This window comes from Lynx rufus, unplaced genomic scaffold (assembly GCF_022079265.1).
Source record: "Lynx rufus isolate CCGP_SWC_20201006 ecotype Redwood Valley unplaced genomic scaffold, mLynRuf1.p SCAF_8, whole genome shotgun sequence".
Classification (NCBI taxonomy): domain Eukaryota; kingdom Metazoa; phylum Chordata; class Mammalia; order Carnivora; family Felidae; genus Lynx; species Lynx rufus.
In genome coordinates this window covers 28,532,473-28,604,561 of record NW_025814896.1, presented here as the reverse complement: position 1 = coordinate 28,604,561, position 72,089 = coordinate 28,532,473, and the positions used below count along the sequence as shown (strand labels likewise).

The window sequence follows — 72,089 nt, the reverse complement described above, 5'->3', positions numbered from 1 at the left end:
TCATAAAATTAATCGCTGGGCTTGAAAACAGTATAAAGGACAGCAGAGAATCTCTTGCTACAGAGATCAAGGGACTTAGGAACAGCCAGGAGGAGCTAAAAAATGCTATCAATGAACTGCAAAATAAAATGGAGACAACTACGGCTCGGATTGAAGAGGCAGAGGATAGAATAGGTGAACTAGAAGATAAAATTATGGAAAAAGAAGAAGCTGAGAAAAAGAGAGATAAAAAAATCCAGGAGTATGAGGGGAAAATTAGAGAACTAAGTAATGCACTGAAGAGAAATAATCTATGCATAATTGGTATTCCAGAGGAGGAAGAGAGAGGGAAAGGTGCGGAAGGTGTACTTGAAGAAATCATAGCTGAGAACTTCCCGGATCTGGGGAAGGAAAAAGGCATTGAAATCCAAGAGGCACAGAGAACTCCCTTCAGACATAACTTGAAGCGATCTTCTGCACAACATATCATAGTGAAACTGGCAAAATACAAGGATAAAGAGAAAATTCTGAAAGCAGCTAGAGATAAACGTGCTCTAACATCTAAAGGGAGACCGATAAGACTCGTGACTGATCTCTCTACTGAAAATTGGCAGGCCAGAAAGGAATGGCAGGAGATCTTCAATGTGATGAACAGAAAAAATATGCAGCCGAGAATCCTTTATCCAGCAAGTCTGTCATTTAGAATAGAAGGAGACATAAAGGTCTTCCCAAACAAACAAAAACTGAAGGAATTTGTCACCACTAAACCAGCCCTACAAGAGATCCTAAGGGGGATCCTGTGAGACAAAGTACCAGAGACATCGCTACAAGCATGAAACCTACGGACATGACAATGACTCTAAACCCATATCTTCCTATAATAACACTGAATGTAAATGGACTAAATGCGCCAACCAAAAGATATAGGGTATCAGAATGGATAAAGAAACAAGACCCATCTATTTGCTGTCTACAAGAGACTCATTTTAGACCTGAGGACACCTTCAGATTGAGAGTGAGGGGATGGAGAACTATTTATCATGCCACTGGAAGTCAAAAGAAAGCTGGAGTAGCCATACTTATATCAGACAAGCTAGACTTTAAATTAAAGGCTGTAACAAGAGATGAAGAAGGGCATTATATAATAATCACAGGGTCTATCCATCAGGAAGAGCTAACAATTATAAATGTCTATGCGCTGAATACCGGAGCCCCCAAATACATAAAACAATTACTCACAAACATAAGCAACCTTATTGATAAGAATGTGGTAATTGCAGGGGACTTTAACACTCCACTTACAGAAATGGATAGATCATCTAGACGCACGGTCAATAAAGAAACTAGGGCCCTGAATGATACATTGGATCAGATGGACTTGACAGATATATTTAGAACTCTGCATCCCAAAGCAACAGAATATACTTTCTTCTCGAGTGCACATGGAACATTCTCCAAGATAGATCACATACTGGGTCACAAAACAGCCCTTCATAAGTTTACAAGAATTGAAATCATACCATGCATACTTTCAGACCACAATGCTATGAAGCTTGAAATCAACCACAGGAAAAAGTCTGGAAAACCTCCAAAAGCATGGAGGTTAAAGAACACCCTACTAACGAATGAGTGGGTCAACCAGGCAATTAGAGAAGAAATCAAAAAATATATGGAAACAAACGAAAATGAAAATACAACAATCCAAATGCTTTGCGATGCAGCGAAGGCAGTCCTGAGAGGAAAATACATTGCAATCCAGGCCTATCTCAAGAAACAAGACAAATCCCAAATACAAAATCTAACAGCACACCTAAAGGAAATAGAAGCAGAACAGCAAAGGCAGCCTAAATCCAGCAGAAGAGAAATAATAAAGGTCAGAGCAGAAATAAACAATATAGAATCTAAAAAAAACTGTAGAGCAGAGCAACGAAACCAAGAGTTGGTTTTTTGAAAAAATAAACAAAATTGACAAACCTCTAGCCAGGCTTCTCAAAAAGAAAAGGGAGATGACCCAAATAGATAAAATCATGAATGAAAATGGAATTATTACAACCAATCCCTCAGAGATACAAGCAATTATCAGGGAATACTATGAAAAATTATATGCCAACAAACTGGACAACCTGGAAGAAATGGACAAATTCCTGAACACCCACACGCTTCCAAAACTCAATCAGGAGGAAATAGAAAGCTTGAACAGACCCATAGGCAGCGAAGAAATTGAATCAGTCATCAAAAATCTCCCAATAAATAAGAGTCCAGGACGAGATGGCTTCCCAGGGGAGTTCTACCACACATTTAAAGCAGAGATAATACCTATCCTTCTCAAGCTATTCCAAAAAATTGAAAGGGAAGGAAAACTTCCAGACTCATTCTATGAAGCCAGTATTACTTTGATTCCTAAACCAGACAGAGGCCCAGTAAAAAAAGAGAACTAAGGCCAATATCCCTGATGAATATGGATGCAAAAATTCTCAATAAGATACTAGCAAATCGAATTCAACAGCATATAAAAAGAATTATTCACCACGATCAAGTGGGATTCATTCCTGGGATGCAGGGCTGGTTCAACATTCGCAAATCAATCAACGTGATACATCACATTAATAAAAGAAAACATAAGAACCATATGATCCTGTCAATCGATGCAGAAAAGGCCTTTGACAAAATCCAGCACCCTTTCTTAATAAAAACCCTCGAGAAAGTCGGGATAGAAGGAACATACTTAAACATCATAAAAGCCATTTATGAAAAGTCCACAGCTAACATCATCCTCAATGGGGAAAAACTGAGAGCTTTTTCCCTGAGATCAGGAACACGACAGGGATGCCCACTCTCACCGCTGTTGTTTAACATAGTGTTGGAAGTTCTAGCATCAGCAATCAGACAACAAAAGGAAATCAAAGGCATCAACATTGGCAAAGATGAAGTTAAGCTTTCATTTTTTGCAGATGACATGATATTATACATGGAAAATCCGATAGACTCCACCAGAAGTCTGCTAGAACTGATACATGAATTCAGCAAAGTTGCAGGATACAAAATCAATGTACAGAAATCAGTTGCATTCTTATACACTAATAATGAAGCAACAGAAAGACAAATAAAGAAACTGATCCCATTCACAATTGCACCAAGAAGCATAAAATACACAGGGATAAATCTAACCAAAGATGTAAAAGATCTGTATGCTGAAAACTATAGAAAGCTTAATGAAGGAAATTGAAGAAGATATAAAGAAATGGAAAAACATTCCATGCTCATGGATTGGAAGAATAAATATTGTCAAAATGTCAATACTACCCAAAGCTATCTACACATTCAATGTAATCCCAATCAAAATTGCACCAGCATTCTTCTCGAAACTAGAACAAGCAATCCTAAAATTCATATGGAACCACAAAAGGCCCCGAATAGCCAAAGTAATTTTGAAGAAGACCAAAGCAGGAGGCATCACAATCCCAGACTTTAGCCTCTACTACAAAGCTGTCATCATCAAGACAGCATGGTATTGGCACAAAAACAGACACATAGACCAATGGAATAGAATAGAAACCCCAGAACTAGACCCACAAATGTATGGCCAACTAATCTTTGACAAAGCAGGAAAGAACATCCAATGGAAAAAAGACACTCTCTTTAACAAACGGTGCTGGGAGAACTGGACAGCAACATGCAGAAGATTGAAACTAGACCACTTTCTCACACCATTCACAAAAATAAACTCAAAATGGATAAAGGACCTGAATGTGAGACAGGAAACCATCAAAACCCTAGAGGAGAAAGCAGGAAAAGACCTCTCTGACCTCAGCCGTAGCAATTTCTTACTTGACACATCCCCAAAGGCAAGGGAATTAAAAGCAAAAATGAACTACTGGGACCTTATGAAGATAAAAAGCTTCTGCACAGCAAAGGAAACAACCAACAAAACTAAAAGGCAACCAACGGAATGGGAAAAGATATTTGCAAATGACCTATCGGACAAAGGGCTAGTATCCAAAATCTATAAAGAGCTCACCAAACTCCACACACGAAAAACAAATAACCCAGTGAAGAAATGGGCAGAAAACATGAATAGACACTTCTCTAAAGAAGACATCCGGATGGCCAACAGGCACATGAAAAGATGCTCAATGTCGCTCCTCATCAGGGAAATACAAATCAAAACCACATTCAGATATCACCTCACGCCAGTCAGAGTGGCCAAAATGAACAAATCAGGAGACCGTAGATGCTGGAGAGGATGTGGAGAAACGGGAACCCTCTTGCACTGTTGGTGGGAATGCAAATTGGTGCAGCCACTCTGGAAAACTGTGTGGAGGTTCCTCAAAAAATTAAAAATAGACCTACCCTATGACCCAGCAATAGCACTGCTGGGAATTTACCCAAGGGATACAGGAGTACTGATGCATAGGGGCACTTGTACCCCAATGTTTATAGCAGCACTCTCAACAATAGCCAAATTATGGAAAGAGCCAAGATGTCCATCAACTGATGAATGGATCAAGAAATTGTGGTTTATATACACAATGGAGTACTACGTGGCAATGAGAAAGAATGAAATATGGCCCTTTGTAGCAACATGGATGGAACTGGAGAGTGTTAGGCTAAGTGAAATAAGCCATACAGAGAAAGACAGATACCATATGGTTTCACTCTTATGTGGATCCTGAGAAACTTAACAGAAACCCATGGGGGAGGGGAAGGAAAAAAAAAAAAAGAGGTTAGCGTGGAAGAGAGCCAAAGCATAAGAGACTCTTAAAAACTGAGAACAAACTGAGGGTTGATGGGTGGGAGGGAGGGAGGGGAGGGTGGGTGATGGGTATCGAGGAGGTTACCTTTTGGGATGAGCACTGGGTGTTGTATGGAAACCAATTTGACAATAAATTTCATATATTGAAAAAAAAAGAAATAAGTAAATCAAAGAAAGACAAATATCATATGATTTCACTCAGGTGGAATTTAAGAAACAAAACAAATTAATATATGGGAAGGGGAAAGGAAAGAGAAGAAAGGGAAATAAACCACAAGAGACTCTGAATGATAGAGAAAAACTGAAGGTTGATGGAGGTAGGTGGGTGGGAGATGGGCTACATGGGTGATAGGTATTAAGACGGGCATTTGTTATGATGAGCACTGGGTGTTATATCTAAGTGATGATCACTGAATTCTACCTCTGAAACCAATAGTGCACTATATTTTAACTAACTCAAATATTAAATAAATAAATAAATAAATAAATAAATAAATAAAAGAGATGAAGGTCAATCACAAATGCACTGTAAGTATGAGGTGGGCAGAGGGTACTTGGACCCATCTCCAAATGTGATCTTTGGCATTTAGATGGAGGAGGGACTAGTCTCTCTCCATGAACACTACCAATTCATAATCCCAGCCCTCTTCCTCCTTGTCCTCTTACCTTGGTTAGGGGCTGAGACGTGGAACTGGGGAGGTGATACAGCTGATCCCCTGCACTGACCCCCCTCAGTCGGTGAGGTCAGGAGCTTCCATCACTTGCAGAGGCCCCTCTAAACTCAGCGTGTGCGTGCTCCCATGTGGCATTAAAAGAACTAATTAATGAATGAGGTCCGACCATGATCTGGATCCAAGTTCTCTCCCATCCTCTCTAGGTCAGAGCATGGGAAGTAAGAAATGATTTTGAGTTTCTTTGCAGGAACCTCACATGAGCTATTCCAGGTGCAACAAGCTGAGATGACACAGACTGTATCGACCGGAGACACAGTCACCTTGAGTTGCAGGTACCAGATTCATTCCCCAAAGGACCTGTCTTATGGTTCAAGGGAACTGGGCCACACCGGGAATTAACCTACAATTTCAAAGCAGGTATCTTTCCCAGAGTAAAAGAAATTGGACGCACCACCAAAGCTGGCAACACAGACTTTTCCATCCACATCAGTGAAATCTCTCTTGCAGACACAGGCACCTACTACTGCATGAAGTTCAAGGAGGGGAAACCTGACAAGGAGTTCCAGCCAGGTCCGGGCACCCAGGTGTCTGTTATTAGTGAGTATGTCTCCTCTACCCCTTGTTTTATGATATATTATTTCAGTTACAATATTCTCCATTCACTGAGCAGTTACACTATGCCAAATATTATTATTATACACAGTGACCTTGTTTAATTCTCTCAGCAACCTGTGAGCTAAATATTTTACAGGAAGGGAAACTGAGACTCCGAAAGATTAATGGAATGTTGAGGATTATTTCTTTTGACTCCTAAACATGTGACCCACCCCGGATAGCTAGAGTAAACCTATTAAGATGATGTCATGTCCCCTAGCAGTGGTTGACTCAAATATGGGACTGGCTTAAGCCAATTTAGGTGTATACAAGAAATGGACAGGCTTGTAGAGAAACCTGGGAACTGATGAATTCTCTTTCCTATTGCATGTGAGGACAAGGAATTGTGGTGCCCACGTGCTCCAGAGAGACATCATCTCATCATGAAATGAATCAGTTGAAAATTCTGCTCTAGAGGAGTGCATAGATACATAGAGTATGGGTTGACACCAGTGCATGCCCATATTTTCTTGGTCCAACTCCACCTCTGGGCTCCCAGTTCTGAGAGAGAGAACATTTTGTTAAGTCAGTTTGCTTAAAGTCAGCACTGTCCTAAGGGTTCTCAGGTGATAAATGTCCCATATCCACAGATTGTTGAAATATAATTGCATCAATTCCTCTACTTCCAAATCTTAATTTTTCTCAGTGTTTGCTACTCAAGTTGCCCTCTAAACTCTGAGAAATATCCAGCATGAGAAATTATTAAATTGGAAATAGTATAACACTACCATTTATCAGGCATCTATCATAGCCAAGTACTTTTCCCATATTACTGTATTTACCTGCATAGCAACTTGAATATAAGGATGTTCGTCCTTACTGTACAGATGAGGAAACTGAAATTCAAGGAGATCTGTGGGTACAGATAGTAGAGGAAAGAGGTGAGGTTGGTCTGGGCTCTCTCTAGCATGCTCTACATAGTCGTGAAGAACCTCCTTTACAAGGGCTAAGAACCAAATACATTAGTTTAAACCAAAAACAGAAGTTGAATGATCCTACAGTTGAGAAGGATTCTAGATCCCTCCAAGGCAGAGCTTTAGGAATCAAGCATTAAAGGGAATAGTGTCACCAAGATTCTTTTTTTTTTTTTTTTTAGATTTGAATAATAAAGTAATTTTTTTATATGAAGTTTATTGACAAATTGGTTTCCATACAACACCCAGTGCTCATCCCAAAAGGTGCCCTCCTCAATACCCATCACCCACCCGCCCCTCCCTCCCACCCCCCATCAACCCTCAGTTTGTTCTCAGTTTTTAACAGTCTCTTATGCTTTGGCTCTCTCCCACTCTAACGTCCTTTTTTTTTTTTTTTTTTTCCTTCCCCTCCCCCATGGGTTTCTGTTAAGTTTCTCAGGATCCACATAAGAGTGAAACCATATGGTATCTGTCTTTCTCTGTATGGCTTATTTCACTTAGCATCACACTCTCCAGTTCCATCCACGTTGCTACAAAAGGCCATATTTCATTTTTTCTCATTGCCACGTAGTATTCCATTGTGTATATAAACCACAATTTCTTGATCCATTCATCAGTTGATGGACATTTAGGCTCTTTCCATAATTTGGCTATTGTTGAGAGTGCTGCTATGAACATTGGGGTACAAGTGCCCCTATGCATCAGTACTCCTGTATCCCTTGGGTAGATTCCTAGCAGTGCTATTGCTGGGTCATAGGGTAGGTCTATTTTTAATTTTCTGAGGAACCTCCACACTGCTTTCCAGAGCGGCTGCACCAATTTGCATTCCCACCAACAGTGCAAGAGGGTTCCCGTTTCTCCACATCCTCTCCAGCATCTATAGTCTCCTGATTTGTTCATTTTGGCCACTCTGACTGGCGTGAGGTGATACCTGAGTGTGGTTTTGATTTGTATTTCTCTGATAAGGAGCGACGCTGAACATCTTTTCATGTGCCTGTTGGCCATCTGGATGTCTTCTTTAGAGAAGTGTCTATTCATGTTTTCTGCCCATTTCTTCACTGGGTTATTTGTTTTTCGTGTGTGGAGTTTGGTGAGCTCTTTATAGATTTTAGATACTAGCCCTTTGTCCGATATGTCATTTGCAAATATCTTTTCCCATTCCGTTGGTTGCCTTTTAGTTTTGTTGGTTGTTTCCTTGGCTGTGCAGAAGCTTTTTATCTTCATAAGGTCCCAGTAATTCACTTTTGCTTTTAATTCCCTTGCCTTTGGGGATGTGTCGAGTAAGAGATTGCTACGGCTGAGGTCAGAGAGGTCTTTTCCTGCTTTCTCCTCTAAGGTTCTGATGGTTTCCTGTCTCACATTTAGGTCCTTTATCCATTTTGAGTTTATTTTTGTAAATGGTGTGAGAAAGTGGTCTAGTTTCAACCTTCTGCATGTTGCTGTCGAGTTCTCCCAGCACCATTTGTTATAGAGGCTGTCTTTTTTCCATTGGATGTTCTTTCCTGCTTTGTCAAAGATGAGTTGGCCATATGTTTGTGGGTCTAGTTCTGGGGTTTCTATTCTATTCCATTGGTCTGTGTGTCTGTTTTTGTGCCAATACCATGCTGTCTTGATGATGACAGCTTTGTAGTAGAGGCTGAAGTCTGGGATTGTGATGCCTCCTGCTTTGGTCTTCTTCAAAATTCCTTTGGCTATTCGGGGCCTTTTGTGGTTCCATATGAATTTTAGGATTGCTTGTTCTAGTTTCGAGAAGAATGCTCGTGCAATTTTGATTGGGATTGCATTGAATGTGTAGATAGCTTTGGGTAGTATTGACATTTTGACAATATTTATTCTTCCAATCCATGAGCAGGGAATGTCTTTCCATTTCTTTAAATCTTCTCCAATTACCTTCATAAGCTTTCTATAGTTTTCAGCATACAGATCCTTTACATCTTTGGTTAGATTTATCCCTGTGTATTTTATGCTTCTTGGTGCAATTGTGAATGGGATCAGTTTCTTTATTTGTCTTTCTGTTGCTTCATTGTTAGTGTATAAGAATGCAACTGATTTCTGTACATTGATTTTGTATCCTGCAACTTTGCTGAATTCATGTATCAGTTCTAGCAGACTTTTGGTGGAGTCTATCGGATTTTCCATGTATAATATCATGTCATCTGCAAAAAGCGAAAGCTTGACTTCATCTTTGCCAATGTTGATGCCTTTGATTTCCTTTTGTTGTCTGATTGCTGATGCTAGAACTTCCAGCACTATGTTAAACAACAGCGGTGAGAGTGGGCATCCCTGTCGTGTTCCTGATCTCAGGGAAAAAGCTCTCAGTTTTTCCCCATTGAGGATGATGTTAGCTGTGGGCTTTTCATAAATGGCTTTTATGATCTTTAAGTATGTTCCTTCTATCCCGACTTTCTCAAGGGTTTTTATTAAGAAAGGGTGCTGGATTTTGTCAAAGGCCTTTTCTGCATCGATTGACAGGATCATATGGTTCTTCTCTTTTTTTTTGTTAATGTGATGGATCACGTTGATTGATTTGCGAATGTTGAACCAGCCCTGCATCCCAGGAATGAATCCCACTTGATCATGGTGAATAATTCTTTTTAAATGCTGTTGAATTCGATTTGCTAGTATCTTATTGAGAATTTTTGCATCCATATTCATCAGGGATATTGGCCTGTAGTTCTCTTTTTTTACTGGGTCTCTGTCTGGTTTAGGAATCAAAGTAATACTGGCTTCATAGAATGAGTCTGGAAGTTTTCCTTCCCTTTTATTTCTTGGAATAGCTTGAGAAGGATAGGTATTATCTCTGCTTTAAATGTCTGGTAGAACTCCCCTGGGAAGCCATCTGGTCCTGGACTCTTATTTGTTGGGAGATTTTTGATAACCGATTCAATTTCTTCCCTGGTTATGGGTCTGTTCAAGCTTTCTATTTCCTCCTGATTGAGTTTTGGAAGAGTGTGGGTGTTCAGGAATTTGTCCATTTCTTCCAGGTTGTCCAATTTGTTGGCATATAATTTTTCATAGTATTCCCTGATAATTGTTTGTATCTCTGAGGGATTGGTTGTAATAATTCCATTTTCATTCATGATTTTATCTATTTGGGTCATCTCCCTTTTCTTTTTGAGAAGCCTGGCTAGAGTTTGTCAATTTTGTTTATTTTTTCAAAAAACCAACTCTTGGTGTGCTGTTTTCATTTGTTTCCATATATTTTTTGATTTCTTCTCTAATTGCCTGGTTGACCCACTCATTCGTTAGTAGGGTGTTCTTTAACCTCCATGCTTTTGGAGGTTTTCCAGACTTTTTCCTGTGGTTGATTTCAAGCTTCATAGCATTGTGGTCTGAAAGTATGCATGGTATAATTTCAATTCTTGTAAACTTATGAAGGGCTGTTTTGTGACCCAGTATATGATCTATCTTGGAGAATGTTCCATGTGCACTCGAGAAGAAAGTATATTCTGTTGCTTTGGGATGCAGAGTTCTAAATATATCTGTCAAGTCCATCTGATCCAGTGTCTCATTCAGGGCCCTTGTTTCTTTATTGACCGTGTGTCTAGATGATCTATCCATTTCTGTAAGTGGGGTGTTAAAGTCCCCAGCAATTACCACATTCTTATCAATAAGGTTGCTTCTGTTTATGAGTAATTGTTTTATATATTTGGGGGCTCCGGTATTCGGCGCATAGACATTTATAATTGTTAGCTCTTCCTGATGGATAGACCCTGTAACTATTATATAATGTCCTTCTTCATCTCTTGTTACAGCCTTTAATTTAAAGTCTAGTTTGTCTGATATAAGTATGGCTACTCCAGCTTTCTTCTGGCTTCCAGTAGCATGATAAATAGTTCTCCATCCCCTCACTCTGAATCTAAAGGTGTCCTCAGGTCTAAAATGAGTCTCTTGTAGACAGCAAATAGATGGGTCTTGTTTTTTTATCCATTCTGATACCCTATGTCTTTTGGTTGGCGCATTTAATCCATTTACATTCAGTGTTATTATAGAAAGATACGGGTTTAGAGTCATTGTGATGTCTGTGTGATTTATGCTTGTAGTGATGTCTCTGGTACTTTGTCTCACAGGGTCCCCCTTAGGATCTCTTGTAGGGCTGGTTTAGTGGTGACAAATTCCTTCAGTTTTTGTTTGTTTGGGAAGACCTTTATCTCTCCTTCTATTCTAAATGACAGACTTGCTGGATAAAGGATTCTCGGCTGCATATTTTTGCTGTCTAGCACCCTGAAAATCTCGTGCCAATTCTTTCTGGCCTGCCAAGTTTCAAAAGAGAGATCAGTCACGAGTCTTATAGGTCTCCCTTTATATGTGAGGGCACGTTTACCCCTTGCTGCTTTCAGAATTTTCTCTTTATCCTTGTATTTTGCCAGTTTCACTATGATATGTCGTGCAGAAGATCGATTCAAGTTACGTCTGAAGGGAGTTCTCTGTGCCTCTTGGATTTCAATGCCTTTTTCCTTCCCCAGTTCAGGGAAGTTCTCAGCTATTATTTCTTCAAGTACCCCTTCAGCACCTTTCCCTCTCTCTTCCTCCTCTGGGATACCAATTATGCGTATATTATTTCTTTTTAGTGTATCACTTAGTTCTCTAATTTTCCCCTCATACTCCTGGATTTTTTTATCTCTCTTTTTCTCAGCTTCCTCTTTTTCCATAACTTTATCTTCTAGTTCACCTATTCTCTCCTCTGCCTCTTCCATCCGAGCCGTGGTGGTTTCCATTTTGTTTTCCATTTCCTTTAAAGCGTTTTTCAGCTCCTCGTGACTGTTCCTTAGTCCCCTGATGTCTGTAGCAAGAGATTCTCTGCTGTCCTGTATGCTGTTTTCCAGCCCAGCGATTAATTTTATGACTATTATTCTAAATTCAGTTTCTGTTATATTATTTAAATCCTTTTTGATCAGCTCATTAGCTGTTGTTATTTCCTGGAGATTCTTCTGAGGGGAATTCTTCCGCTTGGTCATTTTGGATAGTCCCTGGTGTGGTGAGGGCCTGCAGGGCACTTCCCCTGTGCTGTGGTGTATAACTGGAGTTGGTGGGCGGGGCCGCAGTCCGACCTGATGTCTGCCCCCAGCCCACCGCTGGGGCCACAGTCAGACTGGTGTGTGCCTTCTCTTCCCCTCTCCTAGGGGCGGGATTCACTGTGGGGTGGCGTGGCCCGTCTGGGCTACTTGCACACTGCCAGGCTTGTGATGCTGGGGATCTGGCGTATTAGCTGGGGTGGGAAGGCAAGGTGCACGGCGGCAGGGGGGGCAGGCTTAGCTCGCTTCTCCTTAGGTGATCCACTTCAGGAGGGGCCCTGTGGCAGCCGGAGGGAGTCAGATCGCTGCCGGAGATTTGGCTCCGCAGAAGCACAGAGTTGGGTGTTCGCGCGGAGCGAGCAATTTCCCTGGCCGGAGCCGGTTCCCTTTGGGATTTTGGCTGGGGGATGGGCGGGGGAGATGGCGCTGGCGAGCGCCTTTGTTCCCCGCCAAACTGAGCTCTGTCGTCCGGGGGCTCCGCAGCTCACCCTCCCTTTGTCCTCCAGCCTTCCCGCTTTCCGAGCAGAGCTGTTAACTTCTGACCTCCCAGACGCTAAGTCGCGCTTGCTGTCGGAACACAGTCCGTCAGGCCCCTCCGCTTTTGCAAGCCGGACTCGGGGGCTCTGCTTGGCCGGCGAGCCGCCCCTCCGCCCCGGCTCCCTCCCGCCAGTCCGTGGAGCGCGCACCGCCTCGCCGCCCTTCCTACCCTCTTCCGTGGGCCTCTCGTCTGCACTTGGGTCCGGTGACTCTGTTCTGCTAATCCTCTGGCGGTTTTCTGGGTTATTTAGGCAGGTGTAGGTGGAATCTACCAAGATTCTTATTCTCTAAAATTCTCTCATCTCTATTCATCCATCTCTCCCTGCCTTTGTTCTCATCTGGTACAAATGGCTCTTCTCCATATGATGAGGAAAATCAACGAAAAAATTTAATATTCACTCACCCAGCTTAGCAGCCAGGATGGAAAGAGAGTTATCTCCCTCCCAGCCTCCACAAATGAATCCCAGGGAATCATTTGAAATTGCCTTTCCTGTGTCATATGCCCAACATTTTCACTTACTCTAATTGCAAGGGAGAGGAGGCACTAGGTAGGGAATCCATCACTCAGTAAAAAAAAAAAAAAAAAAAAAAAAAACTAATCAGAATGAAAACAACATAGGTCCGCCACCAGGTCCAAATCCCTCATGTAACATATGAGAAAGCGCTGACAGCACAGAGCCTGCTCGGGCTTCTCTCTCTCTCTCTCTCTCTCTCTCTTTCTCTCTTTCTCAAAATAAATAAACATTATATACAGATATACATGTATATGTATTAAAATTTTTTAATACGATGCTACATGGGAAAATACTTAATGCGAAAGAAAGGAGTCAAGGATAAAGAGAGGAACAAAAAAAAAGAGATGAGAAATACAGAAAACAAACAGTAAAATATCAGGCATAAATCTAACTATATTAATACAATTAAATGTGAATGGATTAAATATTCTAAACAAAATGCAGAGAGACTGTCACGCTGGATTTTTAAAAAAGATCCAACTATATGCTATCTACAGGAGATACACTTTAGATTCAGTGATACAAATGGACCGAAAGTAAAAGAAAGCAAAAGATGTATCACGCAAAAGGCAACCACGAGAAAGCAAAAGTAGCTATACTAATATCAGAGAAAATAGACATCAAAACAAAAAAAAATGTTATTTGAGATTAAAAGGGTCATTTTAGGGGCGCCTGGGTGGCCCAGTCGGTTAAGCGTCCGACTTCAGCTCAGGTCATGATCTCGCGGTTCATGAGTCGCGTCAGGCATCTGTGCTGATGGCTCAGAGCCTGGAGCCTGTTTCAGATTCTGTGTCTCCCTCTCTCTCTGACCCTCCCCCGTTCATACTCTGTCTCTCTCTGTCTCAAAAATAAATAAACCTTAAAAAAAATTTAAAAAAAATAAAAGGGTCATTTTACATGATAAAAGTTTCAATCCATCAGGAAGATGAGACACTTATAAACTCATATGTTCATAACAACAGACTACCAAAATATGTGAAGTAAAAATTAACAGAAATAAAGGGAAAATAGAGAATTCAACAATAATATTTACAGACTTCAATATTTCACTTTTGGAAACAGATAGAACAATTATGCAGAAAACAACCAAGGAAACAGAGGAGTGAAACACTAATATAGAGCAACTAGCCCCAACAGACATCTGTAGAACACAACCATCAAACATCAGCAGAATACACATTCTTCTCAAATGCACATGGAACATTCTCCACGATAGATCATCCAATAATCCATAACACAAAACTCAGCAAACTGAAGAGAATAGAAATAATACAAACTATATTCTCCAACCACAATGGAATGCAATTAAAAATAAAACTAGGAAGGGGCGCCTGTGTGGCTCAGTAGGTTGAGCGCCCGACTTCGGCTCAGGTCATGATCTCACAGTCCGTGAGTTCGAGCCCCGCGTCAGGCTCTGTGCTGACAGCTCGGAGCCTGGAGCCTGCTTCGGACTCTCTGTCTCCCTCTCTCTCTCTGCCCCTCCCCTGCTCGGGCTCTGTCTCTCTCTGTCTCAAAAATAAATAAAAACATCAAAAAAATTAAAAAAAGAAACTAGGAAGAAATATGAAAAACTTACACATGTGGAAATTAAGCGGTACATTCCTAATCAATGGGTTATAAAAGAAATCAGAAAGGAAATCATGAAATACTTTTGATGAATGAAAATGGAAAAAATATGCAAAAACTTCTGGATACAGCTAACAACGTGCTTAGATGGAAATGTGTAGCTGTAAACATCTGTAATTCTTAAAAGGTGATCTCAGATCAATAACATAACTTTCCACCTAAAGTACTTGAAAAAGAGTAGAATTAAACCTAAAGAAAAAAAAAGGAGGGAAGAAATAGTAAAAGTTACAATGGTAGTTAATGAAATAAAGAATAGAAAAATAAAGTCCATTAAAGCTACAGTGGCTCTTTCAACAAAAGGTTGGCAAACCTTTGGCTAGATGGACCAGAAAAAAGAAAAAAAGACAAATTACTAGAATCAAATGAAATAAGGGACATTAATAGTGACCTTACAGAAATAAAAAGACTATAAAGGAATTCTATGAACTATTGTGTTCCTGTTAAACTAGATAACTTAGATGAAATGGACAAATTCCTAGAAAGGCACAAAAACTACCAAAACCGACTCAAGAAGGAATATTTGAAACTGTCGATCACAAGAAAACACATTAAGTTAGTGATCACAAAAGTCCCCTGATATCAAAGCCAGGCAAGGACATCACAAAGACAAAAACACGGACAAACATAGCTCATGAATGTGAACACAAAGATCCTCAATAAAATACTACCAAACTGAATCCAGTAACACACAGGAAGCATCATACACCACGACCAAGTGGGATTTATCCCATACGTGCAAGCTTGTTTGACTATCCAAAGATTGATTAATGTAATAAACCATATCAATATAATAAAAAGAAAACCACATGATCCTCCCAAGAGATACATAAAAAGCATTTGACAAAATTAAAAACCCTTTCATTATAAAAATACTCAACTAGGTCATGATCTTGCCATTCCTGAGTTCAAGCCCCCGCATCGGGCTCTGTGCTGACAGCTTAGAGCCTGGAGCCTGCTTCGGATTCTATGTCTCCCTCTCTCTCTCTCTCCCCCTCCCCTGCTCATGCTCTATCTCTCAAAAATAAATAAATATTAAAAATTTTTTTTTTAAAAACTCAACAAACTAAGAATATAAGGCAACTTCCTCAACCCAGTAAAGGGCAAACATGCATAACCCATAGATGACCTCACATTTCATGGTGAAAGGCTGGATGTTTTCCCCATCAGTTACATCAAGACAAGGATGTCTGTTCTCATCACTTCTGTTCAACATGGTACTAAATGTTCCAGCCAAGGCAACTAGGTAACAATAATAATTTTTTTATAAGAAGATTTTTTTTTAATGTTTATTTATTTTTGAGAGAGAGAGACAGACAGAGCATGAGTGGGGAAGGACAGAGAGAGAGGGAGACACAGAATCTGAAACAGGCTCCAGGCTCTGAGCTGTCAGCACAGAGCCCGACGCAGGGCTTGAACTCAGGAGCAGCTAGATCATGACCTAGGCTGGAGTCAGAAGCTTAACTGACTGAACCACCCAGGTGCCCCAATAATAATTTTTTTTAAAGGACATCTAAAGTGGAAAGAAGCAAAATTACCTCTATTCACAAATAACATGATCTTGTATTTAGAAAATTTCTAAGAATACACACACACACACACACACACACACACACACACCTTAAAACTATCAAATGAGGGGTGCCTGGGTGGCTCACTCGGTTAAGCCTCCGACTTCAGCTCAGGTCACGATCTCGCAGTCCGTGAGTTCGAGCCCCATGTCAGGCTCTGGGCTGATGGCTCAGAGCCTGGAGCCTTCTTCGGATTCTGTGTCTCCCTCTCTCTCTGCCCCTCCCATGCTCATGCTCTGTCTCCCTCTGTCTCTCAATAATAAATAGATGTTAAAAATAAATAAATAAATAAATAAATAAATAAATAAATAAATAAACTACCGAATGACTTCAGCAAGGTTGAGGATACGAGATCAATATGAAAATCAATTGTGTTTCTATACACTTAAGATGAACAATCTGAAAATAAAATTAAGAAAATAATTATTTTATCATAACGTCTAAAAGAAAAAATATTTAGGAATAAATTTAATTTAAAAAGATGCAGCTGTGAACTCTGAAAATAATCAAACACTATTGAAAAGAATTCAGATCTACTAAATAAACGACTCATCTGAAAGGTTGTAGATCACAATAGCTCTCAGTAACTGTTAGGACAGGCAGACAAATGGTCAGTAAGGATACAAAAGATTGGATCAGTTATGGTTAACAAAGTTGACCTACTCTACATATATAAAGCACTACACCCAACACCTGGAATATATATATATCACAAGATATATATATATATATTTTTTTTTTTTAAGTGCATGTGGAACACTGACCAAAATTAATCATGTGCCGGGTCATGAAGCAAATCTCAACAAATTTCAAAATATTGAAATTATATGAATATGTTTTCTGGTCACAGTGGAATTAAACTATCAATCAATTCCAAAAAGATCATTAGAAAATATAAGAAAATTTTAGAAATTTAAGAAAGTAACCAGAACAAACCATCTAAAGAAATTACAGTGGAGGGGCGCCTGGGTGGCTCAGTCGGTTAAGCGTCCGACTTCGGCTCAGGTCATGATCTCACGGTCCGTGAGTTCGAGCCCCGCGTCGGGCTCTGTACTGACAGCTCAGAACCTGGAGCTTGCTTCTGATTCTGTGTCTCCCTCTCTCTCTGACCCTCCTCCCATTCATGCTCTGTCTCTCTCTGTCTCAAAAATAAATAAACGTTAAAAAAAATTTTTTTTTAAATTACAGTGGAAATTAGAAAATACAGTAAAACCTTGGATCACGAGTAACTTGGCTCTGTGAGGGTCCCTCAAGACAAGCAAACATTTCCAATAAATTTTAACTTGATAAGTGAGCAGTGTTTTGCCATGTGACTAGTCTGTGGCACCAAACGTCACATGATCAGAACTGAGCCAATGGTTCTCTCTCGCGCGCACACTCTCGCTCTCGCTCTCTCGCTCAGGGATTGTGGGTGATCATCAACGCTACATCACATTTCCAAGAAATCCTCAAAAGGAGGCGAAAGCAAGTGTCACTGGATAGGTTCCTTGTTAAGTTAGTTGCACAAAAAGAAAAAGATTCCGTTGAACCAATAGATAGCAGTGATTCCATTAGTGATCGTGAAAGTCGTCTTACACAATAACCCTCCTCTCTTGCCTCCCTCACACAGGACACAAAGGTTTTCAAAGGTAAGTGCAGGTTAAACTGTTTATTTTTCTTTATATTTTCTTTATTATTTTGTATTGTATTACAGTATTGTAATCATTTTTATATGAATATTTTTGGGTTGTGGAACAAATCATCTGAGTTTCCATTATTTCTTACGGGGAAATTCATTTTGATATACAAGTGCTTTGGATTACAAGCATGTTTCCAGAAAGAATTATGCTCCCAAACCAAGGTTTTACTGTACTCTGAACTACATAATAATGAAACCTCAAACTTGAGGCATGAAGCTACCACTGTACTTAGAGGAAATTGCAGTCCTAAATGCCTGTATTAGGAAAGACAAAAGACTGAAAACCATAACAGAAGCATCCACCTCAAGAATTTAACAAAACAGGGGCGCCTGGGTGGCCCGGTCGGTTAAGCGTCCGACTTCGGCTCAGGTCATGATCTCACAGTCCATGAGTTCGAGCCCCGTGGGCTCTGTGCTGACAGCTCAGAGCCTGGAGCCCGTTTCGGATTCTGTGTCTCCCTCTCTCTCTGCCCCTCCCCTGTTCATGCTCTGTCTCTCTCTGTCTCAAAAATAAATAAACGTTAAAAAAAAATTAAACAACATATCGGAAGATAAATGAACGAACGGCTCCAAGTCTCCTAACGATTTAAGAGAAAATTACAAACTGTTTGAGACCCTCTTTTGGAAAAGGTGTCTGACTTCCAATTTCCATTCTCTATAGAACAGGAACAGATCATTCCTGTATTGACACGCATAAAACACATCACATTTCCTGTTCTTCTGATGTTGTCAATTCAATACCAATTCTCCAGCCACATGAGTTGTGAGCTTGGAGTATATTAAGTAACCTTAAATCTCTCACAGTGGAAGGCTTCAACAAGTATGGATGCTAGAAAAATGCTTCTCCCTTTGATGTGTCAACTGAGCACATCACAGTTCTTGTTACATTGATTCCAACATAATATAGTGGACACTATCACAAAATAGCATCATTTAAATTTTTTTTTCACTTTCTAATATCCGTCACAATTAATTTGTGTGCATTGATTTGTATCTAGCAAGCTTGTTAAATTTTCATACTATTTTTACAAATGTCTTATGGATTCTTTTTTACTTTCTTGATGAGTAATGATGGAATACAGTAATAATAAAAGTTCAGTGTATTCCATCCCATTCTTACACCTTTTATATCGCCTCATGACTTAATCAGCATCATAGAAGCTCTGATAAAACATTAAATTGAAGTTGTGGTAGCAAGATTATATTAAGGCAAAGCTTCCAGTGTTTCACATTGAGTATGATGTTTGCTATATATTTTTTGAATTTATTTTCAAGAGAGAGAGAGAGAAACAGAGTGCAAGCAGGGGGAGAGGCAGAGGGAGAGGGAGACAGAATCCGAAGCAGGTTCCAGGCTCTAAGCTGTCAGCACAGAACCCGACGCAGGGCCCGAACTCACAAACCGTGAGATCATGACCTGAGTGGAAGTCGGATGCTTAACAACCGAGCCACCCAGGAGCCCCTATAATTTTAAAATTAAGATGAACCGTATGACAGTGCTAATATTCTACCATTTTGCACTGGACAAAAACAGTAATTGCATATGGTTCAATTTAACACATCATCAAATCATTCACTTCTATTTTCACTTTGCAAAGAATTTTTAAAGACGGATATGGATATTTTAATGTTCTCCCGTATCTGTTGAGATGATCATACCATTTCTATTGTCTTTCAGTTTGTAAATGTGATGAACTGTATGATTTGATATTCTAATATTAATTTAATTCTCCATTCCTAGAATAAAACTAACGTGGTGATAGTGCATTATTTCATTTGCCAAAGTTTTGTTTGGGATTTTTACATCTATAACTCATAAGTGAGAATGATCTGTTTTCCTTCTTCGTGTTATCCTTGCTGGAGTTTGTTATTGAGGGTATGCTGGCTTCAAAAAATGAGTTGGGAAATATACCTTGTTTTCCTATTTCTCTAGAAAAGCTTGTGTAAGATTGAAATTATTTCCCTTGAATGTTTGGTAGATATTGCCTGTGAATTCAGATCTAGATCTGAAGTTTTCATTATAAGAATCATTTTTTTTAAATCACTAAATCAGTATCTTTTATGGTTTGGGGACTCCGTGTGTCCTCTTCTTATGCAGCTTTGATAACTTACCTTTTCCAGGTAGTTTCCATTTCTTCTAAATTTTACATCTTATATTGGCAAAGCTGTTCGTGATATTCTCTCTTCATCATTTTAACATCTGCATGATCTATAGTAATGCCCCCTTTTCACTCCTGACACTGACTACATTCCCCTCCCTCTCTCTCTTCCTTCCTCCCTCTCCCTTACCTCACTCCTCTCTCTCCCTTTCTTACCGTCCTTACCAGAGGATTATAACATTCAAAGAACTAACTTGGTTTTGTCAAGCATGTCTCTTTCGTGCATGTCTCTTTCACGCTCATTTCCTGTTACATTAACTTCTACTCTTACATTTATTATTTCCTTTCTCTCCCCTATTTATGGCATGCCTTTAAATTTTGTTTATGGTGTTTCTTATCATATGCAATGTTTATCCTTGTTACAGTCACCGTTATAGGCCTTTACAGTCGACTTTACAAATCTGAATCAGTTTTTTTTTTTTAAGGATCTTATCTTAAATTCGTTCCCATCCCAAAGACATAAAGATATTCTTTTTTTTTTTTCTCCTAACAGTTTTATCAAGTTTTAGACATAAGAATTTAATCTGTTTGGAATTTATTTCTTGTTGTTCAATGAGAGTTATAAAAAGGTAATTTCCCCCAACACCACATGTTGCCTGGCTCACTCTCTTTTCTCACCAATCCCCAAATTCCCATGTATGTGTGGGTTTTCCAACCCATTACTCTTTTAGTCAACAAATTGACTTGTGTGCTCTGTGTATGTTACATTTTTTCCTCTTTTCCAATCGTTATTAATTCATTACTTGTTTCACTGCATTGACCAGGATTGCCAGTATATAGTAGAACAGCGCAGTGAGAGTGGGTGCCCTGTTCGTCATTTTCAAGGACACTTTTGTGAAGTTGCACATCACAGATGATATGCCGTTTTAGGATTTTGGTAGATACATATCAGGTTAAGAAAGCTCCTTTCTATTCGTAGCTGTCTAAACCTTATTAAATGAGAATGAGTAGTAGAACTCATCAATACCAAAAGTGAGAAAGACATAGTAAGGTGGCTTCTGCACACAGAAACAATGTGGCCTGAGGAAAGAGCGTAAGCTATGTGATCAGAGAAACGTACATTCCAGTTCTGGTTCTGCAAATTGTTAGTGTATTCCTTGCCTCTGCCAGCCTCCATCTCCTTGTTTAAAGAATGAACATTACCATACTTAATCATGGAGTTGCCAGAATTAAGATTATATGAAGCACAGCCAAAGAAATCTTGAAAAAGAAAACAAAGCAGGAGGCATCACAATCCCAGACTTCAAGCTATACTACAAAGCTGTAATCATCAAGACAGTATGATACTGGCACAAGAACAGACACTCAGATCAATGGAATAGAATAGAGAACCCAGAAATGGACCCACAAACATATGGGCAACTAATCTTTGGCAAAGCAGGAAAGAATATCCAATGGAATAAAGACAGTCTCTTCAGCAAGTGGTGCTGGGAAAACTGGACAGCGACATGCAGAAGAATGAACTTGGACCACTTTCTTATACCATACACAAAAATAAACTCAAAATGGATGAAAGACCTCAATGTAAGACAGGAAGCCATCAAAATCCTCGAGGAGAAAGCAGGCAAAAACCTCTTAGATCTTGGCCGCAGCAGCTTCTTACTCAACACATCTCCGGAGGCAAGGGAAACAAAAGCAAAAATGAAACTATTGGGACCTCATCAAGAGAAAAGGCTTCTGTACAACAAAGGAAACAATCAGGAAAACTAAAAGGCAAGCGGCGGAATGAGAGAAGATATTTGCAAATGACGTATCAGATAAAGGGTTAGTATCCAAAATCTACAAAGAACTTATCAAACTCAACACCCAAAAAACAAATAAACCAGTGAAGAAATGGCCAAAAGACATGAACAGACACTTCTCCAAAGAAGACACCCAGATGGCCAACCGACACATGAAAAAATGTTCCACATCACCCATCATCAGGGAAATACAAATCAAAACCACAATGAGATACCACCTCACACCTGTCAGAATGGCTAACATTAACAACGCAGGCAACAACAGATGTTGGCGAGGATGCAGAGAAAGAGGATCTCTTTTGCATTGTTGGTGGGAATGCAAACTGGGGCAGCCCCTCTGGAAAACAGTATGGAGGTTCCTCAAAAAAACTAAATAGAACTACCCTATGACTCAGCAATTGCACTACTAGGCATTTATCCAAGGGATACAGGTGTGCTGTTTCGAAGGGGCACATGCACCCCCATGTTTATAGCAGCACTATCAACAATAGCCAAAGTATGGAAAGAGCCCAAATATCCATCGATGGATGAATGGATAAAGAAGATGTGATATATATATATACACAATGGAGTATTACTCGGCAACCAAAAAGAGTGAAATCTTGCCATTTGCAACTACGTGGATGGAACTGGAGGGTATTATGCTAAGTGAAATGAGTCGGTCAGAGAAAGACAATAACCATATGACTTCACTCATATGAGGACTTTAAGACACAAATCAGATGAACATAAGGGAAGGGAAACAAAAATAATATAAAAACAGTGAGAGGTACAAAACAGAAGAGACTCATAAATATGGAGAACAAACAGAGGGTTGCTGGAGGGGTTGTGGGAGGGGGGATGGGCTAAATGGGTAAGGGGCATTAAGGAATCTACTGAAATCATTGCTTCACTATATACTAACTAATTTGGATGTAAATTTTAAAAAATAAAAAATAAAGTTAAAAAAAAAAGATTATATGAAGCACATACAATACTGCCCGGCTTAGCAACATTAACTGTATATTATTCTTCCTTCTTGTAGCCCCACCCTCTCTGCCTGTGGTAATAGGTCCCTTGGAAAGGGCCCGAATGGGGCGAACTGTGAATTACAGCTGTATGTCCTATGGCGGCTTTCCCAAAAACATCACCCTGAAGCGGTTCAGAAATGGGAAGGAAATTTCATCCCTCCAGACACACATCGTCCAGATGAGGGACAGCAATTCCTACAAAATCGCCAGTACCACTGAGGGAGCCCTGACTCTACAGGACTTCCACTCTTATGTCAGCTGTGATGGGAATCACCTAAGCTTACATTATGCTCTTCAGGGGAATGCCGATTTGTCTAAGACTATACTAGGTAGGTGACACCACGTGGGGCCAGGCTGTGACCTAGCTTCGGAAAACAGTTCTCCCCAAATTTACTCTGGTGAATAAGTCTAAATAATAATAGCACCTACCATGTGCAAGGAATTGTCACATGCTAAGCAGGTGCTAAGTAAACAGCCACTGAGTAATAAGCAAGGTGAATCTGATTGTTTCACGGGGTCTGAGCCTTTGTCCTATGCTATTTCAGTTCCACCCAACATGACTATTTTTGAACACCCCATCTCAAAGAACAAGGTAAATGTCACCTGCAAGGCAAAGAAGTTCTATCCCCATGGCATACAGCTGACCTGGCTGAAGAATGGACATGTCTCCCAGACAGATAAGACCTTGACCCCTACCATGAGCAGAGATGGACTATACGCTGTGCACAGCTCGATCCTGGTGAACAGAACTAACCAAGGGGCTGTGCTCACCTGCCAGGCAGAACAAGATGGGCGGCAGGAGGCCGCTGCAAAAATGACATTTTGGGTTTCTGTTTATCTGGGTAAGTCTGAGAAGTAGCCAATGGCAAGACCTCCATGACTTACTGAAGGAGGCACCATCATCTTTCCTTCAAAATTTCTTTTCAAAACCGTGAGATTTTAAGTTGTAAAAATAAAGCCTGCTCCTTCCCTTACTCCATCTCTCCCATACACACATCCGAACAATCCAGATTTATATAAATATACAGATCAGAAGCTAAATATCTATTAGAAGTCAAGTACCTGCAATCCAACTCCCCAGAGAGATCTCCTATTTATGATGTGCTGGGCATCCTTTTAGGTCTCATGCATACACAAAGTGTGTTTCAGGACGTAGGTGATGGGAGGACTAGGTAATGTCTGAGATCCCTAAGTTAGGGAAGTCTGTGCTCCCTTGAATGACCTCTTCGTTCTCCCAAGAATGGCTTCTTGCCAGGGGGCCTTTTAGTATTTCCTCAGATCCTGTTGAGCCCAAGTCCCATGCTGAGCAGGGGAGCCTTGAAAATCTCCCAACAGAAACGTGTCTATATTCCGTTTACTACCCGTGTAGACAAACATTCCTGTGCCTGTGTCGTTATTCTCCTAGTCCCCCTCTGGATGTCTGGAGATCCTGTCCTTTCTTGCCCTAAAGAGGCAGCAATGATCAGTATAGTATTTCACAGACATGATTTGGACTCTTCACTGCTTTGTGACCCTGCAAAGTTTCCTAAAATTTCTGAGCCTGAGTTTTCTCACCAACCTGCAGATAATAATACCCAAGTCCTAGGCCTATGCTGAGGAGTAAACAAGGCAGTGCAAGATGATTGAATGACTAAGGCTGCCTGCCCCTCCTTTTTTCTCGCCCAGCAGTGGGAGATGTGTGTGTATTTGCCCAGGTTGCTGCCTCAGGTTTGTTTCTGTGCCAGGCAGAGCACAGGACAGGGCAAACAGTTGTCACCAATGATGGGAAAGTGAAGACACTGGAATATGGACTCCCATGCCCTCCGAGGGTGGGGCCCACCCTTCCTTTTGTGGCCCTCCACCTGTGCCGCAAGGTACTGCTGGTAATGGAGGTCTCAACCCTCCATTCTGCAGGAAGCAGAGGGCCAGATTGTAAGTGGAGACGAGGCTCAGGGAGGTAAGACAAGGTCGTGGCCACAGCCTGACCCAGGTGCACGCTAAGGTCAGGAGTCGTCAGTCCAAGAGCCCTGAGGTCACATGAGGCCGAAGTGCATCTGGAGATAAGAGGGACACACAACTCTCACCTCCCCAGGGATTCCCTGGAACCCTCTTAGAATCTCCATCTCAGGTGTGATAATGGGGGAAATGGGGCCGGATCCAGGGCTTGCGAAAGATGTCTGAGGAATGGTTCGGGGGACGAGGACCCAGAGAGGGGGCAGTGTCTGACCTCACAGGGCTGAACATGGACTCCCTCTACACCTCCCAAGGTGGAGCAAACGCTGGCACAAGTAGATAAGCAGACACTTGCACTGACTGAACAGACACATGGACGTGCGTCCACAGCCACTCCCTTTCCAGCACTGCGGGAACTTCAGTCTCTGTTGCCCCTTCCCTCCTGAGGAACTTGGACTGAGAGGCGCCTTTGAGGTCTGAAGGGCTCCACATGCTTCCGCTCACTGGCCACCTGCCCCCCCACATGCCTGTCCACACCACAGCCCCCAGGGAGGTCTCTGGACAAAACCTGGGGCAGCTGTACAGGAGGCCTTGGCGGGGGGGGGGGTCATCACACCTCCCTAGGGAGGGAGAACGAAGGGTCCTGAGTCCCATTCTCATGTCTAAATTCTCCTGAGCCCCGCTCATTTCCCACTCAGCCCCAGCCCCAATTTCTCCACTTCCGGGGGGTGGTTTTGAATCTGTATAAAGGGAAGACACAATTTATAGCATGCTGCATGCTTCTCAACCCTGCTTTTAAAGTACAAATGCTCTAGCATGCTATATTAGTTTTCCGTTGCTGCATAAAAAAAAAAAAATTACTTTAGGGGCACCTGGGTGGTTCAGTCGGTTAAGCATCCGACTTCCGCTCAGGTCATGATCTCGCAGTTCGTGAGTTCCAGCCCCGCGTGGGGCTCTATGCTGACATCTCAGAGCCTGGAGCCTCCTTCGGATTCTGTGTCTCCCTCTCTCTCTGCCCCTCCCCCACTCGTGCTCTCTTTCTCTCCCCAAAATAAATAAACATTTAAAAAAATTTTTTTTCATTACTTTAAGCCCAGTGGCTTAACACAACAAACATTTTCTCACGGCTTATCTCACAAACATTTCTCACAGCCTGGGTCCTCTGGCTCAGGTGAAGTTAGGGTGTCAGCCCCAGCAACTGTCAACTCAAGGCTTGACTGGGGGGAGAGGGGTCTGGGTTCAAGTTCACTTCCTGTTGACAAGACTCAGACGCTTGCTGGCCACTGACTGAAGACACTGACTGAAGACTGATCCATTACCTCATGGATTTCTCCATGGAGCAGCTTACAACATGACAGCTGATCTTCCTTAGGGTAGCCAGAGAGAGAAGATGCACAAGACAGGAGTCACAGAATGTTCGAGACCTAATTTTAGAAGTGACATCCCATCACTTTTGCTGTATTCTATTCATTTAAATTTTAAGTTTATTTTACTTTGAGAGAGAGAGAGAGAGCGCACAAGCAGGGAAGGGGCAGAGAAAGAGAGAGAGAGAGAGAGAGAGAGAGAATCCCAAGCAGGCTCCGTGCTGTCAGCATAGAGCCCAACTGAGGGCTTGATCTCATGAACCATGAGATCATAACCCTGAGCCGAGATCAAGAGTCAGACACTTAACCAACTAAGCCACCCAGGTGTCCCTGTATTTTATTCATTTAGATCTGAGTCGCTAGGTGCAGCCTGCTCTCAAGGCAAACTGCACATGGATGTGAGTTCCAGGAAGCAGGGATCACTGGGAGATCTTACAGACTGTCCACCACATATGTCAAAAATCTTAGAATGGGGGCGCCTGGGTGGCGCAGTCGGTTAAGCCTCCGACTTCAGCCAGGTCACGATCTCGCGGTCCGTGAGTTCGAGCCCCGCGTCGGGCTCTGGGCTGATGGCTCAGAGCCTGGAGCCTGTTTCCGATTCTGTGTCTCCCTCTCTCTCTGCCCCTCGCCCATTCATGCTCTGTCTCTCTCTGTCCCAAAAATAAATAAACGTTGAAAAAAAAAAAAAAAATCTTAGAATGATCCTTGACCTTCTTTTTTTTTTAATGAAATTTATTGTCAAATTGGTTTCCATACAATACCCAGTGCTCATCCCAACAGGTGCCCTCCTCAATGCCCATCACCCACTTTCCCCTTCCCCCCACCCCCCATCAACCCTCAGTCTGTTCTCAGTATTTAAGAGTCTCTTATGGTTTGCCTCCTTCCCTCTCTGTAACTTTTTTTTTCCTTTTTGTTTTTTTTTTGTTCCCCCTTCCCCTCCCCCTTGGTTTTCTGTTGAGTTTCTCCGAATCCACATAAGAGTGAAAACATATGGTATCTGTCTTTCTCTGCCTGACTTATTTCACTTAGCCTCATACCCTCCAGTTCCATCCACGTTGCTGCAAGCGGCCAGATTTCATTCTTTCTCATGGCCAAGTAGTATTCCATGATATATAGAAACCGCCTCTTCTTTATCCATTCGTCAGTTGGTGGACATTGAGGCTCTTTCCATAATTTGATCCTTGATCTTCTTTTCCCTCAGACCTCATGTCCAAGTCATACTCCACATCTTATTGTCTCTATGTTCAAAAAAGACCCAGAATCCCTCACTTCCCACCACCTTCAAGGTACCACCTTGGTCCAAGTTGGTGTCAGCACTCACCTGAATTATTGCTATAGTCCCTCAATTCTGGTGTCCCTGCTCCCACCTATGCACACCTCAGCCTCCTCCCCTCAGGGCAGCAGGGGAGCCCATCACACTCAAACACGGCAGTGCCCGCCCATCTCACAAGAAAGCCAAGGGGAGTCCATGATGGCCTACAGGTGAGCTGCCCCACCCATCTCCTGTCACTTTCCCACTTACATACTCGGCTTTGACCACCGTGGACCCTTGGCCTTCACAGTCCTCCCCAGGGTTGTGTGAGCAAATCATAGCGGGACACTTTCCTAACCTGGGCAAAGACACAGACATCAAAATCCAGGAAGCACAGATGACCCCCATTAGAGTCAACAAAAGCCGACCATCAACAAGGCATATCATAGTCAAATTCACAAAATACTCAGGCAAGGAGAGAATCATGAAAGCAGCAAGGGAAAGAAAAGTCCTTAACCTACAAGGGAAAGTAGATCAGGTTTATAGCAGACCTATCCACAGAAACTTGGCAGGCCAGAAAGGAGTGGCAGGATACGTCCAATGTGCTGAATTGGAAAAACATTAGCCAAGAATTCTTTATTCAGCAAGGCTGTCATTCAAAATGGAAGGAGAGATTAAAAGTTTTCCAGACAAACAAAAATTAAAGGAGTTGATGACCACTAAACCAGCCCTGCAAGAAATTTTAAGGAGAACTCTCTACGCGAAGCTTAAAAAAAAAAAAAAAAAAGACCAAAAGCAACAAAGACTAGAAAGGCCCAGAGAACACCATCAGAGACTCCCAACTCTACAGGCAACATAATGGCAATAAATTCATATCTTTCAGTACTCACTCTAAACGTCAATGGACTAAATGCTCCAATCAAAAGACACAGGGTAGGGGTGCGTGGGTGGCTCAGTCGGTTAAGCGTCCAACTTCGGCTCAGGTCATGATCTCGCAGTCCGTGAGTTCGAGCCCCATGTGGGGCTCTGTGCTGACAGCTCAGAGCCTGGAGCCTGTTTCAGATTTTGTGCCTCCCTCTTTCTCTCTCCTCCTCCACTCATGCTCTGTCTCTCTCTTCTCAAAAATAAATAAATGTCAAAAGACATAGGGTAACAGATTTGGTAAGAAAACAAGATCCATCTATACGCTGTTTACAAGAAAAACATTTTAGACCTAAAGACACCTTCAGATTCAAAATAAGGGGATGGGGAACCATCTATCATGCTAATGGTCGCCAAAAGAAAGCCATAGTAGCCATACTTATATCAGAAGATAATCTAGATTTTAAAATAAAGACTGTAACAAGTGATGTAGAAGGGCATTATATCATAATTAAGGGGTCTACCCACCAAGAAGATCTAACAACTGAAAACATTTATGCTCCAAACGTAGAGTGCCCAAATACATAAATCAACTAATCACAAACATAAAGAAACTCATTGATAAAAAGACCGTAATAGTAGGGGACTTCAACACCCCACTTACAGCAATGGATAGATCAGCTAAACAGAAAATCAACAAGGAAACAATGGCTTTGAATGACACACTGGACCAGATGGACTTAACAGATATATTCAAAACATTTCATCCTAAAGCAGTGGAATACACATTCTTCTCCAGTGCACATTGAACATTCTCCAGAATAGATCACATGCTGGGACACAAATCAGCCCTCAACAAGTACAAAAAGATCGAGATCATACCATGCATATCTTCAGACCACAATGCTATGAAACTTGAAATCAACCACAAGAAAAATTTGGAAAGATAACAAATACTTGGAGACAAAGACCATCATACTAAAGAATGAATGGGCTAACCAAGAAGTTAAAGAGGAAATTAAAAAGTACACGGAAGCCAACGAAAATGATAACACCACAGCCCCAATCCTCTGGGAGGCAGCAAAGACGACCATAAGAGGAAAGTATATAGCAATCCAGGCCTTCCTAAAGAAGGAAGAAAGGTCTCAGATACATAACCTAACCTTACACCTTAAAGAGCTGGAAAAAGAATAGCAAATAAAACCCAAAACCAGCAGGCGGCAGGTAATAATAAAGATGAGAACAGAAATCAATGCTATTGAGAGAAAAACAAAAACAAAACAAACAAACGAACAAAAAAACAGTAAAACAGATCAATGAAACCAGAAGCTGGTTCTTTGAAAGAATTAACAAAATTGATAAACCACTAGCCAGTTTGATCAAAAAGAAAAAGGAAAGGACCCCAATAAATAAAATCAAGAATGAAAGAGGAGAGACCACAACCAACACAGCAGAAATAAAAACAATAATAAGAGAATATTATGAGCAACTATATGCCAATAAAATGGGCAATCTGGAAGAAATGGACAAATTCCTAGAAACATATATGCTACCAAAACTGAAACAGGAAGAAATAGAAAATTTGAACAGACCCATAACCAGTAAAGAAACTGAATTAGTAGTCAAAAATCTCCCAAAAAACAAGAGTCCAGGGCCAAGTGGTTTTCCAGGGATATTCTACCAAACATTTAAAGAAGAGTTAACACCTATTCTTTTGAAGCTATTCCAAAAAGTAGAAATGGAAGGAAAACTTCCAAACTCATTCTGTGAAGCCAGGATTACCTTGATTCCAAAACCAGACAAAGACCCCACTAAAAAGCAGAACTAGAGACCAACTTCGCCGATGAACATGCATGCAAAAACCCTCAACAAGATACTAGCCAATGGGATCCAACAATACATTAAAAGAATTACTCACCACGACCAAGTGGGATTTATACCTGGGATGCAGGGCTGGCTCAGTATCTGCAAAACAATCGATATGATACATCATCAATAAAAGAAAGGACAAGAACCACATGATCCTCTCAACAGATGCAGAGAAAGCATTTGACAAAATACAGCATCCTTTCTTGATAAAAGCCCTCAATGAAATAGGGATAGAAGGATCGTACCTCGAGATCTAAAAGCCATATATGAAGGACCCACCACTAATACCATCCTCAATGGGGAAAAACTGAGAGCTTTCCCTCCGAGGTCAGGAACACGACAGGGATGTCCACTCTCGCCACCGTTATTTAACGTAGTATTGGAAGCTTTAGTCTCAGCAATCAGACAACACAAAGGAATAAAAGTCATCTGGGGTGCCTGGGTGGCTCAGTCGGTTGAGCGTCCAGCTTCAGCTCAGGTCATGATCTTGCCTTCTGTGAGTTCGAGCCCCGCGTCGGGCTCAGAGCCTGGAGCCTGCTTCTGATTCTGTGTCTCCCTCGCTCTCTGCCCCTCCCCCACTCATGCTCTGTCTCTGTCTCAGAAATAAATAAACGTTAAAAAAAAATTTTTTTTAAAGGCATCCAAATTGGCCAGGAGGAAGTCAAACTTTCACTCCTCGCAGATGACATGATGGTCTATATGGAAAACCCAAAAGATTCCACCAAAAACTGCTAGAACTGACCCATGAATTCAGCAAAGTCACAGGATATAAAATCAATGCACAGAAATCGGCTGCATTCCTATACACCAACAATGAAGCAACAGAAAGAGAAATCAAGGAATTGATCCCATTTATAATTGCACCAAAACCCATAAAATACCTAGAAATAAATCTCACCAAAGAGGTGAAAAATCTACACGCTGAAAACTATAGAAAGCTTATGAAAGAAATTGAAGAAGACACACAAAAAAATGGAAAAACATTCCATGCTCCTGGAAAGGAAGAACAAATATTGTTAAAATGTTAATACTACCCAAAGCAATCTACATATCTGATACAATCCTTATCAAAATAACACCAGCATCCTTCACAGAGCTAGAACAATCCTAAAATTGGGATGGAACCAGGAAAGACCCCGAATAGCCAAAGCAATGTTGAAAAAGAAAACCAAAGCTGGAGGCATCACAATCCTGGACTTCAAAATGATGATTACAAAGCTGTAATCATCAAGACAGTATGGTACTGGCACAAGAACAGACACTCAGACCAAAGGAACAGAATAGAAAACCCAGAAATGGACCCACAAATGTATGGCCAACTAATCTTTGACAAAGCAGGAAAGAATATCCAATGGAACAAAGACAGTCTCTTCAGCAAATGGTGCTGGGAAAACTGGAGAGCGGTATGCAGAAAAATGAACTTGGACCACTTTCTTACACCCTACACAAAAATAAACTCAAAATGGATGAAAGACCTAAACATAAGACAGGGAGCCATCAAAATCCTAGAGGAGAAAGCGGGCAAAAACCTCTTTGACCTTGGCCTCAGCAACTTCTTACTCAACATGTCTCCAGAGGCAAGGGAAACAAAAGCAAAAATGAACTATGGGACCTCATCAAAATAAAAAGCTTCTGCACAGCGAAGGAAGCAATCAGCAAAACTAAAAGGCAACTGACAGAATGGAAGAAGAACATATCAGATAAAGGGTTAGTATCCAAAATCTATAAAGAACTTATCAAACTCAACACCCAAAAACAAATAATCCAGTGAAGAAATGGCCAAAAGACATGAATAGACACTTCTCCAAAGAAGACATCCAGATGGCCAACCGACACATGAAAAAATGTTCCACATCACTCCTCATCAGGGAAATACAAATCAAAACCACAATGAGATACCACCTCACACCTGTCAGAATGGCTAACATTAACAACGCAGGCAACAACAGATGTTGGCGAGGATGCAGAGAAAGAGGATCTCTTTTGCACTGCTGGTGGGAATGCAAACTGGTGCAGCCACTCTGGAAAACAGTATGGAGGTTCCTCAAAAAACTAAAAATAGAACGACCTTACGACCCAGCAATTGCACTACTAGGCATTTATCCACAGGATACAGTTGTGCTGTTTCAAAGGGACACATACACCCCCATGTTTATAGCATCCACATAGCCAAAGTATGGAAAGAGCCCAAATGTCCATCGATGGATGAATGGATAAAGAAGATGTGGTATATATATACAATGAAGTATTACTCGGCAATCAAAAAGAGTGAAATCTTGCCATTTGCAACGACGTGGATGGAACTGGAGGGTATTATGCTAAGTTAAATGAGTCAGTCAGAGAAAGACAAATATCATACGGCTTCACTCATATGAGGAGTTTAAGACACAAATCAGATGAACATAAGGGAAGGGAAACAAAAATAATATAAAAACAGGGAGGGGGACAAAACAGAAGAGACTCTTAAATATGGAGAACAAACAGAGGGTTGCTGGAGGGGTTGTGGGTGGGGGGATGGGCTACATGGGTAAGGGGCAGTAAGGAATCTGCTCCTAAAATCATTGCTGCACCGTATGCTAAATAACTTAGATGGAAATTAAAAAATAAATTTTTAAAAAAGAACTTTGGTTACTTTTTTCAATGTAAAACAGTTGGAAATTAAAAACTTTTCTCTACAAGCCAGTTGTTTCTCACATTCAAAAGCCTTAGCTCTATAGTCTACTGCCTTGGCTTTGAGTTTAAAGGACCCACCCAGGGGCGCCTGGGTGGCTCAGTCCGTTAAGCATCCGACATCGGCTCAGGTCATGATCTCGCGGTTTGTGGGTTCGAGCCCCACGTCGGGCTCTGGGCTGACAGCTCGGAGCCTGGAGCCTGCTTTGGATTCTGTGTCTTTCCATCTCTTGGCCCCTCCCCTGCTCATGCTCTGTGTCTCTCTGTCTCTCAATAATAAATAAACGTTAAAAAAAAGTTAAAAAATAAAAATAAACAAATAAAAGACCCATCCAGGAATTCAACCACCTCTCTGTTCTCACCTGTGTCACCCTCACCCTTAGTAATGGTGCCTGAATCTCATGGTCTAATCCTAGTACGAGTTTGGGGGAATGGTCTGTATACATGTTGCATGAAAATGTTTGGTGGGGGTATTCCATGATAATATCCCCAAAACGTATTCTACCCCATAGGCATGAGGATTATCCCCTTTCCTTTCTGCGATACCTACGAATGCTCAGGTAGAGAGCTTGGAGCCAGGCACCAACATAGAGACCCAAGACGTCTGCCTTTTTATTCCCTGATAACATCCACCCAGGGGAGCTTCCACTACCAAGAGGAGAGCCCAGCCCTGACCAAGTGGGGTCAAGAAGGAGGTAGCTGTGATGCCATCACTGTGGTTTACTTAATGAGTGTCAGGTTCCAAGGGATTCCAAGGATGGAGGAGCCCACGAAGGAACAAAGGGACGAGAAGGCGGCTGTGAGACGCCACGGAAGGTGGGGGGTCCTACAGGTCTACTGCTTCCGGGTCTACGGTGGCTGACACGTGGGGTCACTGAGCACACATTTACCATGAATCTACTAGCCGTTCCCTCCTGAGTTTCAAAACATCTGTTGAATATTTGCAGTGGAAGACAGAGCAGACCCCAACCCCTGTTCTCACTGAGGCATATGCTCTCGTGGGCGAGACAGTTAAAATCAATACATGATGACAGACCCTGATAGGTACTTCAGGGTGCTCTAGGTTTATCAGTAACGAGAAGAAGGGGGGGGGCATCCCCAGTACATGGAAGAGGAGAAGTAGGGCACCTGACTCATGGTGAAAGGCCAACACGGTTGAGCCCACACAGGAGTGAAGGGGTAGGAGGTGAGGCCAGCAAAGCAGTTAGATCGGTCAGGCACGGTCTCCTTTTACCATAAGAGCCCTGAGCAGCCATTTAATGAGAATGACACGAGCAGATGCCTTGTTTAAAAAGTAGCACCCTGGCTTCGGTGTGAGGAGAAGACCACGGCACAACGGAAATAAAGGGGGGGGGGAGGCAAAATGACAGGCTAGCCAAGCAGAGGTGAGAGTGAAGAGACAGGCACAGGAGGATTTAAGATGTATTTAGATGAAAGGATGTGGGGATTGGGGGGAGAGGTTGAAAGCAGTTGTCAAAAATAACACCAAGGTCTCCACTAGACTAACTGGCTCACTGGGGACATCAGACACTGAAAGGGGGACACAGGTGGGGAGCCTGATGGGGAGGTGGTGATGAGAACGGTTTACAGGTGCTAAGCGGTACGATCCAGGCACGTAGATGACTTGGCCATGGTCCTACAGGGACCAGGTGGGCCCAGGATTCCAACCGAAGTCCTTCTGCGCCCTAAGCCTATCTCCTCAGGCCGCATTCAATGGTCCCTGCCAGCAAGGATCACCAAGCCCAGTAAAGGAGGTGGACACTAATGAGTGGAGATGGAGAACAAGGTGGCCAAGGGTCGCGTTGGAGTCACAACTGCTGTGTAACAAACCACCCCCAAAACTTAGGGGCAGTATATAACCACTTCATTATGATTAGTGACACTGTGGGTCAGAAATTCAGACGGGGCACAAGAATGGCTTTGTCTCCTCTGTACGACGTCTGGGGCCTCAGCTAGGAACACTCAGCTAGGGGAGACAACAGGCAGGGTCTGGAGTCATTCAGAAGCTTCTTCGTTTACATGTTTAATGACTGACGCTGGCTACTGGCTGGATCCTCAGCTGGGCTTTCAGCTGGAACCCCTACATGTGTCCCTACTGTGTGACCTCTGTGTTGTGCTAGTTTGGGCTTCCTCATAGTCCAGAGGCAAGATTCCAAACAGGGACATGCCAAGAGAGCAGGGTAGAAGCACAGGGGAGTTTTACGGTCTAGCCTGGGAAGTTGCCTCACGTGACCTGTATCGTCATCACAAGCCTGCCCAGATTCAGGGGGAGGGATATTTACCCACTTCTCAATGGAAGGCGAGTCAAAGAGCAGGAGGAAGGGGATGTTGCTACAGTCAGCTCTGGGAACTACAACCTGTCACCGTTGAAAAGAGGAAGTGGGTTAGAATAATGGATGCTAAAGGGAACACTCTGGCCAATGCCTTGTCAAGGTTCTCACAGTCAAGCTCTCCCAGGGGGAAAAAGAAACCAAACAGCTAGAAGAATAATAGCATCTCAAGGGAAGAGAAAACTCATCCTGTGACAGAGCCATCTAATCCCATCTCTGACTTCCTCTTTCGTTCTGCTATTTCGTATCACCAACATGCAGTCGGCTGCTGGGATGGAGGCAAGGGTCGGGAAGAGTGGGGAAACTGAGTCACAGAAGGCAGTGTCTGGAGTGGGGGGCCGTGGATGTGAGGAGCTCACGTCTTCTCGGGCTCTGGACACAATCTTCTGTGCTGGCCGTTGCTGCTCAAGAGAAAAGCATTTTCAATGCGGGGGTTCCTCCTGCTCATGCGCTCGCTCTGCCCAGAACTGGCCCCAGAGCCGGGCAGACAGAAGACGCACCCCTCTTCTTCCTGGGTGTGGGGCGTGTTGCTGTTCCTGCAGGATGAACCTGCTGAAGTCCCTTCTCCACCCTCTAGAACAGAAGCCATCCTCCCCTCCAAAGACCTAACTCCTTGTTCACCCAAAGCCACTCTCCCTGCAAGAGTACTCTCAGGGGTGCCCATCAGATGTGGCACATTTTTACCACTGACCCCTCCGGAGTGGGCCCCACGCCCTGGAGGCCCCATTCCCAGAACCCTGCCTCCTGGTCAGCTGGGCAGTTCATCTGAGCCCGGTTTGTTAGAACGTTCTCGAAGACTCCGGTAGACCGTGTGCCTGGGGCTGCCGGACAAGGAAGAGCCTGCAGGGCCTCTGACATGGAGTGAGGCAGCCAAGGGGCACAGCCTCAGCACTGAGGGAGCCTGCTGTAACTCTCCAAGCATCTTGGGAGCCTTATAGCAGTAATTTCTTTTTTTTTTTAATTTTTTTTAATGTTTTACTTATTTTTGACAGAGAGAGAGAGACAGAGCATGAGCGGGGGAGGAGAGAGGGAGACACAGAATCCGAAGCAGCCTCCAGGCTCTGAGCCATCAGCCCAGAGCCCGACGAGGGGCTCGAACTCACAGACCGCGAGATCATGACCTGAGCCGAAGTCGGACGCTCGACTGACTGAGGCACCCAGGTGCCCCTATAGCAGTAATTTCTTAGCTGAGTCTGATTCCTATTTCACAATCCAGAAGCAGAAATGGTCAAAATCCCACAGCTCGTTCCACCCATCACGGTCATTTCCTCTTATGTGAGGGAGTCCAGGCTTCCCCTCCCACTGCAGAGCAGAGTCCCAGGGGCCTCTCCAGGACGACACTCAGACAGACCAGGCTCCGGGCCACCACCATGCCCGCACCTGCCTCCCCACCCCGCCTGCTGCTGCCTCTGCTGCTGGGCCTCACGGGTGAGGGCCATCCTCGGGGGCCACCATGCAAGGATGCTCACCTGATCCCTCACTGGCAGGGGGGCAGATGGACCTCTGTTCCAGACCCTCTTTCTTCACCGACTCTTCCTCCTTAAGACATTTCTCTAAATGTTTTCTTTTACAGGAAGCATCTCCCAAACATACCGTACTCCCCCCCCTCCTCCCCCGCCCAGAATGCTCATTACTTGGAGGGGCACTTTCCTCTCCCATGGAGGTCCAGGCAGGATTTACCCCACATGACATTTCTCAATGACCGGGGTTCCCACCCCTCCTCCCTTCCCACACTCTTGTCACACTGTGAAGGCTCCATGACCCCCTGCAGCTTGACCTGCAGGACCTGGTGCCACCCTGAGGGGGGAGTTGACAGTGCAGCATCTGACTCCTGCTGAAAATCCTAGAACCCGGGACTCAGGGCTGCCCTAATTAAGATGGAAATGATGATAGATAGATAGATAGATAGATAGATAGATAGACAGATCGATCGATCACAAGGACTCCACATGCCATGCAGAACTGTTAGAAAACTGGTAAATGGTACTTTGTAGACTACTAAGTCTCCCAAAATCTCAGCATCCTAAAATAAAATATATACGCATATATATTTAATATGTGTAACGGTCGATCTCTTGACCCTGGGATCATGACCTGAGCCAAAATCAAGAGTTGAGGCTCAGCTGACTGAATCCCCTGAAGTTATATTCTTGATGTGGGAGTTAATCCTGCCTGCCCACTCCCTTCTCCCCAGAGCTGACCCCCACACTCAGCAGACAGGCAAAGCACCCCTTCTCCTCCTGGCGGGTTGAGAGCTCAGTCAAAACGCTGTTCAGCGAAGTGGTTAAAAGCGCAGGTTGTTTGGTTTTTTTTAATAAATCTTTTTTTTTTTTAATGTTTATTTTTGAGAGAGAGAGACAGAGACAGAGCACAAGTGGAGGAGGGGCAGAGAGAGAGGGAGACACAGAATCCAAAGCAGGCTCCAGGCTCTGAGCCCGACGCGGGGCTCGAATCCACGAACCGTGAGATCATGACCTGAGCCGAAGTCGGACGCTTCACCGACTGAGCCACCCAGGCGCCCCAAAGCACAGATAGTTTTTGAAACCGACCTGCCAGGGTTCAAATCCAAGTTCATCACTTATACCCTGTTTGACCTGGGACAAGTTATGATCTTCCCTGTGCCTCCACTGTCTTGTCTGGAAACAGGGACAAACAATACTGCCATTCTCCCAGAGTAGTGGTGGGAGTTCCAGGAGCTAGTTCATGTACTTACGTGCTTAGAATGATGCCTGGCATGCAGAAGGGTCTATGGAAACTCACTGTCGAATCCTTCCAGGGTTTAGTGAATGCAAGTAGGAGCACGTAAAAACGGTTCTGCTGATTCTGGCCATTACAGCACTCACTCCGAGTCCTTGACAACCCATGTCTTCATTTAAAAATCACCACACTGGGGCGCCTGGGTGGCTCAGTCGGTTAGCGTCCGACTTCGGCTGAGGTCATGATCTCACGGTCCGTGAGTTCGAGCCCCCCGTCGGGCTCTGTGCTGACAGCTCGGAGCCTGGAGCCCGTTTCAGATTCTGTGTCTCCCTCTCTCTCTCTGCCCCTCCCCTGTTCATGCTCTGTCTCTCTCTGTCTCAAAAATAAATAAACGTTAAAAAAATTAAATAAATAAATAAATAAATAAATATCGCTGCACTAATAGGGAAAGGGATGATCCCTCCTGCTTGACAGAGAGGAAACTGAAACCAGAGAGAGGGACTTCCCCCAAGCGACAAGCTTGTCTGGTGCTGTTGTCAGGCCTTGAACCCACATCAGCCTGATTCCACAGACTCTGGGCTGTCCAGACAACAGTCCTGAGTGTTCTTCAAAGTCTCCAGTTCTAGTCCCACAACAAAGCTACAAGACAAGTCCCCGGGGCCAGGCAGGGGACCTGGAACTGCCGTGTTTTCCCTCCAGGTGTGGCAGGTGAGGCGGAACTGCAGGTGATCCAGCCCGAGAAGTCGGTGTCTGCGGCAGCCGGAGAGGCGGTCACTCTTCACTGCACCGTGACCTCGCTGATCCCCACTGGGAAGGTCGAGTGGTTCAGGGGGACAGGGCCAGGCCGGGAGTCAATCTTCAGTTTTAGAGGGGGAGACCCCGACTCCCCCCGAAGTAACAAATGTTTCAGACGCCACAAGGAGAAACAACCTGGACTTTTCCATCCGCATCAGTAACATCGCCCCAGCAGAGGCCGGTACCTACTACTGTGTGAAGTTCCAGAAAGGGACCCTTGATGTGGAGTTAAAATCCGGACCAGGCACCAGGGTGTTTGTGCATGGTAAGTCCAGATCCCTGAAAACCCAGCCCGTTGTTCTAAGACAAATCACAAGCTCCCGGCTCTTAGCCCAAGGCTCCCCCTTTGTTAGGCCTGTGTCAAGGCAGAGTTGAATACCTAGGGCAAATTGAATACTTAGGGTATCTTCTACCAAAATGGTGATAGGGACTGGATTTATTTGCCCACGAGAAATCTGGGCAAACTATAGGAAACAATGGTTGGCAAGACACTGGACATGAGGGGTGCCTGGGTGGCTCAGTCGGTTAAGCATCTGACTCTTGATTTCAGCTGAGGTCATGATCTCACAGTTCATGAGATCGAGCCCCGAGTTGGGCTCTGCACTGACAGGGTGGAGCCTGCTTGGATTCTCTCTCTCCCCCTCTTTTTGCCCTTCCCCTGCTTTTTCTCTCTCTCTTTCTCAAAATAAATAAATAAACTTTAAAAAAAAAAAACATTGGACATCAGGCAACAACAGACAATGATCCCTGAGAGATGAGAAACAAACGTGAAACCCAAGGTTGCCTCCAGCTTACTCTCTGAGAAAGCTTCCATGCCACCATTCAGTAAGAGAGAACTCAGATGGGTATTGGCAGTCTCCCCAAGTTAACAGAAGGAGCTAGAAGTCCAAGGAGGGCAAAATGGCTGGAGTTTTCAGAGTAGAGCACCAAAGATGAGAAAGCTACACAGAGAGAGAACTCCAAAGATCTTGAGTATCTGGCTGTGTACTGAAGAGAATGTTCATGAGAACATAGACGTACATGAGTTCATGTGCATGGCCTCAAGGGGAGATATCCCTGGAGCTCACACAAGGCCAAGAATGGTGCCTGTTCCCACCAACCTGAGTGAAAAACCCTGTAATTCGTGGGGCATCTAGTAGAGTATGCAGAAAGGGTCTGCCTCAGTAAGAGGTTAAAAAAAAAAAAATAGCCCTAAACCAAATGACACTGTGATCCTGTAAACTTAAATACAACAGTTTAAATACAACACATGAAAACCTCAAACCATTTCCAGATAATTTAGCCATGTCCCCAGACAAGTTCAAACATATGTATAGGATTACAAAATATCTAACACCAAACAAAGTAAAATTCACAACACACTAAATTTGTGGGATGAAGCTAAAACCGTACTTAGGGGGCAATTTATAGCACTAAAAATGCCTACATTAGGACAGAAGAAAAGTTTCAGTTCAGAACCTTAAAAATTGCAATAAAAAGTTACCAAGCTGACAGATGGTCACTACGGCTATCGTGGTAATAAATACAAAATAAAATACAGAATTGTGGGATCACTATGTTGTACATCTGAAACTAAAATAACATTGTATGTCAACTATACTTCAATAAAAATTTTAAGCAAGAAGGAAAGAAGCAGGAAAATACATTAATAAGGTGAATCAATCATTTCAGACCTAACCTGAAAAGACAGAGACAGGATTAGTACGCAAGGACATTACAGTTAGTATAACCACGCCATGTGTGGTCAAATAGAGGAAAGACTGAATATGTGAAGTAGAGGCATGGAAAATATTTTCAAAGATCCATATTGCACTTTTAGAGATGAAAACTTCAATGCCTAGGGTGAAAAATACACACTGGATGGGATTAATGGCAGATAAAAAAGTTAATGAACTGAAAAAAATTAATGAACTTAAAATACGGCAATAGAAACCATTCAAAATTATACACAAAAAGGTCAAAGAGTGAAAAAAGATAAACAGAGCATCGGTCGGCTGTGCAAAACCGCCAGGTGGCCTAATAAATATGTATTACGGAATCTGAAGAAAGAAAGAGACAGAAAGAGCATTTGAAGAAATAATGGGTCCATTTTTTTCTAGATATGATGAAAAATATGAGCTCATGGATCCAAAAAGCTCAGTGAACTCCAAGCACAAGAAACATGAAGAAAACGACACCGAAATGCATCATATTCAAATTGCATAAAATCAGTAATAAAGACAAGATCTTAAAAGCAACCAGAGGAAAAAGGTAATATTGATACAAAGGATCAAAGATGAATCTGACAGAGTTCTCACTGAAAAACGATATAAGCCAGAAGATAATGAAGAAACATCTTTAAAGCATTTTTAAATGAGATAATACAACAACCCTAATTGTTTATGTACCCAATAATAGTCTCAAATTTCAACACTCCTCTTCCAATAATTGGCAAAACAAGTAGGCAGAAAATCAAGAAGTATGTAGAAGACTTGAACAGCTTTATAAAACAATTTGAGCGGACAGTTATAGAACACTCTACCCCAAAACAGCAGAAAACACATTCTTTTCAAGTACAAAGGGAACATTTACCAAGATGCACGATATCCTGGGCTGTAAATTGTCTCAGGAAATTTAAAATGAGCCAAGTCATGCAAGATGTGTTCTCACTGGAATTATATTGATAATAAACAAAATGATCTCTGGGAAATCCCCAGACATTTGGAAACAAAATGACACACTTCTGAATAATGTGCTACCAAAGAAGAAATAAATGGAAAATGAGAGAGCATTCTAAACCGAACGAACATGAAAGTACAACATACCAAGTTTGTGGGATGAAGCTAAAACTGTACTCAGGGGGCAATTTATAGCACTAAAATGCCTACATTAGGACAGAAGAAAAGTTTCAAGTCAGCAACCTTAAAAATTAGAACAAGAACAATGAGTGAAACCCAAAGTAACCAGAAGAGAGGAAATAATGAAAAAGAAAGCAGAAATCTGAAATAGAAAATGGAAAACTGAGAGAAAAATCAATAAAATCAAAAGCTGGTTCTTTGAAAAAAATCAGTAATATTTATAAACTCCTAGCCACGTAGCCAATCAAGAAAAATGAGAGGATACACAAATTAGGAAGGGAATGGTGAGGTCAGACCGTCAATGAAGGGCATGTCATTAAGCCCACCACCACTGTGGGCAAATGGAGCTTAATCAAATGGGAAGCTACGAGAAACGATACAGAACATAATTCTCAGATGTAGGCCGTCACCAGTGTGCAACCCCTGGTGACTGATGGCATGACGGAGCTAGACAGCAATAATCTACGGTTGTTAAAGACACTGGGCTAAAGGCTGGTGGAGAATTCATAACGGATCACCCTGACAACACCGAATCCCACTAGTCAACCTGAACACCATAAACAGAGAGACAGCCAGATAGTCCATGGCTCCTAATGAAATGCATTAAGGAAGTTGTCACCACCTATGAAGTATTCTTGCCAAAATGATGAACCTGGTTCTAATCAACTAGATCCTTTAGCTACAACTATAGGCGATACAGGGGAGAGAGGATCATGTCAAATGATACCACAGGAATATAAGACAGAATGTGGAAAATTCTGCAGGTTTTTTTCTGCAGACTTGGTCTTTTTCAACAAATAAATGTGAAGAAAAACAAAAGGGAAGGGATATTCTTTCAGAAAAGGAGATGTATGGACACCTGAGTGGCTCAGCTAGTTGACTGTCCAATCTCATGGTCATGAGATCAAGCCCTGCCTTGGGCTCTGCACTGGCAGCTCGTGTTCCCCCTCTCTTTCTCTCTCTCTCTCTCAGAACTCTCTCAGAGTAAAAAATAAGCATTTTTAAAAAAAGGAAAAAGGGGCATAGCAAGGGGTTCCTGGCTGGCTCAGTCAGTAGAGCATGTGAACTCTTGATCTTCAGGGTCGTGAGTTCAAGCTCCTCGTTGGGCATGGAGCCTGCTAAAGAAAAAGAAATAGAAAAAGAAAAGAGAAGACATAGAAACAAAACATAAATCCGGATCTTGGTTGCATCCCGAGTCAAACAAGCCAGTTATAAAATGGTATTTGTCAGGGGCGCCTGGGTGGCACAGTCGGTTAAGCGTCCGACTTCAGCCAGGTCATGATCTCGCGGTCCGGGAGTTCGAGCCCCGAGTCGGGCTCTGGGCTGATGGCTCGGAGCCTGGAGCCTGTTTCCGATTCTGTGTCTCCCTCTCTCTCTGCCCCTCCCCCGTTCATGCTCTGTCTCTCTCTGTCCCAAAAATAAATAAACGTTGAAAAAAAAAATTTAACATGGTATTTGTCAGACAAGCAGAAAATTTGAACGCTGACAAGTATTAGATAATACAATGGAATTATTAAATTGTAAGTATAATAATGGGATTTTTATTATGTTTAAAAACAAATTCTTAAGTCTTAGGTATACCTGCTGAGGTAGTTGTGAATGAAATGGCAGAGTGTCTAGTATTTTCTTTAAACTAATGCAGTGGATGGTACAAATACAGGTAAAACATTTGTTGATCATTGTTAAAGTCCCATGATGAGTAATTTCTATTTTTTTTAATGTTTTTTTTTATATTAGAGGGAGAGTGCACACGTGTGCACAAGCAGGGGAGGGGCAGAGAGAGAGGGAGACAGAGGATCCCAAGAAGGCTCCGGACTGTCAGCGCAGAGCCCAATGCGGTCCTCAAACTCACGAACCGTGAGATCGTGACCTGAGCCCAAACCAAGAGTTGGGCGCTTCACTGACTGAGCCACACAGGTGTCCCACAAAGGGCTTTTTTTTTTTTAACCCAAACGCATAAACTCCCTGAAAAGTCTTTGTCCACTCCCAAGTGTTCACGTGCCCTAAACTGAAGTTCACTCCAGTACTTAGCAGCGTCAGACTTACTGGGAGGAGTTATACTTATCTGGCAGAGACTTTAGGGATGAATTTGTCACAGGTTCATAAAAATTATGCAAATGAAAAGAACGAGACGATTAGGGGTGCCTGGCTGGTTCAGTGGGAAGAGCTGTGACTCTTGGTCTCTGGGTCATGAGTTTGAGCCCCACGTTGGGTACAGAGATTACTTAAATAAATAAAAACTTTATGGGGCGCCTGGGTGGCTCAGTCAGTTAAGCGTCCGACTTTGGCTCAGGTCGTGATCTCACTATTTGCGGGTTCGAGCCCCGCATTGGGCTCTGTGCTGACAGTTCAGAGCCTGGAGTGTGTTTCAGATTCTGTGTCTCCCTCTCTCTCTGCCCCTCCCCTGCTCACACTCTGTCTCTCTCTCTCTCTCTCAGAAGTAAACATTAAAAAAAATTTTTTTTAATAAAAAATAAATAAATAAAAACTTTAAAGAAGAGAGATTAAAACTCCTGGGAAAACAAAAAGCTGTACAAGAAAGAAAAGGTAATCATGATATATATGAAATGGCCCCGTTGTGAACAATGCTCCTTTGATCATAGAAATATAAAGGCTGATACTGGTAAATGATTTTAATGTGTCTATGATAGGAGGACATAAGGAAAGGAAGTGTGAATGGCAGGTAGAGGGAGATGTAAGAGAGCTAAACCATTATCTTCCATAGTAGAAGGTCTATCCATAATATATAAAATTGAAAAACAGAGAAATAATTGTATAAACATGTTATTTAGAAACACAGAAATGCCCAAAGGATCAACTGAAATAGTTAAAAGTGGTTGATCTGTAATTTTTTTCCAGGAGAGGAAGCAAGGAATGTGTTTTGTTTCGGTTTTTTGTAATTTATTTATTTTTTTAATTTACATCCAGGTTAGTTAGCATATAGTGCCACAGGGATCTCAGGAGCAGATTCCTTAATGCCCCCTACCCATTCAGCCCACCCCCTGTCTCACAACCCCCCCAGTAACCCTTTGTTTGTTCTCCATATTGAAGAGTCTCTTATGTTTCGTCCCCCTCCCTGTTTTTATATGATTTTTGCTTCCCTTCCCTTGTGTTCATCTGTTCTGTGTCTTAAAGTCCTCATACGAGTGATGTCATAGGATATTCGTCTTCCTCTAATTTCGCTTCGCATTAATACCCTCCAGTTCCACCCACGTCGTTGCAAATGGCAAGATTCCATTCTTTTTGATTGCCGAGTAATCCTCTATTGTATAGATATACCACTCCTTCTTTATCCATTCATCCATCGATGGACGTTTGGGCTCTTTCCATCCTTTGGCTATTGTCGATAGTGCTGCTATAAACATGGGGGTGCATGTGCCCCTTCGAAACAGCACTCCTGCATGCAAGGGATGTGTTTTTAATTATTTACCTGATATGACTTTTTAAAACAATGTACTTTGGGAAGGAGGGGAGATAAGGCAGAGGATGGGGAATGACAAGTTCTGATCACCATGGTCTGGTGTCCGAGCGCAGACTGGAAGGGTGGAGAAGCAATCAGCGAGGCCAGTTGGCAAGCTGCCATGTTAAGACGTGTCACAATAAAACTTACGCAGAAGAGAAAACTGGAGAGGAGAGATGGGGGGTAAGACTAGCTGGGTGAACCTTAAGCAGGGGTATCACACCGGAGAGTAACTTGCCATCTTCGTTTCTCCTCTTCTCCCTCAACTTTGCCTTGCTCAGAGTGAAGCCCTCTCTTCCGGAGATTTCTGGCCCCTCCAGCAGGGTCGGCCCAGACCAGAGAGTGAATCTCACCTGCACATCAACTGGCTTCTTTCCCAAAAATATACATCTGAAATGGTTTCAAGATGGCGTGGAGCTTCGGGCCCTGGAGACCCTCATCTTCCTGCCTGAAGATGCTTCATCCTGCACCCTTGTCAGCGCTGCCCTGGTGACCCTTGACTTATCCTCATTCCACTCCCAGATCACCTGCCAAGTGGCTCACAGCACACTGCGGAGCCCCCTCAGAAGGCACGTGAACATCTCCAAATTCCTCCGAGGTAAGGGTCCCACCCACCCACCCAAATGGCCAACCGTGGGTGACTATGTCATGTTCCCTGTCTGGACTACTCCACCTGCATCATCTCGGTTATTCTTCACCAAACCCCTCATGAGACGGGTACAAGGTTCCCTATCTTATACGACCATTCTCCCTGCGTGACGCCATTGTCAGGTCCTTCTCTTTCAGAGCTCCCTCTGCCCTATTGTGTTCGGGAGGAAGAGGTTCATTCGTGCCATTCGACGAGTGTTTACCGAACATCTGCTACGTGGTAGTGTTATTCTAGGTGCCGGGGATCCCACGGTAAACAGAACAGGCCTAGTTCTGCTTCACCAAGCTCACAATCCCATAGGCCCCATCAACGAGACGCAACACCTTTACAGTTTTAACTTGTAACGTGTGCTGCGGGGGGAAAGAAGTTAAGTGTTAACACAGACGAAAACAGGAGAAGTCTGCTTTGCTCAGGAAGTGCCTTTTTGGCGAAGCGATGTTTCAGCCATGGCATGAAAGACGAAAGGGGGTCAGCCAAGCAAAAGGCGGAGCGTTTTCCAGGCAGAAGAAACAGGTGTGCCCAGGCCCTGCGACGGGGGTGGGGAGCGAGACACGGTGAACAGCAGAGAGGAGGCCCATGTGGCCGGGGCTTAGTGAAGAGAAGGGTGCGGGGGAGAAAGAAGAGGCGGGAGAGAGACAAGCAGAGACCAGACCACACAGGGCTTCGAGCCACAGCAAGGAAGTTTCTCCCTCTTGCATTGCTAACCACCAACCATCACTTTGCTGCCAGTCACTACTTTTGAAACATGCTTCTTAAACCCACCCTAGTCGGAAAATAAATAAATAAATAAATAAATAAATAAATAAATAAACAAACAAACAAACCCACCCTAGTCGGGGGAGGGGACAGTGCGGACAAGGCTACACCACTCTTGCTCCGACTTCATAAAAACAAAGCTATTACCGAGGGTTGAATCAGACTTTGCAGAAATACGGCAGGAGGGGTGAAGGAAATCATCACCCTCGCTGCTCCGAAGTTCACGGCCTGGCCTTCACAAGGGCATCCCCGGGGTGTCTGCGCTCTCTTTCAGCCCCCCCCTCCAGTGACCTCAGAGGGCAGAGTCCCACTCACCTCCTGCAGCTGAGCACATCCCTCCCAGGGCTCCAGAGCCCCAGCCCTCCTCCGTATGCTCCAGCCAAAGGGAAGCAAAGAGAAAACCCACTAACGGCATCACAATCTCCTCGGCAAACCGCCTCCATTGGAGGCAATTTGTGGCACCAACGTAGAGTCTAGCTCCTTGTTTCTGAAATGCCTCCCTCCCTAAATAGTATCTGCCTCTGCTCCACCAGAGGGTTCCAGCCTGGAAACAGAATTCCAGCCTCCACCTAGAGCATCCCAAAGAAGCTAAGTGTCCCTGCTTCACGCAGATGAGGAAATCAAGGCCCAGGGAAGTAAAATGACTTGTCCAAGGTCACGTGGCTCTTAAGTTCACGAGCTGGGAGGTGAACCCAGTAATACACCTCTCTGGATGACCATGTCAGACCTCCGTCCTGTAAAAGTCCCTGCACAGAGATGCCAGAGGGAGGTAGTGTCCCCCTTCCCCAAGGAAGGTGCTTTGGTCACGGTCATCTGAGAGATGGCATTGTGCTGCTCTCTGTAGTTTCTCCAGACCCCTGGCTCCTTCTCCTTCCCCATATCAATAAAGAGACACTCCATCAACCCAGTCGTCCAAGCCAGGGAACTGTTCTCACCCAACCCCTCACCAAGTTCTACCAAATTCACTTCCCATATCTCTCTGACCCCATCCATTTCTTTCTGCTGCCACTGCCCATGTTCATCCCCAAGTTCAAGGCAACATCATCTTTTTTTTTTTTTAATATATATATACTTCTTTAACGTTTATTCATTTTTTGAGAGACGGAGACAGAGAGTGAGCAGGGCAGGGGCAGAGAGAGAGGGAGACACAGAATCTGAAGCAGGCTCCAGGCTCTGAGCTGTCAGCACAGAGCCCGATGCGGGGCTTGAACTCACAAACCGTGAGATCATGACCTGAGCTGAAGTTGGACGCTCAACCCACTGAGCCACCCAGGCGCCTCGCAACATCATCTCTTACCTGGACACCCAGACTCTTCTCTCATACTCACCATCACCCTTAACAGCCCATCCCCTCCAACCCCAGCAGCTGAGGACATTTTATAAAGGAAGCCAGATCTTGTCCCTCCTTTGCTTAAAGCCCTTGGTGGCTCACCACTGCTCTCGCAAAAATAAAATAAAATCCTTATCAGGATGTTCAACAGCAGTCTTCAAAACATTTTTGAGATAACTGTGAAGGACTATGTAGTTCATCATATATATTTTTTTAAGCTTACTTATCTGTTTTGAGAGAGAGAGTGTGCGAGCGAGTGGGCAAAGGACAGAGAGAGAGACAGGGAGAGAAAGAGAGAATCCTTTGCAGGCTCCGCACCAGTAACACAGAGTCCAATGTGGGGCTCGAACTCACAAACCGTGAGAGCATGACCTAAGCGGAAACCAAGAGTCGGACATGTAACTGACTGAGCCACCCAGGCACCCACATCACACATTTTAAAGTTAGTATCTCCAATTGTTCATCACAGACTTAAATGGTCGCGCAGAACAGAACCCCTAGATATTACAAGTGTTTTGTCTCTCGGGGTGGGGGAGGTTGGTGGGCTTGGTCGGTTAAGCATCCGTCTTCAGCACAGGTCACGATCCTGTGGTTGGTGAGTTCAAGTCCCACGTCAGGCTCCCCACTGTCAGGGCTTGGGGTTCTCTCTCTCTCTGCCTCTCCCTCTGCCCCTCCCCTACTCGCACACATGCTCTCATGCTCGCCTTCTCTGTCTTTCTCCCTAAATAAATAAATAAATAAACAAACAAACAAACAAACAAACTTTTTTTAAAAAGTAGGCTCCCCTTCTGGTGGGGAGTGGCGAGGTTCTAGAAGGCATCCGGGGACTTGCTATGGCCATTTTTGGAAAACGCAATCCGCCATATGTGGTTTAACGCCTATCCGCCCTTCACATTTCTGCTCAAAGGTCACTTCTTCCACAAACTCTTGCCTAACCTGCCCCACCTCCGGACCAGGTCAGGTGCCCCCGTGTAGGCTCTCAGAACCCTCCGAGGGTCACGTGACTGCTTTTTCTTCCCTGTCCCCCCTCCCCGCAACCAGAGCAGGAGCTCCGTGAGGCAGGGACTATGTCTGTCTTGCTCAAGGCTGTATCCCAAGAGCCAAGGGCAGTGCCTAGAAGGATAGCGATGCTCCTTGAACCTCTTTTGCGTGAAGGAAGGAAGGAATGAAGGAAAGGCTATTGTCTCACTTACACCCACAGTGACCGTATCAGCACACCGTGTCCCAAGCCTCCAGCTGGCTAGCCTCACCTGCCACGTGCAAAGGTTTTACCCTGGAGTCGTACAAATCACCTGGCTGGAGACGAACAGATTATGACAACCTCTTCAGAGGGTGCTGCCGCCTTGGGCACGAAACAGCAGGAAGTCTTGCTCTCGCCACACAGCTGGTGCCTGACCACACACACAGTCCACCAGATCTTCCTGTGATTTAGTGACTTATCGTCCCTCATTCCCACCCACCCTCTCAAAAGCTGTTCAGGCTCAACAATTACTGAGGGCCTACTAGGGACCGTGTTTGGGAGTTCTCATCTGACACAGAAACGTTCTAAGGTACACGTTATAAGCCCCATTTTAAAGATCAGGAAACTGAGGCTCAGAGAGGCGAGGCGATTCCCTCAACCCAAAGTACAGGCTTGCTCCCGGAGCCTGGGGTGAGGCTGAGCCTGTCCGGGGGTTGAGCGGTGGGAGCAGGAAGCCTGGTTCATCCTGGTATCTTTCCGTCACCAGATGCCAGACATTCAGCTCCCTCTTCGGAACCCTCATCCTGCTTAGCTGGAAGTTGTTTCCCCTGACTGTACTTTGCATCTTCTGTGTCCTCAAGAGGAGATTCCCTTCCAAGTTAAGAGGGAACCTCAGACAGAGAAACGGCTTCCAGGGGGCGGGAAGATTCCAGGGCAACAGGGGGCACTGAGAGCAGAAGCCACGCGGCACTCCTGCTGCACATCTAGCTTGAAGGCATGCTGAATCCAGACCGTCCCTAAGAGTCACACCCCAGTCCCATCAACCGTCCCCTCTGCCCCTCACAGCTCCAGTCTAAAGATGCACAAAGATGCAGGCTGCCCTGGTCCGGGCAGGGGGAACACTTAAGGAGGGAGAGTTAGTCTGGAGACAACACTCTCAAGGTGGTCTCCAAGGCGAAGTCTGAGAACAAGGGCTTTGCCCCAGCTCCCCACTTCCTCGGCAGGTCACGGGCACCACAAGGCCCTCCTCAGTGACGTAGGATCCTCGGTGCCCTCCTGTTTCATTTAGGAGTGCTGACCCAGGAGAGGCACTTGCCATGACGTCTGCAGCCACTGCCAAAGCTTCTCCTGCCTCAGCAGCCTTCTGAGACCTGTCCGGTGCTGGCTGTCCCTCCCTGTCTCCTACAGTTCCCGGTGGAGGTGAGAGCCTGGACCGGGAAAGTCAGTAGTGAGAGGTAGACTCTCACATCCAATGAAGGAAAGAAGCTTCTCTGGAAATTCTGGGCATGAAGTTCATGGCCCTGAGCAAGAAACCCAGCAGCGGCAAAACAAGCTCCTACCCAGGGAGAAACACATTACCTGCAGTTCGGAAGGCCCCTCCCTGACTCCTCCAGGAAAGCCCATTGCGGGCACCCAAGCTGCCATGAAACCTTTACAGCTCCATCATTAAAACGGTATTTTTTGTAAAGTTTATTTATTTTGAGAGAGAGAGAGTGCATGCACAAGCGGGGGAAGGGCGGAGAGAGAGGGAGGGAGAGAATCCCCAGCAGGCTCTGAGCTGTCAGCAGAGAGCCCAGCGCGGGACTCGATCCCATGAATCGTGAGCTGAAATCAAGCGTTGGAAGCTTCATGGGACGCCTGGGTGGCTCAGTCAGTTAAGCCTCTGACTCCGGCCCAGGTCATGCTCTGGCAGTCCATGAGTTCAAGCCCTGCGTCGGGCTCCGTGCTGACAGCTAAGAGCCTGGAGCCTGCTTCGGATTCTGTGTCTCCCTCTCTCTCTGCCCCTCCCCCACTCACACACTATCTCTGTCTCTCAAAAACAAACATTAAAAAAAAACAGTTGGAAGCTTAACCAACTGAGTCACCCAGGTGCCCCATCATCATTAAAATAGTATTAAAGGAAACATTTACGGCCAATACACTTATGAAGAGATGTCCAATCTCATTAGTGATCGGGAAAGGCCAAACCAAAACCACACTGAGATGCCATTTTTCCCTATTCAAATAGAAAAAGTAAAGAAGCAACTGGGTCTTTCCCACGTTGCTGATGGGTATGTAAATCAGCAGAGCTACTTTGGAAAACAGCTTGAAAAATTTGAACTTGAACATTCACATACCCCATAACCTGCCATTTACACCCTCGAGTTATACATACCCAAAGAAACCCTTGCACATGTGCTCCAGGAGATATATTCAAATACATACGGGGTAGCACGGTTTAAAATTAGAAAAACCTGAGGGACGCCTGGGTGGCTCAGTTAGGCGTCCAACTTCGGCTCAGGTCATGATCTCACAGCTTGTGAGTTTGAGCCCCGCGTCGGGCTCTGTGCTGACAGCTCTGAGCCTGGAGCCTGCTTTGGATTCTGTGTCTCCCTCTCTCTCTGCCCCTCCTCTGCTTGTGTTCTGTCTCCCTCTGTCTCTCAAAAATGAATAAGAGCAAAAAAATAAAAAAATTTAAAATTAGAAAAACCTGAGAACAATCCAAATGCACATCTACAGAATAATGAGCAAGTAATTTAGTACAATCCCAGAATGGAATATTATACAGCAATAAAAGTGAATGAACTACAACCAGACACAATAAATAGATAAATTTTAGCAAAAAAAAAAAGGAGAAGTAAGCCCCAAAAGATTTCATACAGCATGACATTATTTTTAAAAGCTAAAAACAGCTACCAAATGTTTTTTAGGGAAACATATAAATATGATAAGCATGTGTTTTTTCAAAAAAAGAACAATGAGCTCAAGATTTTAAATAGTCACATGGAACTAGAGGGTATTATGCTAAGCGCAATAAGTCAGGCAGAGAAAGACAAACATATAATTTCACTCCAATGTGGAATTTGAGAAACACAACAGATGAACATGGGGGAAGGGAAGGAAAATTAAGATAAAAACAGAGAGGGGCGCCTGGGTGGCTCAGTCGGGTGGCATCCGACTTCAGCTCAGGTCATGTTCTCGCAGTTTGTGAGCTCGAGCCCCACGTCGGGCTCTGTGCTGACAGCTCGGAGCCTGGAGCCTGCTTCAGATTCTGTGTTTCCTTCTCTTCTGCCCCTCCCCCACTTGTGCTCTGTCTCTATCAAAAATAAATAAAATATTTTCAAAAATTAAAAAAAAAACGGAGAGGGAGGCAAATCCTAAGACTCTTAAATACAGAGAACAAACTGAGGGTGTCTGGAGGCGAGGTGGGTGGAGGGAGGGGCTGAATGGGTGATGGGCCAATAAAGAGGGCACTTTGGGGGAATGAGCACTGGGTGTCATCTGTAAGACATGAACCACTGGGTTCTACTCCTGAAGCCAAGACTATACTGTATGTTAACTAACCTGAATTTAAATTAAAAAAAAAAAAAAACAAACAAAGTTGGGAGAAGGCCAGCCCTCAGACAAAGGATGGTGGTGGATCCTATGATTCATAAGCTTACTAGAATCTTTTTAGCACTTATGGCTAGGGTTTATTTACAACCTTACATTACTACTCTGGTGTCATGTAATATTTTAACCTATGTCAAAACAAAAGTCCTTGAGAACATGGATCATAATTTCTACTCCTCTATATGTAGCCTGTGCGTTATATACAGCGTCCTAGCTCAGGGGAACAATAACAAAAAAATAATAAAATAAATAAAATAAAATAATAAAATAAAATAAAATAAATAAAATAAAAATAAGGGACTTGTTTTGGTCTGAGTGTAGCCTGAAATTCTGCAGTTATTGTCACTTAAACAAGAATTTGCTCTTGAATCAGAAAGAACAGGAAAGTCCTATTTAAAGGAGTCATTTTTACTGTGGATAATGTGACTGGTATAATTTGCGATGTTCATGGAATTTTAAAATAAAGATCTTTCCCCTAAATTTCTCAGCAAAACAAAACAAAACTAAAAAAAGATTTTTAAATAGTAGTCACCTAGAATGGGGGAGGGGAAAAGGATGAGAAAGGTGGGTACATAGAGGTAGATGGAAGTTAATATCAGGAATCTAGCTTCCATGCTGGATGTTGGCTTCATGAATAGTCATATCATCATAAACAAAAAATAGAAGTAATAACAATATAAGGTTGATAAATAAATATTTAAATGCATAGGTACACAGGCTGATTATTGGAAGGAAAGGAGGGAGGGAGAGAAGATGGATGGATGGATGGATGGATGGATGGATGGATGGATGGACAGATAGACGGGTGGATGGATGGACGGATGGATGGACGGATGGATGGACAGATGGATGGACAGATGGATGGGTGGATGGATGGATGGATGGATGGACGGACAGACGGACGGATGGATGGACAGATGGATGGACAGACGGATGGGTGGATGGATGGATGGATGGATGGACGGATGGATGGACAGATGGATGGACAGACGGATGGTGGATGGATGGATGGATGGATGGACAGACGGACAGATGGATGGATGGATGGATGGATGGACAGACGGACAGATGGATGGATGGATGGATAGATGGATGGATGGATGGATGGACGGACGGATGGATGGATGGATGGATGGATGGATAGATGGGTAGGTAAGTAGATTAATAAAAGAGGGTCATGCATGAATCAGTGAGGGAGTCGTAAAGCAAAAATTATGACAGGTGCCCCTCTACACACTTCCTTTAGATTCAAAAGAAAAAAACAGAAGAACAATGCCTAAAGAGCCCCCAAGCTCCCTTCCTGTTATGACATTTACAAGTCCACATTAGGAAGAAAGCACAGCTAATGGGTGTCACCATGGGTCTAGCACTTCACATGCAGTATATTATTTCATCCTCATACCAATTCCACAAGGTAGACACCATTCTCCATTTTACAAGTGAGGAACCTGAAGGAAGCCACTCAGTGTTACTCAAGTAACAAGTGGTGGAACCAAAACCCCTGGATTCAGACACAGCTCTGCTCAGTGCTTTCTAGGGAGCCACACCACCTACTGTCTATGGACAGATGGGGAGACCTTGACTCACCCTCATTTTATTGCTTCCCAATCTCTCAGGCCTGCTGTTCTACGTTAAAGCCCATCCCATGTCCTCAAGTGGGAGCAGAAGGGGAGAACACATGCACTTTTCCAGCCCTGGAGTAGATCTAGGGTCAGTAGATCCATCCATCCATCCATCCATCCATCCATCCATCTTCTCTCCCTCCCTCCTTTCCTTCCAATAATCAGCCCACCTGTGTACCTGAGCCCCAAAATGGCCCTGGTGAAGATCTGGGGGAGGTAGGGTAGGCCAAGTTCTGGAGAAAGGCTCTCTGTAGGACAAATATGCCCAGGGGAAATAGGTATCCTACAGTGAGTTTGTTCAACTGTGGCCTTGAACCTTTGTAGTCACAGGGACGGAGGGCAGAGCCCAACCCCCATTACCCCTCAGGCATGAATCTGCTCTTCAACATTTTCTACTCACGGTAGAGCGGCTTCCGCTTCAGCTTCCCCATCCCCAGCCTCCGACGCTGGGAGCCTTGGGATGTACTGGCCTTTCTCCCTCACCTCCCCCTCCAGAAATGGGGCCAGGACAAGGATGAGGCCAGCAAAGGGCCTAGGGAACAAAATTTAGGGAGACACTTTCTCTGGGTTGAGCGAGGACAGCAGAGACTTGTCACCTCATATTTTGTGTCCTAGACGCCACAGGTGTCCAAGTGTCACGACTTCTGCTCCCTCCCATTCGTCTTCCTGGTTGCTCAGACCCTGATCGGCATGTACCTCCATCACGCCAATTGCCTCCTCACGACCCTCACTCTGGAGTCGCCAATCCATACGCTACACAGACGTGACAGTGGCCTTTTTTAAACATTTACTCAAGAATTTTAGGCATCAACTATACTTCAATTAAAAAATACACATTAAAAAAAACTTTAGGTAGTTCCTCACTCCCTAAGTCATACCTCAACAAGGCGACAGTGATTATCCCAGGTGTCCCGTATCTTGACACCAGAGGGAAAATGAAGCATTCAGAAGAGTCCTAACTTGGACCTGAAGGTTCCTCATCCCTTCAGGAGACAGCTCACGTCCTGAGCAAGCCCATAGCTTCCACCCAAATAATTGCTCATGGCGAAGAAGGTAAGGTCTTCATTTATTCCACAAATATTACCGAGTTTGTACTATGTAACAGGCACTGTTTAGACACAGAGGAAACACTGGTGAACGTTGGTAGGAATGTTCCCTTTTCTTGTGGGGTTTACCGTCTGATGAGGACAGATACTAAAGAAAGGAGGGAAGATAGCAGGGAGGGAGAGGGAAGATAGGAAGAAAAGAAAGAAGAATGTGATATGTGTTCTGGAGAAAATAAAGATCACGCAAGATGTGCACAAGGTACTTCCACTGGCAATGACAGACAGCTCCACAGGAATCAGGAATTACGTGGCAGCTATCTAGAAAGGATAGCAGAGAAAGCCTTTCTGAAAAGGGAATATTTGAGCTGATATCTGAAAGTTGCAAGAGCCTGGGGAGATACACTCCTGTTACAGGAACCCACTGTGTCAAGACCTAAGGTATGAAGGAATCTGGAACCTTCAAGGAAGAGGAAGGGGGTGCCGTAGGGCTGGAACTAGAGAGTAGTGGGACAGGGAACAATGCTGACGAAATGGGCAGGAGACAATCACACAGGGCTCTTGGCCATGGTGGGGAGTTTGGATTTCACTCAAAGAAGAATGGAAAGACATTAGAGAGCTTTAATACACAGAGCAAATGACAAGATCAGATACACATTTTGAAGAAATCACCATGACTCCTGCCTGGGGGGGTAAGTAGAGTAAAGCCGGTAGCCAGAAAATTCAGATGCGAGGTTACTGCAGCAAACCAGGGGCAGCGAGGGTGGCTGGAGCTATGGCGGTGCCAGCGGAGATGAAGAGAAAGTGACTAATGTGAGGGGTACTTAAAGATAGAAATGATGGGACACGTTTGAAGACTGAATGTGGAATGTGATGGAGGGGAAGTCATTGGTGATGGCTTCCTGGCAAGGCTGAGCAACGGATGAGATGGGGGAGACAGGTAGACTAGGCTTGGTGGTGAGAATTAAGGGTTGAGCTTTGAACACGTTCAATGTAACATTTATTCATCATCCTTGTGCCGATATTGAATAGGCAGATGAACGTATGCGTCTGGAGTTCAGGGTCAGAGCTGGAGAGAAATTTTTAAAGTCATCGGGTCTGTAAAACTGGTTGCTAGGACAGCTTTTCCTTTTCCATCTTTCTTGCCTCCCAGAAGCCCTAGGATGCAATGCAGACTCCAGGCTCTGGTACGAAAGGGGTACTTCTGGAGGCATGGATTGGAAAGGGAAGCGGGACAGAATGTTTCCATTTATCATGATGGCACGATTGTACATATTTTTTCTTTTGCATTTTCATGTGATCTCTACAGGGGCTAAGAATGTCTCCCTTCTCCCCGGCCACCCTGTGCTATACCGGTATCTCTCATTGTCTTACTGGACACAGGGGCAAAGGATTGCAAAGAGAGTGACATATAAGAAAAATATTCACAAGTGGGCAGTGAAACCCCTGAGAGGCACTGTTACTTTCGCATCCTGGTCAAGCTGAGCTGAAAAGGCTCTTGATATGCCTAGTCCGACCCTTCTTCTCCAACCCCTGTTGACAAATAGGGAAGCTGTGTCTAGGGGACATTAGCTGACGTGACTAACCTAACGCAACCAAACTTTGATGCAATTCTCAAGCTACCATTCCAAGTGTGCAAAAAGTACCACATCTTTGAACTTTTCCATGATTTACCATAATTTCTATTTCAAGTACTGTTTCCAGGGACTTAACCATGACATTCAGGTTTTCCTCAGTCAACTCAGGGCTCTCCCAATCTCTCCATCCCCAGTAGTGTCTAAGTTGACTCTGTGACATCGGTCTATGTAAGCATCTGCTGACATGTCCAAAACCCCGTGCTGCCTTTAACTACAGATCCCCACAAGTGGCCCTAGAATTAACTTCTTCCTGATCTTGGGGTTTCCCTACACCCCCTCGCTTTCAGCTCTGTGCACACTGGAAAATCTGGCTACTCTGGAACCCCAGGAAGCTCTGCAGGGTGGTCTCGGGTCCTCTCCACCCAGGCAGAGCACACACCCAGTTCCGTTCTATTGCCAGGCCAGACTGGGGGCAGGAACGCCACAAGTCACGTCACCAAGAAGGAAGACGTGAGTCCTGACTCTCAATCCCTCCAAATTGGACCCAAGGTTTGCAAAGAGGAACAAGTTGCAGGACCCTTCTTGTAGGGAAACAGGCTCAAGAATTCCTTATACTTACATAAATGGTTTAAAAAGCTTAGGGTGGAAAGCTGCCACCACAGGGATAAAGATATTATAAGCCAGAAATTATAATGGGATCACGAGTAACTTGTTGTATCACCTGCAGGAAACTACTTTCCATCTGGCACCAATATACTCTCGTGCTCTGATCACAACTTCAAACACCAGTTGACCCCCAGACCCTTTGCTTCTTACACACCCAAGTTAATGATTACTATCTGATTGTTTTCTTCGAGTTTACCACCTGTGTAAGATCTTGAGTGCTCAATAAATACAGAGAGGAAGCCCCTGTTCGGGGCTCTTGTCTCCTCCCAGACATTAGCCTCTCTCGTAATCAATTCTGCAACTGCTCTCTTGCTGGACAAGCGAGAACTCCAGACTTACAGTCCTCAACACCTTCTCGGGGACCCCCCAGCGTCGGTTCCCTCCAGTTTCCCTCCTCTCTGCCACAGATGGGGCAATGCTGCTTAGTTTCAGAGGTGTGCAGAAGGGGATGGGAGGGGATGGGAGGGGATGGGAGGGGATAGGTCTCTACAGGAGACTGTTTTTCCACACTTTCGCATCTTTCATCTGGATCTCAGCTTTTTTTTTTTTTTTAATTTTTTTTTTCAATGTTTATTTATTTTTGGGACAGAGAGAGACAGAGCATGAACGGGGGAGGGGCAGAGAGAGAGGGAGACACAGAATCGGAAACAGGCTCCAGGCTCTGAGCCATCAGCCCAGAGCCTGATGCGGGGCTCGAACTCCCGGACCGCGAGATCGTGACATGGCTGAAGTCGGACGCTTAACCGACTGTGCCACCCAGGCGCCCCTGGATCTCAGCTTTTGAAACTCGAAGGTGCATTTATACTCTATTTCTGCAATGACAATCTCTCTTGAGACAGATGTGTTACATTTATCTGCTGCCTAACTTGGCCACAAAAAAGCCCCCAGAAAAACTGGACTGCAGAGCTCTGCAGTGACACCAACAGCCATGTTTTATAACTACATTGTCAAAAGTCTACACTTTGTAAAATTCAATGCATCTCAACTCTGAGTATACTCAAAACCATCGAATTTTACACTTTAAATGGGTGAATTTTATGCTAGGTGAGTTATATCTCAATAAATCTATTTTAAAAAGGTTAAAAGGTTACAACAATGTGGGGATACCGTACAAAGTTACTCTTTCCTTTTCCTTTTTCAACATCAATTTTACTTTGAGGGAAAAACATCTAATGCATCCGACCACATGAAACACCAATTCTCTCAACCCCACAAGCACCAACTCTCTATGTGCCTTATGCCTACAAGTTTCCAACACTTCCTCCAAATGTGGGAAGAGAGAAAATAATGAGTTTCATAAAAACGATTTGGAAACCTCATTTTTTTTCCCAGATTCCCGGGTGGAATTGATTTCCAGACTTGGCAGAAAGAAGCAAAAAAGTCATGTAGAGGGCAATTCCAACAGGGGGATATATTAACTGGTTCTCAGAACCTAAAACTCTTAATCCCCTGCTGACAGTCCCTAGGATGCTTAAATAATAATTAGTATTAGACTGGTCCGTGTAGGTTTCTTACTAAACCTGCTGTGCAGAGGCAGCTATCGAATTCCACTCCCCCTCCCCGCCCCCCCAGAAGCCTCCCACGGATTTCCCTTCACATCCAATCGGTCAAAATCTTGATGTCTGTCCCAGCTTCGACCAATTACTCAACCAATCACTAGCCAGGAGGTGGAGCTCCATAATTGATGTGGCCCAATGAAGATCCAGATCCTGAGGCTGGGGCAGGGCCTAGCTAGGTACCGCGAAACCCAATGCTGGACAGACTGGGTTCTCTTAGCGAGGCAGAAGGGGGATGTGGCTGTGGAGAGGCCCAAACAAGGGGCTCTTCCAATGAGTACGTGGTGAATCCAGTGAGCTGTGGAAAAATGCACCCCGCTAGGAGACAACGCCCTGGAGGTGTCCAGACCTGGGGGCAGGGAACCAGGTGCGCACCAGGTAAGATCTGGTTCCAAGAACCAAAGCCTTTATGCAGGAAAATAGCTACTGTTAACTCTCTCCACCCTTGCTGGGGGCAAGGACTTAGACTGGCTTACAACATACTTACTAATGACAGGAGTGGGGGGGGGGGCGCTTTATGGTAAAAATGCATGGCCAACATCATCTAAATGAAAGACTCAAAGCAAACATCACCAGCAATGAGACAAATTGAAAGAATGTGCTTCCTGATTGGATGCAACGAGAACTCAGCATCGCTTTTGGATATTTCTGCCAAAGATGCAAAACCTGACTCTAATAATGGAAAGTACCAGAAACATCCGAAATGAGGGGCATTTTACTTTCTATGTCTTTCAAAAGTACCAGGGTCATACAGGAGAGCGGAATTGTCCTATATTAAAGGAAACTAGAGAGGCATGGCAAGTGACTGAAACTGGATCTTTTTTCTATAAAAGACAAATTTTCTTGGGCAACTGGCAAAACTTGTTGGGGGCCTGAAGATAATAGGAACGTGTCAGTGTGAACTTCCTGATTCGAATGGTATTGTGGCCATGCAGATGCATGTCCTTATTTGTAGGAAATACAAATATTTGGGTGTGATAAAGCAACATGTCAGCAATTTATTCACAGAGGTTTCGAAAAAAAAAAATTCTTTGCCCTATATTTGCAGATTTTCTTTAAAATTAAAATCATTTTCAGAGTTTAAAAAAAAAACTGGTGACACTCTGGCATCAGGAAGAAATTCATATCTGTTGCAAAAAGATGGGGCGCCTGGCTGGCTCAGTCAGTTAAGCATCCAACTTCGGCTCAGGTTATGATCTCGCGGTTTGTGGGTTCCAGCCCCGCGTCCAGCTCTGTGCTGACAATTCAGAGCCTGGAGCCTGCTTCGGATTCTGTGTTTCCCTCTCTCTCTCTCTGCCCCTCTCCCGCTTGCTCTCTCTCTCAAAAATAAATAAAAGCATTGAAAATTTAAAAAAAAGAATAACCAGTAACACATACTGAGAGTTTACTATGTGCCATACTCTGTTCTGAGCACTTTACATGTATGAACTCACAACAACCATGTGAGATATAGGTTGCAATTATTCTCTTTCACAAATGAGGAAATCTGGGCACCGAAAGGTTAGGTAACTTGCCCAAGGTCACACAGCTGGTAAGCGGCTGGCTGAGATTTGAACCCAGTCATTCTGGTTCAAGCTCCCTTGCTTTTAACCACCATATAGTCTCCTTGATGCTCTTTTTCAGTCCAGTAACCTTAATTAACACTGTCAGCCCAACAACTCCTAACTATTTTTCTCCAACTGGGAACTCTCCCTTAGATATTGTATCTAACTGCTTACTCAGTAGCTCCACTTGGGCGCACACACAATAATATCTCAAACTCAGCATTTCAAAAACTTACCTACTCGCCCCCCACCCCCACCCCAAACCTGCTCCAGCCACAGCCTTCCCCATTTCAGTTCATGGCAACTTCATTCCTCCAGGAGTTTGAGCCAAAAATCTGGGAGGCATCCCTGACTCCTCTCTTCGCTCATCTCACAACCTTTCTATCAGGAAACTGTGTTAACGCTACCTTAAAATGTATCCGGAAACCGACCCTGTCTCTCCGTCTCTACTACCTGAGTTCACCCACCATCCTCTTTCCTGAAGGGCTGCAATTAGCTCCTCACTGGCCTCCCTGCTTCTGCCCTTGCCTCGCTCATCCATGCTCGATACAGTCAGCAGCGGAGCCTTTCTTTTTTGTCTTATTTATTTTGAGAGAGAGAGGTTCCGGAGGTCAGGCTGCAAGTGCTTACAAAGATCCCACTGTGTCCTCATGGGAGCCCCTTCCTGTCTCACTTTCCCGCGTGTAAACCCGAAATGCTGCTTACCTCGCCGCCACCGGGTGCTACGTTTGGTCCCTGCGTTTGGTCCCTGCGGTTTGTCTCTGCGTTTGGTAGGAGGACGGCCGCAGGGCGCACTCAGGAGAAGTGCCCCAGGGTCACGTGTTCTCAATCGAAGGGCTGGAAGGGGTCTTTACAGGTGTAGGAATAAGGGGGCGGGAACTAGGATGGGGGCGGGAACTAGGATGGGGGCGGGAACTAGGATGGGGGCGGGAACTAGGGTCGGGGGCGGGAACTAGGGTCGGGGGCGGGGATAATCCTGGCAAAAATCTCCAAATGCCCCTCTGTTTAGGGGTGTGGCTTTCTCAGCGTCCTTTTCTTCTCCGAACGTTTCCTCCCACGTCCTCCTGTGTTGCAGTAGCTGTTTCATGACCAGTTTGTGGAACAAATCGTTGAGTACATTCGCACGCATGTACCACGGTGCTCTGAGGATAAAGTTCGAATTTATGGAAAAAGGGTTAAACATTTCTGGTTTCTGAAAAGGAAAAAAAAATATTTTGAGAGAGAGAGAGAGAGAGCAGTGGGCTTGAACCCATGAACCGTGAAATCAGGACCGGAGGGGAAATCAAGAGTCAGCAGCTTAGGGGGCGCCTGGGTGGCGCAGTCGGTTAAGCGTCCGACTTCAGCCAGGTCACGATTTCTCGGTCCGTGAGTTCAAGCCCCGCGTCGGGCTCTGGGCTGATGGCTCAGAGCCTGGAGCCTGTTTCCGATTCTGTGTCTCCCTCTCTCTCTCTGCCCCTCCCCCGTTCATGCTCTGTCTCTCTCTGTCCCAAAAATAAAAATAAACGTTGAAAAAAAAAAAATTTAAAGAGTCAGCAGCTTAGCCAACTGAGCCCCCCAGGCACCCAGCAGAAGATCCTTTTATTTTATTTTTTTAACATGAAATTTATTGTCAAAGTGGTTTCCATACAACAACCAGTGCTCATCCCAACAGGTGCCCTCCTCAGTGCCCATCACCCACCCTCCCTTCCCTCCCACACCCCCCTCCCCCCATCAACCCTCAGTTTGTTCTCAGTTTTTAAGAGTCTCTTATGCTTTGGCTCTCTCCCTCTCTTTTTTTTCCTTCCCCTCCCCCATGGGTTTCTGTTAAGTTTCTCAGGATCCACATAAGAGTGAAAACATATGGTATCTGCTTTTCTCTGTATGACTTATTCCATTTAGCATAACACTCTCCAGTTCCATCCACGTTGCTACAAAAGGCCATATTTCATTCTTTCTCATTGCCAAGCAGTATTCCATTGTGTATATGAACCACAATTTCTTTATCCATTCATCAGTTGATGGACATTTAGGCTCTTTCCATAATTTGGCTATTGTTGAAAGTGCTGCTATACACATTGGGGTACAAGTACCAAAAAATTAAAAATAGATCTTCCCTATGACCCAGCAATAGGACTGCTAGGAATTTACCCAAGGGATACAGGAGTGCTGATGCATAGGGGCAGAGGATCCTTTTAAAACAATAGTTAGATCTTGTCCTTCCTCTGCCCAAAACCTTGCAATAGCTGCTCTTGTCACTGAGAACCAACACCAAGGTCCTTCCCTTGGTCCCCGTGGCTTCTCACCATCCACTCACCTCATCCCCCTTTTGTCATTCCATATTTTTTCCCCTAAGACTGATCACTTTCTGACATACTGCACAATTTATTGCATATTACCTGTCTCCCCACACGCATACCCTTGAACTATATGCTGTCTACAAGAGCCTCATTTGAATTCTAAGGACATATGTAGGTTAAAAGTGAAAGGATGGAGGGTTGCCTGGGTGGCTCAGTCGGTTAAGCCTCCAACTCTTGGTTTCTGATCAGGTCATGATCTCATGGTTCATGGGATTCTCTCTTCCTCTCTCTGTACCTCCCCTGCTCACTTGCTCGCTCTCAAAATACATAAACATTAAAAAAGAATAAAAATAAATATAAAATAAAAGAGTGGAAAAAGTTATTCCATGCAAATGGGAACCTAAAGAGAGTAGGGTAGCCATACTTATATCAGATAAAATGGACTTTCAGAAAAAAAAAAGTTACAAGAGACAAAGAAAGTCATTATACGATGAGAAAAGAACCAATCCATCAGGAAGATATGACAATTAAAAATACACATGCACCTAACATTTGAGGTCTTAAATATATGACACATTGAGGAACCTCACTATCCCACTTTCATTTATGGATAGAACACCAAGACAGAATATCAGAGGACTTGAACAACACTATAGACCAAATGGACCTTACAGACGTACACAGAACACCGTACCCAATGACAACAGAACACACAATCTTCTCAGGCACGTGTGGAACATTCTCCAGGTTAGACCACATACTAAGCCACAAACGCAGTCTTAACAAACTTATGATTAAATCATGCAAAGTATCTTTGCTGACCACAACAAAATGAAATTAGAAATCGACAGCAGAGAGAAAACAGGAAAATCCACCAATCTGCAGAAATTAAACACCTCATCCTTAAATAACCAATGAATCAAAGAAGAAGTCACAAAGGATGTGAAAATGTCTGGAGACAAATGAAAACAAAACCACAACATACCAAAATTCATGGGATACAGTGAAAACAGTACTAAAAATTAAGTTTATAGTGGTAGATGTACTTACACTAGAAAAGAAGAAAGATCTCAAATCAACCACCTAACTTTATATCTCACAGAATTAGAAGAGAACAAAATCAATCCAAAATTAATAAAAGGAAGAAAATAATAAAGTGTGCAGCAGAGATAAATGCAATAGAAAAAGAAAAAAAAAAACAACAGGAAAAGAAATCAATGAGACCAAGAATTAATTTTTTGAAAAGATCAACAAAATCAACATACCTTTCGATGGACAAAGAAAGATAAAAGTCTCAACTAAAATTAGAAAATAAAGAGAGGACGTTACAACTGATGTCACTGAATCAAAAAAATTATAAGAGACTACTATGAACAATTATATGCCAACAAATTGGATAAACTGGAAGAAATGGGTAAGTTTTTACAAACATAAAACCTACCAATCCTGAATTACACTGAACTAAAAATCTGAGCAGAGTAACAACTCTGTAAAAAGAATGAAACAATGAGAATGAAGCAATAATCAAAAACCTCCCAACAAAGAAAAAGCCCAGAACCAGATGGCATCACTGGAGAATCCTTTCAAACATTTAAACAACATGAATCCTTCTCAAACTCTTTAAAGAAAAAATTGAAGAGGAAAGGACACTTCCAAATTCATGATATGAGGTCAGCATTACTGATACCAAAACCAGATGAAGATACAACAAAAAACTACAAAGCAATATCTCTGATGAATATTGGTACAAAAATCCTCAACAAAATACTAGCAAAGCAAACCGAACAGTATATTGAAAGCATTATACACTATGACCAACTGAGATTTGTACCTGGAATACAAAGATGGTTCAACATATGAAATGTTATAAATGTTACATTAACAAAATGAAGGACAAATACCACATGATCTTCTCCATCAAGGCAGAAAGAACACTTAACAAAACCAACACCCTTTCATGATAAAAACACTCAACAAACTAAGAACAGAAGGAAACCCTCAACATAATAAAAGCCTAACATCACATTCAATGGTAAAAGAGTGAAAGATTTTCCCCTAAGGTCAAGAACAAGGATGCCCTTCTAACTGGAAGATCAATTAGATAAGAAAAAAAAATAATAAAAGGCATCTAAATTGGAAAAAAAAAAAAGAAAGGAAAATTATTTCTATTCTCAAATGACATGATTTTACTTACAAAAAGCCATAAAGATTCCACACACACACACACACACACACACACACACACACACACACACACCTTACTTACAACTAAGAAATGAGTTCATTCAACAAAGTTACAAGGTACAAAATCAACATACAGTAACCAGCTGCATTTCTATAAACTAATAATGACCAATCAAAAATTAAAAAAAAGAATTTTAGAAAGCAATTACTTGTACTATTGCATCAAAAAAGATAAAATACTTATGAATAAGCTTAACCAAGGAGGTGAAAGAAAGTCCAATACAGTGAAAACTTCAAAATGTGCTAAATCAAAGATACAATTAAATGGAAAGACATTCCATGCTCCTGGATTAAAAGACTTAATATTGTTAAAATGGCCATACTCACCAAAGCACTTTACAGATTCAGTGAAATTCCTATTAAAATCCCAATGGCATTTTTTTTCAGAAATAGAAAAAAACATTTTTTTTTATTTTTTTTAACGTTTTTATTTATTTATTTATTTTTGAGACAGGGAGAGACAGAGCATGAACAGGGGAGGGTCAGAGAGAGGGAGACACAGAATCCGAAACAGGCTCCAGGCTCTGAGCTGTCAGCACAGAGCCCGACGTGGGGCTCGAACTCACGGACCGCGAGATCATGGCCTGAGCCGAAGTCGGCCGCTCAACCGACAGGGCCACCCAGGCTCCCAGAAAAAAACATTTTAAACATTCATATGGAATCTCGAGGGACCTTGAATAACGAAAACTATGTTGAAAATGAAGGACAAAGCACACTTCCTGATTTCGAAACATACCACAAAGCAACAGTATTCACAACAGTGTGGTAGTGGTGTAAAGATAGATATATTGACCAAACACAATAGAATAGAGACCTCAGAAATAAACCCTCCCATATACAGCCAAGTGATTTTTGATGAGGTTGCCAAGACCACTCAATGGGGGGAGGATAGGTTCTTCAACAAATGATGGTGGAGAAAGTGGATTCCCACATGCAAAAGAATGAACCTGGATGCTTACACTGTGAACAAAAATTAACCAAAAAAAAAAAAAAAAAAAAAGAGATTTAAGACCTAACTATAGGACCTAAAACTATAAACTTCTAGAGAAAAACATGGGGGAAAGCTTCATGAGGTTTGACAATGATCTTTTGGGTGACACCAAAGCCGAGACAACAGAAGCAAAACTGGCCAACGGAACTACATCGAACCTGGAAACTTCTGTGCATCAGGGTGCCTGACTGACTCAGTCAGTGGAGCATGCAACTCTTGATCTCAGGTCGTGAGTTCAAGCCCCATGTTGGGTAGAGAGATTACGTTAAAAAAATTTTTTTATGACATAGGTGGTGTTTTAATGATTCCAAGAAACCTGTTTGTAATATAAGAGCCTGTATTATCAGCTTTGAGCTTTTTCTGGAAGGTAGAGCACTGAGGAATGTAGTGTGTGGTGACGAGTAGCATGTACTCAATAAATGTGTGTTGGAAAAGTAATTGAAATCATGGGAGATCCAGTCAATCCTGGTCCCAGTCCTAACTCTTCCACCAGCTGTGTGAGCACAGGCAGGTCACTGAACCTCTCAACCCTGCTTTTAAAAATGAGGGTAACCACTTGAGGACTTGTTGTGTGGATTCAATGTTATTGCGTTTACACACTTAGCTCTGTGTAGAGCATGCACCAGAGACTCAATCACAGGCCCTTGTCTGGGTTCAAAGGAGCCTGGGTGGGTGGGTCTGCTGCTGTCAGTCTCTGTGCTGGGAGGGGTCTCAGATGCTGGGCAGTCAGAAGGAATGTCAACCCTCCACTCCGTCATCTGATGTTTCCATCAACCCTGCAGGCAGGACGTGTTTTCCCATCTCACAGATGAAGCATCAAGGGCATTCAGGACTTTGAGTGTCCCCCAGGCAGGAGATGACAGAATTTGATGTGAATCAGGCTTGACACTAGAGCCACCAAAACTTGCCCTCTGCCTGTGTGGCATAGAGAACACTCATCACCATGGCTTTGGAAATCAGACCTCGGGTCCTCAGGCAGCCCCTGTCCACGTGTGTGAATCCTGGCGTCTGGTCAGATGGGTTAAATGATAGCAGGGTCTGGTCTCTTATATCTGAGCTTATCTACACTTCCTGATTGATAGTCATTTCACAAAATCATGGCAGCTCTCACTCGTGCATGGGCCATGAATATGATGTCCCAAATAAAGCTTCAAGTTGTAGAAGGAAAAATATACTCCCTTGGCTTACAGATTATTTATTGCTTTTTGTGAGCAGGACCTTGACTTACATCTGTTATATTCTATATCCCCTAAGAGCCACTCTATGGATTTGAAGTGTTGGAAGAGGTCATCAAAAAGACGTGACCACTGGCTGACCCGCGAGCTGGACCCAGGCAATTGGAGGCTCCTCACTCCCTCCCCAGTCATGGAAATGTGTGTTCCACCTGCCTTCCCCACTCCCAGAAGCTGTCCCAGGGGTACAGCCTTGAGACAGAAATATGACTAATATTTGGGACCTTTGCAGAGAGCTGTTACTGATTTCTAATTCAGTCTCTTGTCAAAAGACAGATTCTGTAATTTCTCTCCTGTTCAATTAATTCATCTTGTTGTATGAACCAAACATGGTCTATCTCCATGAATGGTCCATATGGACTTGAACAAAACATGGATTTGCTGGCGTGGGGTGAAGTGCTGTGGAAATGACACTTTGGTCAAGTTGGGCGGTGATGGTCAAATCTTTCCATTCCTGCTTTTTTTTTCTCTGTTCCCTTGATTAGTGACGGACGAGTATTGAAATCTCAAATGTAAATTGTCAATTTTTGTATTTCTCTCTTTGGTTCTATCAATTTTCACTTTATCTATGCTCGAACATATTGATTAGGTGAATACAGAGTTAGGATTATGATGTCCTCTTGATGAATTGGTCCTTTATTTGTGTATGAGACATTCCTTATCCTGAAGTCTAATTTCATGAAAATATGGACATTGCTTTTTTTTATGCTAAGTGTTGCATGGTCTATTTTAGTCCAATTATTTCTTTGTAACTTACTTGTGTCCGTTTTTTTTTTAACTTTTTTTTAAATTTTATTTTTTATTTAAAAAAAAATTTTTTTTAACGTTTATTTTATTTTTGAGACAGAGAGAGACAGAGCATGAACGGGGGAGGGGCAGAGAGAGAGGGAGACACAGAATCCGAAACAGGCTCCAGGCTCTGAGCCATCAGCCCAGAGCCCGACGCGGGGCTCGAACTCACGGACCGCGAGATCGTGACCTGAGCTGAAGTCGGACGCTTAACCGACTGCGCCACCCAGGCGCCCCTTATTTTTTAAAATTTACATCCAAATTGGTCAGCATAGAGTGCCACAGTGATTTCAGGAGTAGATTCCCCAGTGCCCCTTACCCATTTAGCCCACCCCCCTCCTCCCACAACCCCTCCCCTAACCCTCAGTTTGTTCTCCAGATTTATGAGTCTCTTCTGTTTTGTCCCCCTCCCGGTTTTTATCATATTTTTGTTTCCCTCTCTTACCCTAACAAAGAAAAAAGAAGACATCTACACACACTAAGCTTTGAGAGGAGTCAAAGCAGCCAGACGTCGCCAGGCACTGAATGCTTATATATACAGAATTCAAGAACCAGCAAAACCAATCTACGGCCATAGAAATCAGATTGTTGGTTGCCTATGAGGCCACAGTGCTGTGTGCCCGTCCCGGCCTATTAATAACCAAATGTTGTGGTAGGACTCACCCTTGTGGCTCTTCTTACGATTGCAAGATGCACTTTAGCGACAACCATCGGGACACTTTGAAAACATACAAAGGTTTATTACTTAGGACACCTGGGGCCACACAGCAAGGTCACAGGAAGAAAGCGAGTGCTGCACAGGGGCCAGGAGTTCTGTTTTTCTTGGGGACAGGGGTGGGGGGGGGGCTAGGCTTGGAGGGCTCACTCTTTTTTGGTGAATTTAAAACAGGAATTTCAGGGCGCCTGGGTGGCTTGGTCGGTTAAGCATCTGACTTTGGCTCAGGTCATGATCTCACGGTCCGTGAGTTCGAGCCCTGAGTCGGGCTGTGTGCTGACAGCTCAGAGCCCTGGAGCCTGTTTCAGAGTCTGTGTCTCCCTCTCTCTCTGCCCCTCCCCTGTTCATGCTCTGTCTCTGTCTCAAAAACAAACATTAAAACAGGAATTTCAAGGGGGAAAGTGAATAGGCAAGAGGACCTGAGGGTCAGTTACGGAAATTGACCAAAGTCTCTAAAACAAAGGAGTCCGTGGGGGGAGGTGGCCTGGCTCTTTACCCAGCCCTGGGGCTGGCATTGTGTTTATTTGAGATGTGGATGCCTCTTTGAAATGGATGCCTTCGCAATCAAAGCCTAAGTCGGGCAGTTGCATTACACAAGAGAAAAAAAAGCAACAATTGTCAGTTCACAACCCTCTGGGGAACGCCCTGGGTGTAATCTGAAACTGGCCCCCAAATGCACCGAGGGCTCGGAGAGGCTGAAGAGACCGGCAGGCCACCCCAACCTGGCCGGTTTAATGAGCAAAAGGAACTTACACACCAGGCTTGTCTTGGGCAGCAGCAGGACAAAGAGATTCCCCGCATTCCACTGCCAACACTTAAAAGTTTCTATAGTGATCTTGGCTGCGTTAGACACAGGTGTCATACAGATGTTCTCAATACCACGTCACTAACTCGTCGCTTGGCGCAGCCTCTGGGAGTGGGGAAAGGCAAGTGGAACCCATATTCCAAAGACAGGAGGAGGTATGGAGTTTCCCAGTGCCCAGGTCCAGCTCAGGGGTCAATGGGTGGTCACATCCTTCCGATGACCTTCCCCGACTTCCTGAAAACACACCTGCTGTCGGCTTGGGTGGCTCACACTCCCACTGCACTTGCCAGTTGCCGCAGACAGAATGTGTACCCCGCCCCCCAGATTCTTTTGCTGAAGTCTACTCCCCAGTGTGATGGTGGTAGGAGGTGGGGTCTTTGGGGGGTGACTAGGTGCTGAGTGAGGGAGTCCTCAAGAATGGAATTAGTGCCACTGTGAGAAGAGACAGGAGACAGTTTGCTCACCCTACAAAACTGTCAGGGCTTTACACAGAGATTGAATGGGAAGGATCAAGAAGGAACCTTGTATGTCTCATGGTGGTGACTACACGGGTGCACATAGACATAAAAAGTCTAAAAATTCAGTGAGCCGCGCATAATATTTGTGCAGTTGCATACAGCACAACATATGTCGTACGTCAATAAAACCTTCAAACAACACCAACAAGTATGTCATGGGATCTGACGTGAAACAGGAAAAGGAAACAAGAAAGGCAAACGACGCTGTAGAACAGGACAAGTTGCAAATAGCAGAAAGTCAGGTTCAGGGACCCCAGAGGCTTCATTATATTTTTTTTTTTTAACATTTTATTTATTTTTGAGACAGGGAGAGACAGAGCATGAACAGGGGAGGGTCAGAGAGAGGGAGACACAGAATCTGAAACAGGCTCCAGGCTCTGAGCTGTCAGCACAGAGCCCGATGTGGGGCTCGAACTCACGGACCGAGAGATCATGACCTGAGCCGGAGTCGGCCGCTTAACCAACGGAGCCACCCAGGCACCCCGAGGCTTCATTATTAAGGAGACATCAAATCCTTCCTCCTAAATGAAGAGAATGGCAAAAATGATGCGAGGTGACTTCCAAGGTTAGGCCATAAAAAGCCACGCATCCCTGATGTCTTCCCCAGGTAATTGTGGGATTTGGTGCTTACTTAGAGAACACTGGAAATCCTCACTGCCTTAGCGCCCAAGTTCACTGCTAGCTCCTAGAGAATCAGGAATCTGCAAAACACACAGGAACTACCACCAGTGATGACAGCTGCTTGTGGATTACAGGTGGTTTATGGAGGAGAGTCTGAGGACCTCTGCAAACTTCACATTCACATCTGCTCCTGCCCCTGCTCTGCCTTTCTCCATTTCTAGAGAAGGAAACCAGCCATGCCTCTCCTCTTCCACCTTCCAATTCTAATGCATGCACCTCTCCTCGGCAGAACCCAATCCAAAACAAGGAGTTCTAGAAAATGCGGTTCCCAGGCTTCCAGTCCTCTGATAAGGAGGAGAACAGAGAAAGGAATGGAGATGAAGACTGACTGCAAAAACACCAGTATTGCTGGGGTGCCTGGGTGGCCCAATCGGTTGAGCATCCGACTTCGGCTCAGGTCATGACCTTGCAGTTGGCGAGTTGGACAGGACTAATATTATTGAAGCACTTGCTTGTGCATTTTTCTCTGTCCCTATAGTCTCATCCCTTCCAAGCAGCTCTGTCCCTTATCAAAACTGGACCTTGAGACTTGTTGTCTCAGGGAAGGGGCAGGAGTGAATCCAGCTAGAACAAAGAAGATCACGAGTTCAGAAGAGGGCCGAAGTTAGGAAAGTCCCTACAGAAGAAAACAGGGGGACGGCCTCCCCTCATGACTTCAGTGGAGGGTGACAAGAGAAAGAGGGAAAAGGGCAGGAGTTGAGGTGCCAGGGGCCCGGCACCGCCAGTCCCTGGGGTCAGAACTCTGGGCTGGGGTGGGAAGGGAATATAGAAGCCCCAGGTATGTTTAGAGATTCCTAGAGCAGAAAGGACCATGGCCTGGCTCCCACGGTGTCCAGGAGGCCACAGGGGCCATGTCCAACCTGGCTTCCGAGAAGCAGATAGGCAACAGTGCCGGAATTGAATGTGTCCAAAAGTGGTGACTATGGTCAACCTTCAGGAAAGTGGTATCTGGGAGCCCTACAGAGGAGACTTTGAATCCTGTGAATTCTGCACCCTGTGGATGCCGTGGTAGATAAATTACCAGTAGGTCCACAATTCTTCACCCCCTCCCCACATCCACACCCTCAGCAATATAACTTTACAGCTCCTCCTATCAAGAGGTGGAGTCTATTTTCCATCCCTTGAATCTGGTCCGGTCTATGACTTGCTCCGGCCAAAAGCTGGACCACAGAAGCAACTTGCAACTCCTGCCGCCTCTCAACGCTGCCCCTCTCGTGTGAACAAGCCAGACTAGCCTCCTGGAGAATGAGAGACCACATGGAGGAGAGCTGAGGTGGTCCAGGCGACAGTCAGCCAACGCCAGCAGAAAAGAGTTCCTAGCCAGCCTGCTGCTGACCTCAAATGCTGAGTCAAAATCAGCTGAGATGAGAAGAACCATGGAGCTGAGCCCAGATAAAATTGTCAACCCACAGAATCACAAATCAAATAAATGGGTATTGTTTTAAGCCACTGCATTTTTGGGGGGTGGTTTGTTATGCAGCAATAGCTAACTATTACGACACCTTACCTAGTCACACAAATAAAATGAATTCTAAGAAACCCTTGAGAAGGAAAGGAATAGCTGCAAAGGAGCCCAGGCAGATGAGCAGGTGATTTAGAAGCTCTGCTGGGAGGATGATATGGAGGCGCTGAAGGTCTGGTGGAATTTTCTAGGC

At 43.9% G+C, this 72,089-nt stretch overlaps 1 pseudogene; it reads left to right on the top strand.

Moving 5' to 3' along the window:
• The first annotated feature begins 36,469 nt into the window (after nucleotides 1-36,469).
• LOC124503869 (signal-regulatory protein beta-1-like) lies at nucleotides 36,470-50,032 on the top strand (annotated as a pseudogene).
• Nucleotides 50,033-72,089: the final 22,057 nt, after the last annotated feature.